Raw genomic sequence first — 72,089 nt, 5'->3', positions numbered from 1 at the left:
CCCCGATTCCATAGCTTTCTGGACAGGAAGTCTAAGGGTTCATCTCCAGTGAAAGGGCTATAATTATTTCTAGCCTTTTTTCTAACCTTATTTCATATTCATATATTGTCAGAGCAATTCAACCCTCTGCTGTGAATATCCATGGGCTTACGTCAAGGGAAGAGCTCATTAATTATTTCCTGTTCTAACAGCATCCTGTGATATTCCTTTTTGTTCTCATTCCAATAAGGTAAAATTCTAAGATTTCAGTGAGCCCTTTATCACTTGGACTCTTGACACCTGTGAGGATGTGCCACCTCAGCTATGAAAAGAGAAAGGAGCTAGAGACTTACTAGCTAGGAGAAGTGAACAAACTGCAACCCTGTAGTAATCAGAAGGCACATTTTACTAGCCTAATACTGCAAGGAGCGGTCTCAGATTTAAAGGGCCAGCAACCAGTCTAAACCCAAATGAGGAGCTCAGTGATGATGAAGCACTCAGAACGGAGGTCATTTGTAGGTGAAAGGGGCAAAATTCCAATCTTTTGAGGGCTAGAGATCCGATATCCTATTATGAGAGTGTGACAAACTGGGACTGTTCTTACTGTGGTCTGTGAATGCTGACAGGGGAGTGTGGCTAGGATAGTCTGCATTGGGGGATGGGAGATTGCCCGAAGGAGAATACCTGAGCGTGTAACATGAGAACCCAGGAAGGGGTTGGAGGCCAGGTAACACCTTGGCCCGGGAAACTGATCAAAGGCTGTGGGAGGGGTCGCTGAAGGCAGAGTGTTGGAAGCGGGCTGGAGAGATGGCTGGGAGGCAGAGATGGCTCTGACCTCCCAAAGGGGGGGGGGCTGGGATGCCCTGGGACCCCAAGCTGGACCTAACTGAGGGGGGCCCTGTTGTCTGTGCCTGCAAGACCTGTCTTGGACTGTATTCCTGTCATCCAAATAAACCTTCTGCTTTACTGGCTGGCTGAGAGTCATAGTGAATCGCAGGAAGCCGGGGGTGGAGGGCCCTGAGTTCCCCAATACTTCGTGACAACTGGTGGCAGCGGTGGGATCTACTGCACCCCGTGGACGGTGCTTCCTGCAGTAAGTGACTGGGGAGCAGTAAAACGAAGGGGGATTGACGGGGACCAGGCATGCTGAAGAGTGAGAGAGAGACAGTTATTACCCCTGGGAGTGTGTGACCAGCGAGAGGGACTTTTGCGGTAACAGGGTCCCCCAGGGGGATCGCAGCGAGTGGTCCCAGGGGCGGAGGAGTCTGCAGCTCGACCCTGGCAGAGAGGTGGTGACCTCGAGAAGGGCTGGCACACTAGGGGTCTCCCTGGGAACTGTGGGAAGCTGTGAGCACACAGGCCGGTGAGTGGCCAGCAGGAAGATGTATGCCAAGCGGCTTAAGAGCGACCTGGTGGAGCTGTGCAAGCAGAGGGGGCTGCGCAGTGGGAGGCTCACCAAAGAACAGCTCATTGCCCAGCTGGAGGCGGAAGATCGCGCGAATGAACTGATCCCTGTGTCTCAGGGAAGCAGCCTGGCAAATGCAGCGCAGGCACCAGTGTCTGTCCCAGCTGGGAGTGGTCAGCCAGCTGCTGAGGGCTTCCCGAGACCCCTCCTTCCTATGCCTAGGGGAAGGGTGGGGAGGAGCCCAGCAAATACCGAGGGCGCCGGGACCCCCCGGCCAGCAGGGGATCCTCCCGGCGAAGCTCGCCAGCCAGCAGAGGATCCTCCCGGCGACGTTCGGCATCCGTGGAGCGGAATTGGCTGGAATGGGAGAAAGAGCTAAAACTGAGAGAGCTGGAGGATCGTGAACAACAGAGACAGCATGAACGGGAGGAGAAAGAGAAACGGAGGCAGCATGAACGGGAGGAGAATGAGAGACAGAGACAGCATGAAGAGAGACAGAGACAGCATGAACTGGAACTGGCGAGACTGAAGGGCAGCGAACCCCCGGCTGCAGTGAGTGAGGGGGGACCCAGGACTGCACGGAGCTTTGATAAGTGCATCCTGGCCCCACGCAAGGAGGGGGAGGACATGGATGACTTCCTGGATGCCTTTGAGACGGCCTGCGAGCTGCACCGGGTTGATCCCGCGGACAGACTCCGGGTTCTTACCCCCTTACTGGACCCCAAAGCCGTGGCATTGTACCGCCAACTGGAAGAGGCAGAGAAAGGGGACTACGAACTATTCAAAAAGGCCCTGCTATGTGAGTTTGGGCTGACTCCTGAGATGTACCGGGAAAGGTTCCGGAGTCAGGATAAAACCCCTGAGATCTCATATCTGCAACTAGCTGTCCGCATGGAAGGATACGCCAGCAAGTGGGCTGATGGGGCCCAGACGAAGGAGGACCTGGTCCAACTGCTGGTACTGGAGCAACTGTATGAGCGGTGCCCATCCGACCTGAGGCTGTGGTTGGTGGACAGAAAGCCAGAGAACCCACGACATGCAGGCCGGCTGGCCGATGAGTTTGTAAAGAGCCGGTCAGGAGATAACAGGGAGGAGTCCCAAAGGAACAGTCCCACCCCAACGCAGAGAGAGAGTCACCATGGGACCTTCCCGTGGGAAAATGCAGAAAAACCCCATCAAAGGGGAACATCCGGTGTCAGGACCATCCGACCCACTCAAGGGGACCCATGGGACATGGGCTGCTACCACTGTGGCCAGAAAGGCCACATATGGGCCCAGTGCCCCAGGCTCAGGGACAGACTGAGCAGACCGAACCCACAGAGGGTTGACTGGGTAGAGACCCAGCCCGGTGAGAGGCAGCATTCCCAGGGAAGGGGGGCTGGCAGAATACCACCTGCTAAGGAGGGAGGAGAGCTCCAGGCCAGCTCTTCTGGGGGGCTGGATGCTCCAGACTCAGGGTTTTTGGTTTATACGGTAGGCGCGGGGCTGTCCCTCCGGAGAGAGTACCTTGTTCCCCTGGAGGTGGATGGGAGGAAGGTCAATGGATACTGGGATACGGGCGCAGAGGTGACGCTGGCCCGGCCCGAGGTGGTGGCCCCAGATCAGGTGGTGCCCAACACCTACCTGACCCTGACGGGGGTGGGCGGGACACCAGTCAAAGTGCCCGTGGCAAGGGTACACCTGAAGTGGGGGGCCAAGGAGGGCCCCAAGGATGTGGGGGTACACCCGTATTTGCCCACTGAGGTGTTGATGGGGGGGGACCTGGAGGACTGGCCAAGCAACCCCCAAAGGGCACTGGTTGTGACCCGCAGTCAGAGCCGGCGAGGGGCACTGCGCCCTGGCCTTGGGGAGGGTGCCTTGCCCGAGGTGCAGGACCCTAACCTGGTGGGGAGGGAACGCCCAGGGACACGGCTCAGGGAGGCTGCAGCTTCAGACCCAGCCGGCGAGAAAGAGCAGGTGGCCATCTCTGTCCCAGCTGCTGAGTTCCAGGCCAAGTTGCAGAGAGATCCCTCCTTGCGGAAGATAAGGGACCTGGCCGACCTCGGTGTGGTACAGACCATGGGGAGAGGTGGCCGGAAAAGGTTCCTGTGGGAGAAGGGGTTCCTGTACCGAGAATGGGCTCCCCCAGGGAAAATGGAGTCAGGGGGGATCAGGAGGCAGCTGGTGGTACCCCAGAAGTATCGCCGCCAGCTGCTGTGCCGGGCCCATGACATTCCCCTCTCAGGGCACCAGGGAACCTGGCGTACCCAGCAGAGGCTGCTACGGAGCTTTTACTGGCCTGGGGTCTTTGTTACTGTCCGACAGTACTGCGGATCCTGTGACCCCTGTCAGAGGGGGAGGAAGGCCTGGGACAAGGGGAAAAACAGCTTTAGGACCCTTGCCCAGCATAAAGGATCCTTTCCGGAGGGTGGCCAAGGTTAAAAGGGCGGCTCTGAACCAAGAGAGCCCAAAGCACAGACCTCCAGACTGGAGCGCTGGGAGAAGACCACAGCCCAGTTGGAACCCCAGGGGTATGGGGGTGGGAAAAGGGCACAGGCCGCATAAATCTTCCCACATGCGAACTGCGAGTGCCATCAAGCACCCCCGACCTAAGGGGGGGCGTGAAACTGGAGGGGCCTGGTGTAATTCTCACCAAGGAATGGGAGGGATGCGGGGGCATCCATGGGAACGGGGGTAGGTTCGAACTTCCCCGGGTCACTGGCTAAAGTGACCCTGCTCAGTTCGGTCTCGAAAGGAGGGGGAGATGTGACGAACTGGGACTGTTCTTACTGTGGTCTGTGAATGCTGACAGGGGAGTGTGGCTAGGATAGTCTGCATTGGGGGATGGGAGATTGCCCGAAGGAGAATACCTGAGCGTGTAACATGAGAACCCAGGAAGGGGTTGGAGGCCAGGTGACGCCTTGGCCCGGGAAACTGATCAAAGGCTGTGGGAGGGGTCGCTGAAGGCAGAGTGTTGGAAGCGGGCTGGAGAGATGGCTGGGAGGCAGAGATGGCTCTGACCTCCCAAAGGGGGGGGGGGCTGGGATGCCCTGGGACCCCAAGCTGGACCTAACTGAGGGGGGCCCTGTTGTCTGTGCCTGCAAGACCTGTCTTGGACTGTATTCCTGTCATCCAAATAAACCTTCTGCTTTACTGGCTGGCTGAGAGTCATAGTGAATCGCAGGAAGCCGGGGGTGCAGGGCCCTGAGTTCCCCAATACTCCGTGACAGTGAGCTAGGTATATTTTTCTTTGACATCACATAGAATTACTATCCAGATCTTTTGTGGATATCATTGATGTCTTTTACTTGAGGCTTACCACCATAGCATCAGACTTTTTTTTACAACAGTTTTGTCCAATATGAATTAGAGTAAGTGTTTTGTCAACAGTCCTCATGTGATTATTTCTATCTAGTACAGGTAACAGTTGCAGTACAGGTAGTTTCAGTACCATTCAAGCAGAGGTACTGATTCCCACTGTCATTTTAAAAAGTGTCCCTAACATCTTAACTGCAGAGTCTATAGAAAAAAAGTTACGGTAGATCTTCACCCAAGGATATCCCAGGGCCAGCAACATCTTTAGATGTATATACGCTTATATCCTCCTATTAGAATATTACATAGTGCTATTTATCACATCCCAGCTAATACAATTTTGCTTCTTCACCATACAACATTTACACATAAACATATATTCCTTTGATAGCCCCTATCATGTATAGCAATACTATGTTTATTGAATAGCTGTTAGTCTCAAGTATTATAATGCACCTTACAAAGGTGTCACTCACACTAGTATCTTAACTGTAGAATATTCCCTTTGTTTATTCTCTGAGTGTTGTCTCTTATAAGATATCTTGTGGAAAGGCTGAGAACTAGGTTACTACTTGTTCTCTTGGCATAGAATCATAGAATATCAGGGTTGAAAGGGACCTAAGGAGGTCATCTAGTCCAACCCCCTGCTCAAAGCAGGACCAATCCCCAGACAATTTTTTACCCCCTCAACCCTGGGTTTAGCAGGCCAATGCTCAAACCACTGGGCTATCCCTCCCCCATGCTGGTTTGCTGGCGATCACTTCTTATAGGAAGGCTGTGTGTCCTATCTTTGTAAAGTGTTCTGGTTACATATTGTAGCTATATCTCAACTGGAGCATATTTTAGGGAATGTCATCTACTCTTACGGTTGCTAGCTCTTCACTGGGATCTCATTATCTATAATGTCACCTTTAAAAAAAGGTCAACAACAAATCAAAACAACATTCAGGTAGATCGATGCCATAAATGAACTTTGAAAAAAAAATGCACCCTCATACTAGGAGGAAGGACACTCCGCAGAATTTTTAGGTAATAAAAGTCACCTAAGCCCTGAGAGTGACATTTTTAATTGATTATTTGAAACCAAAGCTTGCAGCTTTATTTAGTCTTAGCTGTACCCTCTGAGCTTTGTCTACTGGCACTGAGTATGCTTTAACTACATTTTAAGGTCATTCCTGGACAAAGGCTACCAAATCTAATGATTACTACTACTATGAATAGGCCCATTGAAATCAGTAGCAAATAGTATGCTCGGCAGCTATCTGCAAGACAGAAGATGGTTGAATATGACATACGACAATGAAGACTAATCATCAGAAACAAAATTTCTGAGTATCAGAAAACAACCTGTGCTTTTAAATTGAATTTCATCTGAATTGCCATCCCCAAAACAACTATTATTTTTAAATTAATTGAGTGTCAGGATCCCAACCAGGGCAATTGGGGTCAAGGGTCAGAGCAGGTGCAAACCTCAGGCTGGCAGTAGCTGAGGAGTTCATAGTCAGGATCAATACCAAGGGTCAGAGTCAAAGTCAGGAGGCAAAGTCCAAATCACGCTGAGGTCAAACCCAGGAATTCAGGAGCAAGGAGCAGATACGGTCATGGCAGCTACAGGAAATCCACACTGTTTCCTGGACACTTTATGGAATGCCACTTGGGTTTATATAGTGTAGGGAGCCAATCAGGAGCCATTCAGCTGCTGTCTGTAAAACCCTTGAGATGTAACTTCCCATGGTCTGTGTCCAAGCAGCTCATGGGAGGTGGAGCACAAGTTGCTACAACTGCTACTGGGCAGCAACCTAGAAATACTAGTTGCCTGGTGGCTCTGCAGGCCTGGATTCTAGACCCGCAGGACCTTATGTTGAGTTTGATGCTGCCTACTGAATTTGTTAATGCCAAATCCCTGATTTCACCCGGAGACATTGTATGGTAAGTTCTTTTATTTACTAGTATTGTTTTCGCAAGAGCTGTTTGTATTATACAATAGATGAGAAATGTGGTTTCATCCCGAGATAGTGGAATTGGAACATCAGCATAATCCTTCTCTAATGTTTTCTTTGCTACTTTGTCTGCACATTTCTAAATATATCTGTGTGACTAGGGGCCCAACCAAGATCAACAGCAGCTCCAGGCAATTTAAACTGTTCACTGTAATGTATGATTTTAGGGCATCTCTCGTCTATTTATTTGGATTGCTAGCAGAGACCCGATAATATTCTATAGGATTTTATCTGCTTATGTATAACTGCATCATGGGTAAATATTAACTAGCATTTAAGGCTAGTATAATGACAAACAGTTCAGCTATACACACACGTGATCACCCAGTTCATGCAGTGTTCACACTGGTGAACACTTACGTAAGTAATTCCATTGATTTCAGTGGGACCACTTGCATGAGTAAGTGCTCAAGCATGAGCAGAGGATGTACAATTTGACCTTTCTGAACCTGCACAATTCAACTCAATAGGAGTTTTGCCATTGACTTCATGGTAACAAAAATGGATCCCTATTCTGGGGTGAAAGTGAGCTGGTACAGGCCAGTACTGAGTACCGGTAAGAACCCGCACTGGCCCATACCCAGCCCACATTAAAGCGCTGCTTTAATGGTCCGTACCAGCAGAGCTGCTGACAGGGGAGGCAAAAGGAGCAGGGACATTAAAGCACTGCCACGGCAGTGCTTTAAGGATGGTCCTTTGCCACGGCAGTGCTTTAACGTTAACGTTAAAGCGCTGCCACGGCAAAGGACCCTGCAGCACTTTAACGTCTCTGCCCCTTCCCCCCCACCCCAGCCACTGACGGGGCGGGGGCAAAGGGAGCAGTTGCCCTGGGGCCCACGATTTAAAAGGGCCTGGGGCTCCAGATGCCAATGCCGCTACCGCAGCAGCGTCTGGAGCTCCGGGCCCTTTAAATCAACATGGGAGCCCTAGGTGGCGCGGAAGGGCTGGCTGGAGGATGCTGACCCCCAGCCACGCCCCTTCTGCCCCCGGACCCCGCCCCTTCTGGGGGCCAGAGTCACTCCCCCCTCCCCCGTACGTGTCCTCAGTTACTATATATAAATAAAAGTTAGATTTCCAAAACTCTGGGCCCCATTCACATTAATTAAACAACTATTTTGTTACTTTTTTTATGGTTTAAAGTTACATCTATTAATGTGTATATCACACACACCAGCTATAATCTAAACACACAATAGACTACCATTAAAACTGACACTGCACTCACCTTTTGTGACTAAGTGCCTCCTATTGGCTGGTGTGGTACTTTAATTTTCTTTTTCTCCCAGGATCCTCTATAGGTTGTTGACTTCATCAGGTGGGTCTTCTTTGGCTCAGCCCTCCAGCTAAGTCATGCAGTCAACAATGGCCGAATGAACCCTTCCAGAGTAATCCAACTGGGCCTATCACTGTGCCCTGTTAGTGTCTTTAGCCCATCTCTGGGCTCAGGTCTCAGACTCTTCTGGGCTAGCTTTAAGTCCATCCCTACTCTGTTATAGAGCTCTGACCCCAGGGCTTTCTCACAGAAGACAAAGAATCCTGACCTGTTGCTACCCTAGCTCTCCAGCCCAGTCACCTTTTAAATTCAGTCCCCTTTCAGGGTAGCAAAATTCAATAAATGGTTGACCCTCTTCAGGGTCTTCAGCCCCATCTCTGGACCTGTTTAAACTCCAGGCCTTTTCTTGGGCTCTTAGTAAAGAGTCTTATCCCCTTCTCAGGGCTTAGGCCACTTCCCCTGTGGCCAGTTAGGGGACCCAGGCCCACCCACTACTCCAGGTAACAACCGAGGGACCCTACAAATAGCAGCCATGTGCTGCTTCATTTAACTCCTTCAATTAGCTGCTACTGTTTTCCCTGGGCTTCTTCCTTTTCACCCAGTCCCTTAGGGTTACAATTTCCAGGTCTGCTCTCTTCTTGCAGAAAGCAAAATGCAGCCAGAACTCAACTTCTAGTTATCGTTTAGGGCCAAGAGCAAAGCACCCTTCCTTGTCACTCAGATTCCACTCAGAAACTGCCAAGCCCCTACAGCTCCTTTTAACTGAGTCTGTGGGATTCTGATTGGCTGTTTCTTATGAGGCCTCTCTAGGAAGGCCTGGAGGACCCACCTTTGCTGCTGTTCTCCTGGGGTGGGGTGTAGTAGTCCACAAGGCCTCCAGCAGGGAGCCTCAAAGGGCCAGATACACCCCGTTACAACAACAAACAAAACTCTAACAGAATCTACTGTTTTTCCTCCTCTCACTCAAGAATTTAAAATTATTGACTTGTCACATGCTTTTTGGAGTTTGTTCTATGTGGTCATTGCTACATCAACGACTCAATAGTATACAATAAAATCATGCTTATTTATATCCAACCATTAGGTAACTTTTCATTACTTTAAAGAAAGTGATGCTAAGGAATGGGTATCTTATCAGTGTCCCATTTCTGAGTACAATCTGGGAATGGGCTCTAGATACTGTAATATTTTTAGTGAAGACTTCTATAGGATTAACAACTAGCTCCATGCTGATGGAACTTTTACAGTTATATTTGAATAACTCCCACTTCAGTTACTTAAAATGTCACCTTTACTTTTTTATCAATTACTGCTAATGTATGCAGAAAAAATCCTTTAGGGAAATGATCAATTGCTAATGGATCTTTTGATAAGACTCTCCAGGGTCACTTGTGAGCTAGGTCTGCTTAATACAATTCTACATCAATAAGATATAAATGGACATTAATTAAATTCATTCCTGATACCTGAGCTGAGCCTATCACTATATTGAAGTAATTAATCAGATCCTCCAAACATTTACCATTATGGTCTAATTTTCAGCGATCACAGATTGTACTAAAACCATTAAACTCTGCACATATGACAAAATAGCTGTGAAATCATTTATGACTTCCCACAGTTTTTCTAATTGTAAGCACAGACAGAGATAACACTGCACTGCATTCAGATTTACCAGTTATAGTTTAGTTTCAAAATTGGTTACACCAGGCTGTATTCACTTGCAAGTTGGAGCTCCTTATAACACATTTTGACCTGATTGACTTTATGCAGTCATCACAACAATGCCAGGTAGGTATAAAATGCTATCAGATCAGAAAGATAGCATTTTATATACACTTTGTATTGGTGTACGTGAAATGGAGAATCAAGCCCTCTGTCTCTAATAAAGAAGCATGCATGGTGTCTTAATCATATCATTCCATTTTCCCTGATAACTTTAGAGCCTGGAATTTTAAAATCTAAGCTTAGTTTTAACTATGTTTCTTGAATACTAATTACTTTAGGGTTTCATATTCTCATATACAGTGTATGAAAATGTGTGTGGGTGTGTGTATTTACCATTTGAGATTAAATTAAGAACACTGATTAAATACAACCATTCTAAAGTGTACTTGATGTAAGAAGCTTGTGTTAATTGTCACTGGAGAAGCAATTTAACACTAAGTGCATAGATGGCAAGTTATATGGGCCAGTGATGCCAGTGCTCCACCAATATTCAGGAACGTGGGCCCGGCTCCACCAATGTTTGGGCTTATATTTTCAGAGCCGTCCCGTCCATAGGACAGAGCAGGGCAACCGCCCTGGGACCCGTGCTTTGGGAGGCCCCGTGCGTCAGGGGGACGCAGGGTCCAGGGTGCCCTGGGGAGTTAGCAGGGGCCCTGCCACTGCCAGCAGCAAGCGACCTGGCCCCAGCCCGCCCTGCCCCACTCTGTTCCCCCCCTTTCCACCCGTTCCCCCAAACCCCCACCCCACCTCTTCCCGCCCCTGCTCCGCCCCCACCCTGATTCTTCTCACCCCTGCTCTGCCCCCAACCTGCCCCCATTCCACCCCTTCCCGCAAGCCTCCGCCCCCACCCCGCCTCTTTCAGTCCACCGCCTCCCCCGAGCGACGCTGGGAGCTGGTGGGGTGGAGCAGAGCGGGGCGGGTTGGGGTCAGGTCACTTGCTGCTGCCAGCACCAAGCCCCCCACTAACCTCCCAGGCCGCCCTGGACCCCGCGTCCCCCTGAAGTGCAGGGCCCCCCAAAGCATGGGGCACGGGGTGGTTGCCCCGGTCCATCCTATGGACGTGATGGCTCTGCTTGAACCCGTTCTGGGCATCACCAAAAATTATATAAACCTTGCACCCATGACTAAATGGTTTTCTGCAGCTTTAGAGATAATTTTTAAGATTTTCATTTTTTCGGGTGTCAGAGAAAACAGCAATAAACTGGCTATTATAAACCAGCATGAGTTTCCACTATGTTTGCAATATTTATCAGGATACTTCTCCATGACTGCTGCTTCCCTTATGGGCCCATGTTTTATGGTTCATGTCACTTACTGTGCCAGAATTTTATTGCACCATCCTACTGTTACTGGTCCAGACCATCCTTTCCTGCAGCAAATCCTATGGGATGCATCTGAGAGGGAGGCAATCTGCATGAGGATACCCTCTACATGATCACATCAGGGAGCAGAGTTTGCTCTAGCATGAAGTCAAGCTTTTCCCCCAAACCTGGCTGATGCCCAGATAATCACAGGCGGCCAGGAGACAGTACACACAAGCACAGTGCCTCTGCAATACCTCTGGCCCCTTGCCATCCTCTCCCTCACACACCCATCCTTATAGCAGTGCGTCTGCATTTTAGCCACACTGTCCAGGGCTGCCTCCCAGAAGTCCTGGGAGGAGAGAGGGGCAGCTACTGGATGATACAAACCCAGGCTATATTTATCCTTTTTTTGTTGGTTTAAATAACAGTCCCAGAAAATACTCAGATAAAATCTGCTACTCCCAACCCAGGAATGAGCGCACGAACAAAGGAGTGAAAGCCCCCTTGTCTCCTGCACATGGCCTTTACTGTAAAACCAACAGACATTCCTTATCAAGAGCAGTGGTTTCCCTCATTCCTCCCGTTAGGCCCCATAAATAAAACACATATGTATTATATGGATATTTACTCTGGCATTCTGTTGCCCCACAAATCCCTTGAAAGGATGTCTGGATGCCCATAGTCCATGGGATCACTTGCAAGTTTCACAGCTAACATATTTGGGGTTACGTACTGTGGGGCCATTTTAAATAATACCCATGCCCTGGGAGACTTAAATGTTTCCCATTGGAGGTGCCAGGACCGCCTAGTGGGTAACTCCTGGCGTTGGAATGAATGGGTGGCCTGGCGCCATCGAGTCGCGGGTAATACCCTTACCCTCTATTTAGAGACCCCTGGCTTGTATTTTATCTGTGGCCACAGTGTCTACAAAGCTTTCCCTCCAGGTTGGCAAGGTCGATGTGGTGTGGCCCAGGTGTTACCAGATGTGCAAGTAAACGACACATTGGATTCCAGCCAGATCCTCAACCTGGGCAGCTATTCCCATAAGTTTTTCACCCCCCATAAAGACTCAAGCGAAACGTGCCAACAATCCCTTAATAGTCAGACAAACGGGGTTTCACTCCTTTGTTCGTGCACTCATTCCTGGGTTGGGAGTAGCAGAGTTGAAAAGGGCGGTAGTAAATATTTCTGCTGAGCTTGAAAAGGCAGCTAATGCCTCTTTAGATGCTTTCCAGAAGTTAAAACGAGAAATCGATGAAATAGAAATTACGCTGCAAAATAGGTGTGTGTTAGATGCCATGAATGCTGAATTAGGGGGAGCTTGTGCTCGCATCGGGGAAAAATGTTGTTTCTATGTTAATCATTCCGGCTTAATTGAGCAGGATTTACAAGCCATTAAGAATGCTGCTGTTGTTTTCCATGCTGTGTCTCTTGATCATACCTTTAGTTTTGAGGACCTCCTCCCAGACCTTGGGTCATGGTTCATGGGGCTCTTCCGAAAAACTGTCAAGTGGATTATTTTCCTTCTTTTCTTTCTATGTGTTATTTGGGTAATGTTTCAATGTGCAAGATGTTTGTGTAGTGCTGTTACTAAGGGCTCTGCCACCCGTGAGAAAACCCAGTATCTGTCTCTCCGGCTTGATCGCAAATTGCCTAACGGGCTTGACAATTTTTGAGCTTTTCAGGCCCGAAGGGGGGACTGTGACAGTCAGCAGCGACCCCCACCCCCCAATAGCTAGCAGCCTTTATGTCAACCAGTGGCCATTAGGGGGAAGCAGATACCTCACTACACAGTAGCCTGAACTTTTGAACTATCTTCTCTCCTCTGCCTTGAGGCAGAGGGAACTAGCCCCAAGCCGGTATTCACTGACCAGATAGCAGCAACACGGGTCTGGCAACCACCAATCAAGTGTTAACACGGCAAGGGCCTTTGTCTGAATGTGTATAAAGGAGCTGTAAAATGTGTGTAAGACAGAGTATTTGTACCAAGGTGCAAAGCTCTCCTTTCTTCTGCAGAATAAAGCAACCTTTTCCTTATCCCTGTCTGGCTGTTATTGGCTCTCAGCTAGGTGGACCCGACATTTCGGTAACAGCTCCAAATGGGGAGATTTTGCATCCCACCAATCCAGTGGCTACTGACACCTCCCTGTGGCCAGACAACTCTCCACCCCCTTCTCCACCCAACCCAGTGCAGACCCCAGCCCACACAGAGGCCAAATTCGCATACATATTTCAGAGGTGCATACTCATGCAAAATAAATGGCTGAAAAATATTCACTCATTTTAATGAAAATGTTTCGCTACTTTTACACATCTACTCTTTAGAATCACACTAGATGGTGAAGTGGTTTATGGGGAATGGTATAACAGGCCAAAAGCAGGAATTAGAGCAAAAAATAAGCTGCATTTTGATTCCTAGTTGATGTCTGCTAGGAAATTCAAACAGACACTTATTCTGAATGATACACAAGAACGAAAGGGGAGAGACATTTAGAAGTTCAAACCCACAATAACTAATAAAAAAAGATATTCAGTTTTATCAGCCTTGTATAAGTTATGTATACACTGGGAGCTGGGGGGGAGGGGATTCCCAGCTTGTGTAGATGTACCCATGCTCTCTCTGTGCAAATTTGCATGCTAAATATAGCAGTGTGGCCAGGGTACCACAGGCAGCATCTCGGGCTAACTTTCCAAGTACATACACGGGGGTCCAGGCAGGTACTTGCATGGAGTGACTAGCCTGAGCCACCACCCAGGCTACCCCAGCTACATGTTACTGTTAGTGCACTAGCTTGAGCAAGGTGAGTCTGGGTATATATATGCGAGCTGGGATTCGCATCCCCAGCTCCAGTCTAGACATAGCCATACAGTCACATCTGTTTCAGTGGAAGGTCTCCACATACATTGTTAATCCATTGCCAAGGTGCCAACGTCTATTGATAAAGGGCTAATGCAATTTAACCCAATTGCTAAATATGTTCCTGGGGAAAAAACTGGTAGTAACAGACACTCTGTCATGGAACCCAATATCGCATTCAACTACCCATGAACTCGAAGGTGACGTAAAGGCGTGTGTGAATGGATGTGGATGCATGCAGACCACCATCGGAAAAGAGACTATACCAGCCACAAAAAGCAACCTCACACACTGCTTCAAGAAGTTCTAAGTAACATTAGGGCCATAGTTATCTAAAGGACACTAAGAAAGCGACAAGAGACTACTTTGTGGTACATGGACAATTAAGCAAGTCAAATGGATTCATGATTAAAGATGATTGCATTGTAATTCCAAATGAAATAAAAAGAGAAATACTAAACCTCATCCATGAAGGACATCAAGGATTAACTAAATGCCATGACCAGGCCAGACGCAAAGCCAGCCTCTTCCCAATGTGTGTGTGTGACAATGCGGTTCTGGCGGAACCCAACTGAGAGTGCCAACTCAGGACAAATTGCTCAAATAGGGCAGTTACAGCCCAAGGCTGGGGTTTTTTCCACCTCTAAGGCAAACCAAACCAGCCAGACTAAGAGGACTTCGGTCTCACCCCACTGGCTAACCGCAAGTCTCACAAGCAATCTCCTTAGACACTCCAGTTTCCCAGTATTACCACCAGTGCCACTCGTTATGGGGACAAATGGTTATGAAAACCAATACCCCAGTAAAAGAAAAAGGTTCTCCTGATCCCAAAGGACCAAGCCCCAGACCCAGGTCAATATACAAATCAGATCTTACCCACAAATCACGCTGTTGCCAATCCTTCAGAATCTAAAATCTAAAGGTTTATTCATAAAAGGAAAAAGATAGAGATGAGAGTTAGAATTGGTTAAATGGAATCAATTACATACAGTAATGGCAAAGTTCTTGGTTCAGGCTTGCAGCAGCGATCGAATAAACTGCAGGTTCAAATCAAGTCTCTGGAATACATCCCCCGCTGGGATGGGTCCTCAGTCCTTTGTTCAAAGCTTCAGCTTGTAGCAAAGTCCCTCCAGAGGTATGAAGCAGGATTGAAGACAAGATGGAGATGAGGCATCAGCCTTATATAGTCTTTTCCAGGTGTAAGAACACCTCTTTGTTCTTACTGTGGAAAATTACAGCAAAATGGAGTCTGGAGTCACATGGGCAAGTTCCTGCATATTTTGCTGAGTCTCAAGGCATATTTGCCTTCTCTCAATGGGTCCATTGTATAGCTGATGGTCCTTAATGGGCCATCAAGCAGGCTCGGCAGAGCTAACACCAGTTTGTCTGGGATGTCACCCAGCAGCATAGCATAAGTTTGAAATACAGACAGTATAGAGCCAATATTTATAACTTCAACTACAAAAGTAATACACACATATAGACAGCATAATCATAACCAGTAAACCATAATCTTGTCTTAGACACCCCATTTGACCCCCTTTATACAAGATTTGCGTGCCACTACAGGACCTTGGTTGCAACAATGATCTATATGGTCCCAGATTATATCAATAATGTCACAGTGTGTTTTTGGGGGCTGAGGTTGGCCAGACAGAAAATTGGGGTGGATGCACCTCCGTGACCCCACTTGCCATGACACTGCATCCCATGGCCAGGTTGGAAGCCGGAGCCAAGCAGTGGGGGGTGCTGCCTGCTCGCAGACCATAAGAGCTGCCCTGGCAATAGCATGACCAGACAGCAAATGTGACAAATCGGGACAGGGGGTGGGGGGGTAATAGGAGCCTATATAAGAAAAAGACCCCAAAATTGGGACTGTTCCTATAAAATCTGGACATCCGATCACTCTACCTGAAGGGGACCTGGTTCCAGGGCTGGCAGAGCCTTTGGGAGCAGTGACTGTAGGAAGCAGGGCCCAGGAGCCCGAGCTGGAGTGGGTCAGTCAGGGCCACTGTGTGGAGCCACAGACTCTCCACCTGCCCTGGGTGATGCGCCTCGGTGGCCGGGGACACGGGTCACAGGCTGCTCTTGGGCACCCTGGCCTCCTGCCCAGGCTTAATTCTCTACTGCTGCCAGCAGCCAGCCAGCCAGCAACTGCCACGCTCTCTACTCTGCCTTCGGAGCTGGGTGGCTAGAGTGTGGCAGCTGCTCTGGGGGGGCCAAGGCAAATTTTGGGATGGCTACAGCCCCTGCAAGTCCTCTTCCCCTCACCCCCTCACCCTCACCCCCATGAGCATCAGCAAGGACATAAAGAATAAAGTATGTGCATCTGAACATTGCAGAACTAACAGACCAACACAACACAAACAACTTTTAACAACAGCACCTCTACCACACAGAACTTGGACAAGACTAGCTTTATGTGAATTCAGAGGACATCATTGCCTGGTTGTAATGGACTATTTTTCCAAGTATATAGAAATAATATATTTAAAAGACGTATTATGTTGCAGTGTTATCGAGGAACAGAAGTGCATTTTTGTTCACTTTGGTATTCCAGAACAACTAGTGATGGACAACAGACCACAACTCACTGTAGCAGAATTCAAGTCATTCCAATGAAATATGATTTTGATCATATTGCTGGCAGCCCACGGTATCCACAAATGAATAGAGAGGCTGAAAGAGCTGCACAGAGGGTCAAGAAAATCCTACAGCAAGAAGATCCATTCCTTGCTCTTCTGAGCTACAGCTCAACACCACCAGCAGCTACTGGATATAGGCTAGCACAACTCCTGATGGGAAGACAACTCAGATTCTTTTCCAAAGTTGCACCGTAGTTCTGTCTCCAAAGTCGCCAGACATGAAGACAATGGCCAAATTGGATAAAAAAGGGAAAAGAGCTTACAAACACTTTTACAACAGATGTCACTCAGTTAGAGAATTGCTGGTCTAGAACCTGGTGACTGTGTTCATGTCAAACTGGATGGAGAAAAAGGAGAACTCCAGCTGTCATAAAGAAAAAGAATTAATTGCCCAGATCATGTGTGACCGAAACTGACAGTGGAGTGTTCAACATCTACCGTTTGTTCCTCAGAAAGAACAGCCAACAGAGAAAACCCCACAGGAGGCAGATACGGAACAAGAAGAAGATTCAAGGGACTCCAAACCGACCACAACCAGGCATTGCCATTAATGGATAGCCAGATCACGAAGTTGTTACGCATTCAGGATGTGTAATTAGAAAACCAGTACAATTCAGAGAAGTTTAACAGACTGATACATACCGAATTTCAAAGATAGTGTAAATTTTGTACATGTTAGGAATATAGAATTTAAAGGAGGAGATGTAATGGAAAATGAAACTATATTATGTAGTTCAGCCAATAGGTGGTGCTGTGTGCAACATACATTATTTAAACTAACCTCAGTCATACGAGGCAGAACATTAAAGGTCTTTAGTGAACACATCTGGTGTAGATCTCTCTAAAAAGGAAGCTCTGTGGCCAGTCCATATCCAGTACAGATGCCTGACCTGTTAGTAGCAGCCTTGCAACCCACCACGTACAAGAAATGAATCACACCCACCATCCTGGTAGATTATGGCTGGACAACTACAATGCAGCATGAAGACATCTGTCCTTAAAATACTCCAGCTAATTCAGAACAATAATGCATCTCCTCAGCAACACAGGCTACCACAAGCATATCAAACCTGTCCTCCATTCTCTGCACTGATTTCCCATAGAATAGTCAAGTTCAGTCTCAGCCCTTAATTTGAAGGTTCTCAATGGCCTAGACCCAGCATATCTAACAGCTGCAGGACAAAGTCTCTGGTCAGCAACTCTGCTTCTCTGGCACAATGGAACTTTCCACCACAAGAATAAAGCTTGTCTGTCCAGGAGACAGCTTTCTTGGGGGGCTGCTTCTAGACTGTGTAACTAACTCCCATAGAAATTAAAAACTGCATGACAGCTAAAATTACCATGAAACTTACCATCTTCTGCTCTAAGCACAAGGCACACTTCTTTGACCCTGCCTTCTACAGTATAGACACATAGCAGTGTGTACGTTTGTTTGTTTTTAAATCCTACCAAAACATTACACTGTACACAGAATTTTCCCCCTGGGGAAATGATGAGAGAGAAAACAAAGCATGCTTAACAGATGTTAATCACATTGCTTAATGCCCTGCTGGTGATGAGGGTGATACAAGCGCCTATATAGAATACAACAGAATAGAATCCGAGAATAAAATTTGTATGTAGCTTTCTGCTCTTCTGAATTTGTTTTTCTTTTTGTGGTTCTGAATTTGATCTTTATGATAACTGATGGGAGTATAGTTGGTTTTAATACTCTCCATCACTCAGCGGTAGAATTGCTGGGAGAAGATAATTGATGGATTATTGGACAGTGTTGCAATGCTCCTTGTCGCAGAGAACTGAATTATTTGCTTGCCCTTTCCCTTATTGTATTGTCTATGGTTTTCTTTGGAAGGTGAGCAGGCTGGAAAGAGGGTACCCACTCTATCCTGGCTTTTGTTTTCTTCATTCATGGCCTGCTCTGAGTTGCTCTTGGTGGCCTTGATCACCCTCTTCCACCCAAAATCAGCACATAAGGGCCCTCATGTATTGACCTTCACATCTCTGCACATAAGGGCTGGCTCAGTAACCTTAGCAGCACCACTCCACCTCCACTTCCTGAGTGTGGGTTAACACTGGAGGAGGAAATGAAGTTGAGGCAGGCTAGGAGGAGGCATGGGCGGGAGGAGGCATGGAGGTATGCACATGCTATCCCCTCCTGTTGCTTTAATCAGAAAAGCTAAACCAATCTATGGCTGTATTTTCCCCCCCCCGCAGAATTCCCTTTGGTTCCGCAGAGGCAGACACAGGCAGGGAAAGTTCCTGGCTGAACAGCTTCAATTGAATCACATTGCCCAAGAGCTAGCGGAGACATAGAAGACTACTGCTAGTGCAGAGGTCCAGGACTATTGTGTGGATAGCCCTGTCCTCATGCAGATAACACAGAATCTGTGGGAGTCCCTAGGGTTCCCCATGGGGAAGGGGATGGCCCTGGACCTTTTTCTGCAAGGTAGGGAAGCAGGATGATGGGTGGGCAGTCTCGGTGAGAGTATTATTGTAGAAATGTTCTCCGAAGAAGCCTCCCTTTTGTGTTTCACAATGAGCATGGATGATCTGGACCTCTCCGAAGACTGTTTGGGTCTGCCTGTATTCATGCTATTTATCATTATGTATATGTATTGCAGTTGCACCTAAAGGAACCAGTCAAGCATCAATACTTCAGTCAGATCTGTTTTTCCCCAAGTAACTTCCTATGATGTTAGCAGCAGATTGTTGACATAAGTGTGGCTTTGTTGGCATTCATTTCCACAGGGGATGGTTCTGTTCCCTAGTCCATAATTTTGGTCACCAAAAAAAACAAAAAAGTTCTCACATTACTAAAATTAGTCCAGTGGGTAACTTCTCTTTCCTGGATCTAGTCATTCTGGTGCAGATGCCTTACAAATCCTTACGAGGCCAATTTCATTTAGAGACTTGTGACTTCCTACCATGCTAAAAAAGAAAAGGATGGGGGGAGGGGTCAAGTTGATGTAATAAAGGAGACTTTATTAGACGGATGCACACGCTGAAGAATATGTAACCACTCAGGGTTTAACCTTAAGCACTAATGGGAAGTGTTCTGGGACATGATTATGAAATTAAATGTCTGATTGTAACAGAGACACTAGTCAGTAAACAGGACTGCTGAGACTTTACTGTAATGTGGCTCAATGTTTGTGCTTCTGATACCGTCATCTCCACCCATAGATATGGGGAGGTTTGCTACAGGTTCCTGGGTTGGTGTTTCTGTGGTGTGGTGTGTAGTTGCTGGTGAGTATTTGCTTCAGGTTGGGGGGTTGTCTGTAAGCGAGGACTGGCCTGCCTCCCAAGGTCTGTGAGAGTGAGGGATCATTTTCCAGGATAGGTTGTAGATCGTGCCTACTCTGTCCCCATATCTACTCTGGCGACACCATCAGAGGACCCAACCAGATCAGCCACACCATCAAGGGCTCATTCACCTGCACATCCACTAATGTTATATATGCCATCATGTGCCAGCAATGCCCCTCTGCCATGTACATTGGCCAAACCGGACAGTCCTTCCACAAAAGAATAAATGGACACAAATCGGACATCAGGAATGGTAACATACATAAGCCAGTAAGTGAACACTTCAATCTCCCTGATCATTCTATTACAGATTTAAAAGTCACTATCATTGAACAAAAAAACTTCAGAAACAGACTTCAAAGAGAAACAGCAGAACTAAAATTCATTTGCAAATTTAACACCATTAATCTGGGCTTGAATAGGGACTGGGAGTGGCTGGCTCATTACAGAAGCAGCTTTTCCTCTCCTGGAATTGACACCTCCTCATCTGTTATTGGGAGTGGACTACATCCACCCTGATTGAATTGGCCCTGTCAACACTGGTTCTCCACTTGCGAAGTAACTCCCTGCTCTCCATGTGTCAGTATATAATGCCTGCATCTGTAACTTTCACTCTATGCATCTGAAGAAGTGAGGTTTTTACCCACGAAAGCTTATGCCCAAATAAATCCGTTAGTCTTTAAGGTGCCACCAGACTCCTTGTTGTTTTTGTAGATACAGACTAACACGGCTACCCCCTGATACTTGTGAGTGGAATGTCAGCTCAGAGCAAGAAGCAGGAAAGGCTGCACCTAAGGTAATGGGGCCAAACAGAGAGCTTGGAAAGAATGAAATAAATCAAATAGAACAACAGAGAAGAGAAAGAGGGAAATGAAAAGAAGAGCAGAGCAGAAAGTGGTTGATACTGTGAGGACAGGAAGATGGAGGGAAGAGGAAAAGGTGGGAGAAGAGTTGTCAAGGGGAGAATGTGCATTACAATGTTAAGGTCAAACACAGGAGCTTCTGGAGAAAGTATGGCGGGCACAACCCATCTCCTAGGAGTATACAGCAAAACGTTTGTACAAATGTACAACACTTCAATCCACATTGAATGTGTCTGTCCACTGATGAACTTGGAAAACTCAGCAAGTAACTTAGGAAGTATAGGCTTTTGGAGCTACTGCAGAGTAACAGTTGCGAGAAAATTTATTTCAAAATACTAGCTTCAGGAAGACAAGCCTCGCAACACTCGGGCTATGTATTCTCTATAGAGTTAACACAGGCAATAGGCACCTGGATCTGAGTACCCGAATTAGCTTAGTTCAGGTGTGAGCAGCCACACTGCAGAGCCAGATCCAAGAGCCAGTGGGTTGCTGCTGGGGGCAGAACCCTGAAGTAGAAGGGCACTGGGGTCTGGGAGGGACATGGGGGGCCAGTGGCTGGTGAGCCACCGGCCTGCAGAGGGTGCTCTGGGCTGGAAAGAGCTAATTCCCGAGACAACCAGCAGGAGGAGCCGCGTGGATGAGTTGTTTCCCTGCCACATGTGGTAAAAAAGGAGTTTCATTATAACTGTTCTACAGTGTATACATGAGGATGTGGCTGAACACATGCATGTGTGTGAACAATACAAATACTGACTGGTTAGAAGCGCAAGAACAACAATATATTGCTTCAATGGGGAACAAAATGTTTATAGGCACATTTAACTAAATCTTGCTGTCAGTTTCATGTAGGAACCTTCAGTGCTTTTCAGGAAAGGATACAGGTCATGGTAGGAGCAATGTTGTGGGAAGGATGTTCTAATGATAGCCCTGGGTGGGGAGAATCATAGAAATGTAGGCCTGGAAGGGGATCTTAAGAGGTCATCTAGTCTAGCCCCCACACTTAGGCAGGACCAAGTATACCTAGACCATCCCTGACAGGTGTTTGTCTAACCTGTCCTTAAAATACTCCAATGATGGGGTTTCCATAACCTTCCTTGAAAGCCTATTCCAGTGCTTACTTATCCATACAGTTCAAAAGTTTTTCCTAATACACCTCTACCCCGATATAACACGACCCGATATAACACAAATTCTGATATAACACGGTAAAGCAGTGCTCTGGGGAGGGGGGTGGCTGCGCACTCCGGCGGATCAAAGCAAGTTCGATATAACGCGGCTTCACCTATAACACGGTAAGATTTTTTGGCTCCCGAGGACAGCATTATATCGAGGTAGAGGTGTATCTAACCTAAATCTCCATTGCTGTAGATTAAGCCAATTACTTGTCCCACCTTTAAATGGATATGGAGAACAAATGATCACCGTCCTCTTTATAACACCCCTTAATATAGTTGAAAATTGTTATCAGGTTCCCCCTTAGTCTTTTCTCAAAACTAAACATGGCCAATTATTTTAACCTTTGCTTAGGCTAGGTCTACACTACCCGCCTGAATCGGCGGGTAGAAATCGACCTCTCGGGGATCGATTTATTGCGTCCCATCGGGACGCGACAATCGATCTCCGAATTGACGCTCTTACTCCACCAGCGGAAGTGGAAGTAAGCACCGTCAACGGGAAGCCGCAGAGGTCGATTTTGCCGCCGTCCCTACAGTGGGGTAAGTCGGCTGCGATATTAGCGTAGCTGAATTTGCGTATCTTAAATCGACACCATCACCACCACCCCCCCCCCCCGTAGTGAAGACCTGCCCTTATACATCAAGTTTTCTAAACCTTGTATCATTCTTGTTGCTCTCCTCTGGATTCTTTCCAATTTGTCCACATCTTTTATAAAGTGTGGCGCCCAGAATTGGACACAGTACTACCTCTGAGGTCTCATCAGTGCCAAATACAGTGAGACAATTACCGTCCATGTCTTATATATTACACATCCCAGAATATTAGTCTTTTTTGCAATTGTATCACATTGTTGTCTCATATTCAATTTGAGATCTGCTATAACCTCCTGATCCTTTTCAACAGTACCACCACCTAGCCAGTTATTCCCCATTTTGTAGTTGTGCATTTGATTTTTCATTACTAAATGTAGTACTTTGCACTTATCTCAATCGAATTTAAGCTTATTGATTTCAGATCAGTTCTAAAATTTCTCAGGGTCATTTTGAATTCTAATCTTGTCCCCCAAAGTGCTTGTGCCCCCCCTCCCCACTCCCAGTTTGGTGTCATCTGCAAATTTTATGAGCATACTCTATACTCCATTATCCAAGTCATTAAGGAAAATAGTGAATGCTATCAGACCAAGGACTGACTCCTGTGGGACCCCACCAGATATGTCCTCCCAGTTTGACAGCAAACCATTGATAATTACATTCTGGGTACAATCTTTTAACCAGTTGTGCAACTACTTTATAATAGTTTAGTGTAGACAACATTTCCCTCGTTTGCTGATGTGATTGTCATGTGGGACTTTGTCAAAAGCCTTACTAAAATTAAGATATATCACATCTACTGCTTCCCCTCATCCACTAAGCTAGTAACCCCATCAAAGAAGGAAATTAAGTTTGTTTGGCATAATTTGTTCTTGACAAGTGCATGTTATTCTTTAAAACCCCATTATCCTGTAGGTGCTTACAAATTGATTTTTTACTACACCACTACCTCGATATAACGCGACCCGATATAACACGAATTCGGATATAACACGGTAAAGCAGTGCTCCGGGGGGTGGGCAGAGCTGCGCACTCCGGTAGATCAAAGCAAGTTCAATATAATGCGGTTTCACCTATAATGCAGTAAGATTTTTTGGCTCCCGAGGACAGCGTTATATCGAAGTAGAGGTGTAATTTGTTCGTCTCTTTCCAAGTATCAAAGTTGGGCTGATTGGTCTATAATTCCCCCGGTCCTGTTTTTCCCCTTTTTAAAGATAGGTACTATGTTTGCCCTTCTCCAGCCTTCTGGGACCTCACCTGATTCCATGAGCTCCCAAAGATCATCACCAATGGTTCCAAGATTGCTTCAGCTAGTACCTTAAGTATTCTAGGAGGAATTTCATCAGGACCTGCCATCTTGAAAACAGCTAATTGAATTAAATATTCTTTAACTTGTTCTTTCCCTATTCTTGTGTTCCTTCCCCCTCGATGGTAATATTAATTGTGTTAAGTACCTGTTCACAATAAACTTTTTAGTGAAGACTGTAGCAAAATAGGCATTACACACCCCAGTCCTCAATCATCCATTACTAGCTCTCCTTCCCCACTAATTATTTCTCCCATTTTCTTTGTCTTTTTCCTGCCCTTAATGTATTTAAAGAACCTATTCTTATTGCCTTATAGATTCATAGATTCTAGGACTGGAAGGGACCTCGAGAGGTCATCGAGTCCAGTCCCCTGCCTGCATGGCAGGACTAAATACTGTCTAGACCATCCCTGATAGACATTTATCTAACCTACTCTTAAATATCTCCAGAGATGGAGATTCCACAACCTCCCTAGGCAATTTATTCCAGTGTTTAACCACCCTGACAGTTAGGAACTTTTTCCTAATGTCCAACCTAAACCTCCCTTGCTGCAGTTTAAGCCCATTGCTTCTTGTTCTATCCTTAGAGGCTAAGGTGAACAAGTTTTCTCCCTCCTCCTTATGACACCCTTTTAGATACCTGAAAACTGCTATCATGTCCCCTCTCAGTCTTCTCTTTTCCGAACTAAACAAATCCAATTCTTTCAGCCTTCCTTCATAGGTCATGTTCTCAAGACCTTTAATCATTCTTGTTGCTCTTCTCTGGACCCACTCCAATTTCTCCACATCTTTCTTGAAATGCGGTGCCCAGAACTGGACACAATACTCCAGCTGAGGCCTAACCAGAGCAGAGTAGAGTGGAAGAATGACTTCTCGTGTCTTGCTCATAACACATCTGTTAATACATCCCAGAATCACGTTTGCTTTTTTTTGCAACAGCATCACACTGTTGACTCATATTTAGCTTGTGGTCCATTATAACCCCTAGATCCCTTTCTGCTGTACTCCTTCCTAGACAGTCTCTTCCCATTCTGTATGTGTGAAACTGATTTTTCCTTCCCAAGAGGAGCACTTTGCATTTGTCTTTGTTAAACTTCATCCTGTTTACCTCAGACCATTTCTCCAATTTGTCCAGATCATTTTGAATTATGACCCTGTCCTCCAAAGCAGTTGCAATCCCTCCCAGTTTGGTATCATCCGCAAACTTAATAAGCGTACTTTCTATGCCTTCTATGTCCCTTGCTAGGTGTAACTCATTTTGTGCCTTAATCTTTCTGGTTTTGCCCCTACATGCTTGTGCTATTCTTTTGTTCTTACCTTTAGCAATTTGTCCATGTTTCCTCTTTCTGAAGGATTCCTTTTTATTTTGAGTCATGAAAGAGCTCCTGATGCAGCCATACTGGCCTTTTAACATTCTTCCTATCTTTCCTTTGCATTGGGATAGTTTGCTGTTGTGTTTTTAACATTGTCTCTCTGAGAAACTGCCAGCTCTCCTGAACTCTGTTTTCCCTTAAATATTCTTCCCATGGGACCTTGCCTATCAGTTCTGACTCTGTTAAAGTCTGCTTTTTTTCACATCTATTGTCCTTATTTTGCTGCTGTCACTCATCTCTTTCTTTAGAATCATGAAGTCTATCATTTCATGATCACTTTCACCCAAGTTACCTTCCACCTGCAGATTCACAACCAATTCATCCTTGTTAGGCAGGATCAAGCCTAAAATGGCTTCCCCTCCTCTTCCTGGTTACTTACTACACCTTCTGAACCAAGAAATTGTCCCCGGTACATGCCAAGAACTTACTGGACATTTAGTGTTTTGCTGTATTACTTTTTCAACAGATGTTTGGGTAGTTAAAATCCCTCATACTACCATGTCTTGTGTTTTTTATATTTCTGTCATTTTAAAAGGCCAAAGGGATGTAATAGGTACACTCTGTAGGGTGTTGTGGGACAGCTTGTCTGCCCTCTCTGGGACTCAGCCAGTGCTGTGCATTTCCTGGCAGACCCAAGTTGTGGTGATGTGCTGTTACAGGCTGGTGGTATGGACCCTGCTCTCCCTGATAACTGGGACTGACAGATGCTGCTTCTAATGGAGGCAAAGTTTCATTTTTGTGCCAGACCATTTGTGCGTGTGCACACGCACACACACACACACACACACACACACACAAGCACTCAAATCAGCTTTCAGGTCTGATTCTGGAAACTGCCTTTCAAGGAAGTCCTAATGCACTGATTAAGGGATTGTCCAACACTCAAGAAAACCTCCATCTCTAAATTTACCCTTAATAATAAATTGGGTCTGGCCACAACTGAAGAGGCAGCCAAGTGCAAAATACCCATCTCAAGGTCAACAGCAATGGCATGAAACTGAATGGAAATCACATAATTTGCAGTATTCCTTAGCTGCCTTAGTTTCCCTGCATTTGGCTGGGGTCTGAGCCACAACAACACTGAACTGTGCCTCAGTTCCCATTAAGGGAAGGCAGTTAGCTCATCTCCATGGGGATTTGGTTAGACTTTTTCCCACCTCCTCCCAAAGAATCTTCTGAATGAAGCAGCCATGTCTGTTTATCCCTGTCTAACTGAAGATAGACTATTACCTGTGAGGGCACTCACCACATTATATGCCCCCATCCATTCAGCCGGAGCTTTCTCAATGGCTCTTGGCCCCTGTCCCTACATTCTTCTCTGAGTCGAATCAAAGGTGTGTGATCTATAATGTTCTGCCTGCTGAGGACCCACACTCCGTTGACTGCTGCCCACATGGCGGCACTAGTGTGCTTTGCCTGGCTCCTTCATTTCTGGACAATGTGACCTGGGAAATCGCAGGTCAATGATTCCAAGCCCTGAAATGTCCCTGCCTCTCCCCCATTCTCATTCCTGTGCTCACAGCTCTGTTGAGGGGGAGGGAAGGGGAAAGCCTGGTAAGCCATCTCAACTCTAGAAGCCACTTTTAGTCCACTTCCAGTCAGGGGGCTTATGGAAAGGGATTGGACGAGCATGTTGTCACCATTGTTGTGACTACCTGTGGCGGCACACCTTCACTGCAGTTACCTTGGGCTCTGCCCCACTAGAGCTCAGGAAGGGGTGTTTACCTCACCACGTAGCACTGATAGAGGCATGTGGATGTGTGAATGCAGAGCATGTCAGGAGAAAAACACACGACTGAGCCTTAGGGTACATCTATACTTACCCACTGGTTCGGCGGCAAGCAATCGATCTTCTGGGATCGATTCATCGCATCTTGTCTAGACGCAATAAATCGATCCCGGAAGTGCTCGCCGTCGACGTCGGTAATCCTGCTCTGTGAGAGGAGTAGGCGGAGTTGACGGGGGAGTCTGCCTGCTGCATGTGGACCCGCGGTAAGTACCTTTAAGTTCGAACTAAGATACTTCGACTTCAACTACGTTATTCATGTAGCTGAAGTTGCTTATCTTAGTTCAAACTGGGGGCTTAGTGTGGACCAGCCCTTAGTTAATTCTCCGGTGAAGACAAGCCCTGTGACTAAGGGGTTGCCCTTAAGTCCCCTCCCATCCACACACAATACCTTCTCTCCTGAGTTTAGTGGTGTTTCCCACCCAGTCTAACTGGTTTGTCTGGAGCTATGGGCCAAAAGCTGAGTGAGGCCATGTCTACATTACAGTGACACAGCCATGGCGCTTCCTATACCAACAGAAGGGGGGGGTTCTGTCTATGTAATTAATCAACCTCTCTGAGAGGTGTTAGCTAGATGCATCTATGCTGGGGTTAGGTTGCCTTAACTCTGCCATTCAGGGCTCAAAATTTTTCACAGCTCTGAGTGATGCAGTTAGGTTGATCTAATGTTCAAGTGTAGATCAGTGTGGACAAATTGGAGAGAGTCCAGCGAAGAGCAACAAAAATGATTAGGGGGCTGAGTAAGGCACATGACCTATGAGGAAAGGTTGAGGGAACTGGGCTTGTTTAGTCTGCAGAAGAGAAGAGTGAAGGGGGATTTGATATCAGCCTTTAACTACCTGAAGGGGGGTTCCAAAGAGGATGGAGCTAGGCTCTTCTCAGTAGTGGCAGATGACAGAACAAGGAGTAATGGTCTCAAATTGCAGTGTGGGAGGTCTAGGTTGGATATTAGGAAAAACTATTTTACTCGGCGGTTGGTGAAGCACTGGAATGGGTTACCTAGGGAGGTGGTGGAATCTCCATCCTTAGAGGTTTTTAAGGCCCAGCTTGACAAAGACCTGGCTGGGATGATTTAGTTGGGGTTGGACTAGATGACCTCCTGAGGTCTCTTCCAACCCTAATCTTCATTGATTCTATAATCAGGCTTGAGGCTTTCACTTGGGTTGGTAACCTGCCTACTTTGCAGTGAATATGCAGGGTAAACCACTCCAGTGCTGATTGTCCTCCAAGGCCTCCCCACAATCCCCTCCCACCTCCATGTGTCCTGAAGGACAAACTCTCCTACAATTCACTGGGAAAGAATCACAGAGCAGCACAAAGAACCATGGGACGGGTTCCCAGACATCACAGCAACACACCTGGGTGAGTGCAGTACCAGTGAGGTTGCTGTAACTCGGGCGGGTATGGCTTTGCAGTATTGCTGCTCACACCCAGGCTGGGCTAACCCAATTGCTCAGATATGGGTACCAATCACCCGGTCTAACAAACACCTATTTACCTCTATTTGGCACTGGTGCAAGCACTACTGGAATACTGTGTCCAGTTCTGGTGCCCACAATTAAAGAAGGATGTTGATAAATTGGAAAAGGTTCAGAGAAGAACCACAAGAATAATTAAAGGATTAGAAATTATGCCTTATAGTGATAGGCAAGCTAAATTGAGCTCTTTGGGTCTAACAAAGAGAAGGTTAAGGGGAGACTTGATAATAGTCTGTAAGTATCTACATGGGGAACAAATATTTAATAATGGGCTATTCAACCTAGCAGAGAAAGATTTAACATGATCCAATGGCTAGAAGCTGAACAAATTCAGACAGGGAAATAAGGTGTAAATTCTTAACAGTGAGGGTAATTAACAGTTTACAAACTGTTTGAAACAGTTTACAAAGGGACATGGTGGATTCTCCATCACTGTCCATTTTTAAAATTGGGAATGGATGTTTTTCTGAGAGATCTGCTCTAGGAATTATTTTTGGGGAGTTCTTGTGTATTATACATGATGATGAATGGACCCTTCTGACCTTGAAATCTATGAACTCTGCAGTGAAGAAGTACCATATTTGGGTTTAATTGTACTAATCCCTTTGGGATGCAGCAACTGTGGTCTACTAGTCAGGGGATAATTGATGCATTTCACTGGAATTATCACCTAATTATCTTCTCCCTTTCAGTCATAGCAGAGAAGTTGGCACTTCCCCCACTGGAGGCGGGGGCAAGGAGGGATCCCTAGTTCCTGCCTTGCTAAAGCTACTCCCCTGCTGTGAGAAAAGATGTGCCCTTCCAAAGAATGTGTTCATAACCCTGCTTGCCAATGTCCTGAAACTGCAGGTCCTGGAGAGAGGCCTTGACACCACACTTGGGGTGTAGTAGAGAAGGGATCTTTTGTCAGACAGGTCCTTTCCTATCATAGAGAAACTCAGCTTATAGCAAGTCATTTTGTGACAAAAATCATATCACTGAAGGAGGGTTCCACTGTATATATTTTGAGAGAGAAATTTTTAATCCCTAAATCAACTAGCAGATAAAACATATTGAGTGCTTTTTATTAGTAAATCTCAAAAAGAGCTAGATATTATTTATTTCACTGCTCTGGTAACTTGATTACTATATTTCATGTCTGAAAGGTCATAAACATTATTTTTAAAAGAAAACCCAGAACAACTTTTACAGTATTTAACAATAGGGTTGCAGTATTAAATGAACTTGTCATTTGTATGATAATTAGCTGAATCACCTCCAATGGCACAAGCATAACAGTAAGTATCGGTCTTGAAATTGAACTGTAAACTTAAAAGAGAAAAGGTAATATTCCTCTAATATCCTGAATGTAATTTAAAAAAGCAAGTTAAAGGACGGTTTTGCATAACCATTTTAATAAACATGTATCTGTGACATAATTCAATTACACTGCACACTAAACACATAAAGACCCTGAAAAAGGCTTGACACATCTCAATGGTCTGATGAGATTAGAAACCACTCAAGCTCCATCTGGAGCTTATCATGCTGTCATCAGAAGTTATTTACCCATCTAAGTATAGTTCATTATGGCATGGTCTTAATATGCATAGTTACCTATGCATTACAATCTGTCTCTGCAATTAATTGTACTATCACAAACATAACATCATATACCAGTCCTATTGAAATTGGCACAACTCTAATTACATCAAAGGAATTACACTAGCATTGAATTTGACCCTATATCTTCATCTGCTCCTACTGCTTGTTCCTCAGTTGAAAATAATGTTCGTGTTTAGAACAGTAAACAAAAGAAAGGGAAATGTAAAACATATGTGGTCCTGAAGAACTTGCCTCTGAATAGGATGTTTTTCAATGTACTCCATGAAACTTCAGCCTTTAACTCCTTAGTTTCAGAAGTTCCCAGCAAGAAGACTAGTACTGAAAATGAATTTTCCAGGAGTCGATAGCAGGATGGATTACAAACAGTGAGCTAAATACTGTACTGTACATAATCAGTAGATCTCTAATTTGATTGCCTGGTCTGGTTTTCATTATATATCTTGTTCAATGTCATTAATATTTTTTTACTATAGCTTAGTTCATTCATTACATTTTAGTTTCAAAGCTGCTAAATATACAACATAAAATACCAACTGTGGTTACAGCAGCAGAAATACACATTTGTGAGAACTTACAAAGCACAGATATTGAGGGGGGAAAGCTGCCAAGTAGCCTCCTGCTCAAATATAATTAAGTCATAATACATTAAAAATTTCTCTCCAATATCTGAGTCCTACCAAGTGAGCTGGTTTCAGAAAATTATTATGAAGGAAACTACAGGGCAGGCATCAAATCCAGAGTGAGATGGTTGGCTTTCCACAAGACATCCCATGGTAACCCCATCCAAACACAACAGTATTGCTTTGTGGAATTGACATAAATCCAAATAAAGGTATTAAGAGGAGGAGAAAGCACCAGCCCAGGCTCATGGACCTTGCTGAATAAACTTTAGGAAAAGACCAGACTGACAGATGTGTTAGGATAGTTTATGGCAGCGGTTCACAACAGGGGGTCCACAGCCCCTGGGCATCCATGAACCCTTTCAGGTGAGCCATGGGGCTTTGTGGCTAAAACTCAGAGGCCGAGCCCTAGAACCTCCCATGGGGCTGAAGACAGGAGCTGTGGGATTGAAGCCCTGATCCCTGGTGCCCACCGCAGAGCAGAAGCCCTGAGCCCATGGGAAGAGTTGGGGGGACATAGTGGTGTTCCCCCCCCCAAACTACAGTGCAAGAGCTGAGGTGAGTCGGGGTGGAGGTGATGCTTCCTCCCTGGACCCTGCCGTGCGGAGCTGGCTCGACCCACACAGGCTCCTGTCCACCCAGAATAGAAGTCAATCTACACCTATGCCTGAGCGCCCCTTCCCCCTCCTGGCCCAGAGCCTCGAGTTCCCCCCCTCCCCTGCTGGGCCCTGGAGTTTTTATAGCACGTTATGGGGGGCCTCGGAAAGAAAAAGGTTGAGAACCCCTGCTTTTGGGACACCTCTAAGCAACTATTCAAATCTGGCCTAGTTTGACAGGAGTTGACAGACTTTACTATCTGTTCAGAGGTCTTTATGAAATAAGTCAGCCAAACAGCCATTCTCATTTCAGTCTCTCTAATCTGTTGGACATGCAGTCACAAAACAAAAATAATGTGTCCAATCCTGTGAGGTGCTCTGCACCCATTGCTGCCATTGCTTGATGATGATGTTCAGCAACTTCCAGAACAAAGCACTTACAGTATCAGACACCATCACAACTACACAATAGCTCACATCCTATTGCAAAAATGTACCTTTCTGCACCAGCAAGGGTAAGGCAAACCGTCACAGCCTAATTCTGCCTCGCCAATTATTTTAAGAATTTTTATCAATATTTTATGCCAATTATTTTCTTTCATTTGACCTGTTGGTGATGATGCTATTCTAGTGAAACTTCAGTTACAGATATTTTGGTTTCCATCTGAGATTAAAAAACACACACACAACTTTAAAACTACCCGTCAGACAAGATACAGAACCACCATGAAATGTAATTTCAGGGGGTTGTGTAAAATTTAGAGATCACTTTTGTCTAGGGTGTCAGTTATTTTGATGAGGATGCTTTAGCATATTGGCAACCAATGTAGTCTGCAGAGGGCATATTCCAAGTAGCAAGTGAACACCTGTGTTCTCCAGTGTTGTAGCCTTGGAATAAATTTCAAGGAAAGACTAATCAGGAGAACTGCAGTCCAGGCTGGCTGTGACAAAAGTATGTATGATTATGGCAAGATCTACATCCCAGGAAAAACTATTGGATTTTCCAGGTAAGACAGACTTATCAAGCATGACTATTGCCTATGGTCACAACATAGTCATATATGCTGAAAGAGCAATCAAGGATGACAACAAATTTCACAGCCATTTCACCACTGAGAGCCTGACTTATGAATAAGGGGCAACCACTACCAATCAGCACCTCACAATGCAGCATCTCACAATACAGCAAAGACTATATAATGCCCCAATGGGCATTATTTAGTCTTTGCTGCATTGAGTTTTAACCAATTGTCTTTAATCCCAATGAAAAAAAGTTGGCTGGCAAAAAAACAGTCTACTAGCCAAGAAACAGGCAATAATGATAGAACTGAAAGTGCTGCATATAGTGGTGCATTTTGCCATCCATATACTGATGTTATCTCAGATCATAGTTTCATATGATTTCCCCCACTAGCCTTTATGTATGTTTAAGAGTAGGAGGATACTATGGCACCCTATAGGTATCGATGAACAAGTGCCTATGAACTTTCCTCCTTTCCAGGAATTATCAAAGCCATTCAAGAACAACCCTACCCATTCCTACCAAGAACCACAGCCTCAGACAGACAGTGTCAATGGCTCTTGAAAGATCATCTAACCATCAGCCAGGGCAGCTTATCAGTGTTGTTGTAGTCCTGTTGGTCCCAGGATATTAGATAGACAAAGTGGATGAGGTAATATCTTTTACTGGAACAACTTCTGTTATTAAAGTTGGTCCAGTAAAGGTATTACCTCACCCACCTTGTGGCTCTAGTTCCTTTGCCCACAGTCTGCACTGTTTAGACTGTGCCTTGTTCCCCTTCCCAGCTCTCTAATTCATTGTCTTGTGATTGGCATGAATCCCAAGGGAGCTAGTTTGGCATAGCATGTTGCTTCAAAGTACTTATTATAGCAAACAGGAAAGTACTCAAACATCATTAGTGTCCATTCCCTTACTGTGTCAGTGTGATTCTGACCCCCCAAAAAAAATTGTGTCCCTCTCCTCTCCCCCTTACCTCTTAAATGCTGTACTTTCTCCAAAGAGAACAGTGACACCCTTTATATTCTCAGGTAGTGATCAAGTTGGGCAAGACCAGTGATTTATTTAGATGAAAGTAGCTAGAAAAGTCACCCCCTCTCTCCAAAAGAATGAGCTGTTCCCTTTTTAACACTTGATAGCTCCCCACTCTCTGTATATTTGTCTTTCGCCTGCATTATCATTTGTTAGATACATTACAAAATGTTGTTTCCCTGGATCTGCAGCTTCAGGACATTTGCGTAACACAGCCATTCCGAACAGTTCCCATCTAGGACTTTTACAAATAAATCACTGGGCAGGAAACAGACCAAAGCCAGCCAACTTTCTGGTGTTTGCATATAGTAATAATTGGGAAATTCCAACAATGTCAAAATCACTGCATGTGTTCCCAGCCCAAAGCCTCTATTCTGATATAATGCCTTGCTAGAAAGCACAGAGGCAGCTACAGAGAAGATTTGGAAGGCTTGTCCCCTACATGGGAGAATTATGAGCTAATGTGCCCCAGAAAACAACCTGTTGCTCAAATCCAGTGGACTAGCTGTTATGTTCCTGGCTCCATGGTGAGGTTCACGCAAGGGGCGTGACAGGTGACTGCTGCTGCCTTCCAGCCAGGGTGGGCCATAGACACCTGCAGATCCTGCCACTGAAGGGCTTAAACAAGAGTAGCTCCGCTGAGTTTGGGGAGGGTGCAAGGCCCCATCTCAAGGGGCCCACCTTAGGCCCACCCCTACTTTTAAGGGATCAGGTTCCCACCGGGGCTGTGCCTGGCGCTGGGTGGTGGTAGGGGCAGGGCACAGGCTGTTTTGAAGCCGCCCTGTCACTTGCCCTGTTCTGACCCAGGCAGAGCCCAGCCCCGCCCGGCCTTGGCCTCAGTTAGGCCAGGTTCAGGGCCGCTCTCCTGCCCCAGCGCTGCCGGGCAGCCGCGGTCAGCCAGAGCCACACGCTGCCCCTCCCGGCCTGGGCACAGAGCCAGCCCCGGGCCTAGGGCTCCACCGCGGGGGCTGGAAGGCCCAAGAGGCTCTGGCCCCATGTCCCACCCGCTCCTGCAGTGCTGTGTCCCCAGCCATGCCCCGCTCGTGCAGCTGCTGCGCCCGCGGGAGCTCAGCCAGACCTGGCCGGGCGCCAGGCGCGTGGCGGTGCCAGCGTGACCTCTCTCGCCCTGCACAGCTGCGGGGCTTTCCCTGGGGCGCTGCCGGGAAATTCTCACCCTGCACAGTGCTCAGACTTGCAAAATCTCTCTCTCTCCCCCCTCCTTCCCTCCCCGCTGGTTGATAAATGCCTGGGAGGCTCGCGAGTCCCAGAGCTCTTCCACTCCGCTCCAAGCTGTGAGACGCGGCTTTTGCAGCGACCCGATCCCGGCTGGGGAGGCGCTGGTTTGCTCACTACAGGCATCATCCCTCTCCGAGAGTCGCGGGAGCGGGAGGTAAGTAAATTTCTCAGGTGTCCCTCGCCTCCCGCAGCTCCAGCGGAGCGGGACTGCTCGCAAAATTGCTCCCTGCCCTTCCTGAGCCGAGGCAGGTTATATTTTTGCCAAGTCTGCACTACTCAGATGGCCATGAACTCAAACTTCTAAAGGGTCCCGTATGAGTTTGCCCTGACTTTCCCCCGTGACATACATAGGGATGGCTTGTTTCCTGTCTCTTTCTTCTCTGTTAATCACCTTTCACAAATGTTCCCCGCGAAGAGGTGATGGAAAGGGGCACCACCAGAGATTTGTTGGGACTTTTTTGTAAGATAAAAATTAACGGTGGACTGGAAATCAGGTCTGTCTGTTACACAGTTCATAAAAACACAAAATCTGATCCCAAGTTTATTCAGTCTTTTAAAGGTATTTGTCATAGGAAGTAAGCAAAGCACCCAGAAATACGGCTTTTGTTAAAAATATATATATATATATATTAACTAGACTGAAAAGCAGAGTTTCTTGGTAACTACAATACCAGAAATTTTGTTTTGGATTTTAGCAATCAAAGCAAAGACATTCCGATGGTATTTGAGTTTCCTGATCCTGGAGTTATAACTCATCAGTTGTTGAAAGGATAGCTAGATACTGTAAATTTCTTTTTCCTTTTGCAGATTCCGATATGGACTTCATTGTTGCTATGGTCAGAAATCAGTGTTTCAATAATAATGTATTATTGTTTAAAATTTATATTTTATAGGTTGATAAGCAAATGTCTCCATTGTTGCAGAAGGGAAAAGGTTTTTCCTTAACAATGACTTGTACCAGACTGTTAATTCAGAGGCCACTTGAGGCTGTCAGAACTATTCTTATCTTTGATATATGAAAATTTCATATTCCCTGTAAACCTGCAATCATATAAAATGTTACTCAAAGTACAGCACATTTTATTCAGATTCTTGTTCTTTTATAAAACGATGCATGCGGTTGAGGCTGTACTTTATTTTTTTGAGATATGACCTTTCCAAAGTTCCCGGATTTGTTGATAGTAATGATTCAGAATAGCATGAAATTGTAATAACTAAGAAAGTACTCTTACTGCACCAAAATATTTCAGTAGTCTATGCGAAATCACGTTTACTAGTACTTTCTTCTTCCAGAGTGAAAAGTACTTAACATGTTTGTATAGCTGTGGGCCAGACAGCATGTTCCAATTACTTCCCTTCTTAGAACACAGAAGACACGTAGCTGGCTAAAGTAGCTCACTTCGTGCTACACAGGAAGATTACAAACACTTTAAAGCATCATATTGAGGATCTGTACATTCTCAGCCTGCTCTTTTGTATCCAAATCCCTTTTCTTAGTTCATTTTGAGATTGTCTTAGGACAAAATGGAAGGAGAGAGCAGCTCCAAAACATACTCACTAACAAATGGTAGGGGAAAAAAATTATTTCATGTGATTTTTTCATTTGATTTTCAAGAAATTGTCTGGATGACATGATTTTTATTTCAATTTGAAATCAAATTTTAATTTCATTTTTATTTTTGAAGACTAGATTTTTTTTCCAGTTTTAGGGTATCCCTCCTCACACTCACTGTCTTCCTTTATTCTTGTTTGTCACTGAGTGCAATAAAACAAATAATGTCCAGGAACCATCCTACCCAACTCCCACCCACACTCCCTTTTTTCACTCTAACTTTTCAAAACTTCTCCAACTTTGGAAGAGTTACCAAGTGTCAAGCAGAAAAGTGAAATTCAAACTTTGCAAAAGTGACCAAGTTGGAGAAGCTCGGAAAAGGTAGAGGGGGGGTGGTGGAAGAGAGGAGAGAAGGGAGGGCAGCTTTGGACATTATTCATGTTATTGTATTCAGTCACTAAAAAGGAGGGGCAAGGGAGATGGGGGGCAAAACTTTCAAATTCTTTTCATCTTTCAAAACTAAAACAAAATTTCAATTTGAAATGTCATTTCAAAATTTCCCCATAAAAAATAAAAAAAAATCACCAAAAGTGATATTTTCCTAAAGAAACACATTGTTTTCAGTGAAACCTCATTTTTCAACAGGAAAGGTTTCAGCCAAAAAATGTCAAGCTGTATTCATTAAACACCCAGGAAAATCCTGTTCTCAAGTGAAGCCAGGGGTCTTTATACAACAAAATCCAACTCAAAATTAACTATAAGACTGAATTTAAAATGTGTGTGTGCGCGCACATACATACACTTAGGGCTAGTTGTAGCTAGACTTTAAAATCTGTTTTGTGATAGAGGGCATGTAAGGAACAGCCCAAGATCAATTCCAGCATGGGAGACTCACTGTCCGTTTATCCACACCTGCCATAATAAAATGTCCTAACAGTCAGTCATTTTACACACAAAACTCCCATTGACTTCAACTCAAGTTTCACACATGTACTGACTCCAGGACTGGGAAATTACTGTTTTTTACTTCGCATTGCGAATAAGGGTGAATTGGAATAATAAGGGAATTGCACCTGATACCAGTCCATAAGGTTGGCTAGACATTCATCATGTTACTATGGAGACCTAACTTTCAAAGTACTGTACCTCCAGAACTCCTGCAGGGCTTAGAGCAGCCACCAAATTGCTAAGAGCAGAACAAACCCAAATCAGCATTATGTCTTATGTATCACATTCTAAAGTACACGGATATAGGAAATATCATGTGGTGTTTCTATAAATCTCTATTGCTTTAGCACCATTATTGGGTGGCAGCAGTCTTCAGAGAGAAGCCACCATAGTTTCTATTATAGAATTTAAGTAACTCATGGTCTCTGAGTCAGGCTCATCCCTGGTTTAATTCCACTTATTTCTTTCCACCTGAAATGTGAGAGATCATGGCAGAGGAGATGTTTTGGGTCTTAGAAGGTTGAAGTTAGTTTAAACCACACTAACAGGGGGCTTTAGGGGCTATGAGTACAGTTGTAACGAAGAAACAATGAATGATATTAGAGAATGACAGGGTGGCTGAAAAGCCTTGGTTTACGTGCACAGACACCTTTGTGACTGACCTTATTTGATCAGGAAAGGAGTAAGAACAAAAAGGTTTCTTTCTGATACCTCCAGTCCTTCTGTTTCACAACAGATTAAGAAGAAAAAAAACCCACAAGCCGTGCTGCAGGAAGTAATTGGTTGTTATTTTGATAGGCAATTTAGATCAGAATAATTTGGTTTTAAATTAAACAATGGCATATTTTAAGAGATTATTCTTTTTCTAAACACTCACTTCAATCTGCATTTTATCAATCAAAATGACCATTGATTGGGGCATTTCTCTTAATAAAACAGCTTGAGTGGTAGTGCTTTACACTGTTGTGTCAGAGACCTGACTTCAGTATCTAACAATGGTATTTAAGAGCAAAATTCTCTTTTCAGATTTAAGTGATGGAAGTAGACTGATATTCTGTTGTCCCTGCTGGTACAGACCTTCCATTAATGTTAACGGGAAAGGAGAATATCAGAATTTAGATTTGCTGTGTGTATTTTAGGAGAATTGTCCCCTAAATATCTGAGCAGTCAGGGACTGAGAGCAATTCCAAGGCATTGACCCAAATTCTGCCCAAACTGTTTTGCCATCCTGAAGTCAATTGAGATCCATTGGGTGTAAATCTGAGCAGAACTGACCTTAATCCAGCTGCCAGGAGGTAGAAAACAGTGTACCACGTTGCTTTGGGAATGTCCACCTGGACACAGAACTGAGTCATGCTCTGCTGCTGTTTTAACAAGGCGATGCAGGAGAAAGTAAAGAACTGGGTTGTTATCATAAACATGTTGTTAACATTATGTTACTGCTTAATTACCAACTAGGTCTGAATAGCCCTGTCTTCAGCAATTCTTGTTCTTATATTGTGGGGACAACACCTTTAGAATATCCTAGTTCCAGTGATGCCAGCAACTGTTTTGCTGTCCAGCATGTCCAGCAGACAACCTCTCCAATGTGTAGTGTCATATAGCCAGACCTCTAAGAAACTTGTTCATAGTGTTGACATAATGGACAGAAGAAGATAGATTGTAATAAAATACTTAGGGAACTGTTTACACCATTTATCAATCAGTTTTTAGCAGGTGATCTCATTGGATCCAGTGTATTATAATTGCTGCCATATTTATATGAAACTCTGGCATGGTTTGGGCTGCGAGGGGTCCAAAAGTATTTATTATTATTCATTTCTCTTCTTGAGGATATTACACTATTTTTAGAAATTGCACACTTTAAATAAAAGAACAGGAGTACTTGTGGCACCTTAGAGACTAACAAATTTATTAGAGCATAAGCTTTCGTGGACTACAGCCCACTTCTTCGGATGCATACAGAGTGGAATAAATATTGAGGAGATATATATACACACATACAGAGAGCATAAACAGGTGGGAGTTGTCTTACCAACTCTGAGAGGCCAATTAAGTAAGAGAAAACTTTTTTCTCTTACTTAATTGGCCTCTCAGAGTTGGTAAGACAACTCCCACCTGTTTATGCTCTCTGTATGTGTGTATATATATCTCCTCAATATTTATTCCACTCTGTATGCATCCGAAGAAGTGGGCTGTAGTCCACGAAAGCTTATGCTCTAATAAATTTGTTAGTCTCTAAGGTGCCACAAGTACTCTTGTTCTTTTTGCGGATACAGACTAACACGGCTGCTACTCTGAACACTTTAAATAGCTTTTCTATACATGCAAAATATTTGCAAGCACTGCTGTTCTGTTTTAGAAAATATATTTGGGAAAATGTCAAGAATTTCAAATAAGAATTGATTTAACCCTGCCACTTCCTAAATTCCAAAGTAATTCCGGAGTTCTGCAATTCCAGACATACAGATTAAGAGGCTCAGATTATCCACTCCACTTTGTGTTGCGCCTCCAGTGCAAAGTAATCTGAAAATCAGCACGGTCAGTGACTGAAGGAGCAGCCAAATGACATTGAACCTGCATAGAAATATAAAGGGTTGGGAAATGGGTGTGACCAAGATTTCCCTGCAGCATTGACCCCCCAGAGCCATTGGCAACTGCCATAATTTAGAGCAGCCTTCTGCTGACCGGACCAGTACACAGTGTTGGAAACCCGGACATGGGCAGTTCTGCCTGGTTGTCAGAGCAGGACTCAGGCTTAATGATAGGAGCAGACATCCAGAGCAGGGAAACAGAAGCAAGGGTCAGCATCAAAGTCAGAAACCAGAGGCCAAAGCCAACGGTCAAGGTAGAGTCAGAGCCAGAAATCCAAGGCAAAGGTCAGAACAGGGTTACTTGGAATCAGGGAAGATAGGAGCAGGGCTGGGAAAAGGCAGGAGCAGAGACTAATGCATCCACAGTCAAATGCTTTGAGCAACCAGTGCGGCCTGCTGCTGGTTTTAAGAACATATCTGCTGATCCCCTCCACCAGTTGTGCTGTTTAACCAGTCAGGTGGCTGGGCTCTTAAACTGCCTGGGGGTTAAGCTAGCAGGTAAACAGACTAGCTGCGGTCTGACACCCAGGAACTCAGGGAAGGTAAAAATAGCTTACACTAGCCACCTTTGCACTGACACTATGAACTCTTCAGACATACTGAAGAGTACAGTCATACTATCACACTGGTAGCAGAAATTTTTACAGGTTAGTTTGTTAAACATTTCATTTCTGTAACAAAATATTGAGTAGTTACACACGGGAGTAGTCTCCCTCTTCCACATTCTTTAAAATTAGCATAACATTTATGTTCATATTACACAATCAAGAGTTTCCTTTATGGGCACTGCCTACATTAGGTTAAAAGGTGTTGTAAATATACATTACATTAAGCAATACCAAAAAGTTACAGTCTACGCTGTCTGGGGAACTTTACAAGAAATGACTCTTATAGTGTGATTTGATTGCAACATCTATTGACAGATCTTTAGTCAGGTCTGTTGAACCAGTGCATTCTCTAATGATTCTCCCCAGTGGGGATAGTAAGCCAGAAGTATTGCAGCTGGTTCAAACTGTCTCCCTCACTTTGTCCCTTTGTGAGGTACACATTTGCAAATGATTCCAAAATCCCTGCTTTCAACAATAGTACCTGAAAACATGGTTTACAAGGTGTCCCAAAATGCACTGATACAATCACAGTTGTCAGGTAAACCGTGTGTGTACATACCAAAATGGATTGTCAAGAATGATGTTGCCACGTGGACACATCAAATTGCTACAAGGCCAGGGGATATATAAAACATCTCATCACTTTTTGATTTCATAGGTATAGCAGCATTTGTTCACGCAAGCTTTTCAGAAACTACTGCAAGGCTGACTGCTAGCCATTGCTTGGGGATTGTCTTCATCGGCAGTTATTTCCCCAACTCTTCTGTTTGCAAGTAGCACAAGTATAACTGGTACTTACTCAGGAGTGCCACCCATCACAAGGCATCTGGGAGACTACCCAAGTTGCAACAATAAGTTAGAAAGAATGGAAGCCAGCAGCTTGGGGTGGGGGAAGAAAAAGAGAAAACCGAGCCAATCTGACAAACAGGAGAAAAGGAAATCCAGAAAGGAAAAGGTGATAAAGGAAGGCCAAAATGGGCAATGCTGAACAGAGCTGCAAAGGGAGGCTTCATATCAAGCTTTGAAAACTACAGAAGGACTCTGGTGGACATAAACAGGGAAGGGGGATCATAGGACAGAATGCTGAATTGAGAAGGTGCTGCTCTTAGTCCATTCAAGACAGAACCTTAAAATGGATGGAAAATAAGGACAGCCCAGAGGATCTCAGTTGTCTTGGATAGGAGGAGATGGCTAGATGGTGCCTCAGGCCCCAGTTCAATTATTTATATTGGGTGACCAGTTTTAAGTTTACTTTGTTATTAATCTGGCAAGGTTTACATGTAAGTGCTGGTACCAGTCCTTCCTTAAGACTCTGGAAAGAGGAATGATCAGTTTCAGAACAGTCTTGGTAATATTTTCAAAGTAGTGATCACTTCTTACAGAAATTACAGCAGAACTGGGTCTTTGACCCTCAATTTACCTTGACTCCAAAGTACCCTGTTTTGTGGGTGCAACATGATTGTGATGCAGGCTCTAATGAGAGAGAAAGTGGATGAATTCTTCAAGATTCTGTCAAGGACATAGAAAATAAGCAAAAGGGAAAGAAAGGATTCTTTCTGTCTTTAAAATAGTATTTTATCAAAATATGGCAGTCCACAGCATTGTGCAAGCAAGAATGCAGATAAAATGAATGTACTGTAAAATCAGTTCTGGACCATATCCAATGTGTCTTTGATCCTGATCATGTGTTCTGTTTGTTTTGGCAGGCAAAACTCTTGCTTGAGCTATTTCTCTTTTAATAATTCCAACTTGTTCTCCCACTTTCTCCCACCCTGCAACTTTATATTTAGTGATGGAGAGCCAAGAAACCCCACTGAAGCCTTTCCACAACAGTAGGTAGCCTGCAGTTTAATTTAGTCTATTCATCTGCATTCCAGAAGCAGTAGGTAACAAAGCGGAATGGGCTTGATTTTCCTCTCAATTGCACCAACACAGAAGCAAGAGTAACTCCACTGAAGTCAACAGTTACCCCAGGGCCGGCGCTTCCACTAGATGACCCTAGGCGGTTGCCTAGGGCGGCAGGATTTGGAGGGCGGCATTTTGCCATCTCGGCAGCAATTCGGTGGCAGGGGTCCTTCCGCTCCGCGTCTTCGGGGCGCTTCGGTGGCAGGTCCTTCACTTGCTCCAGGACCCACCGCCGAAGTGCCCCGAAGACACGGAGTGGAAGGACCCCCACTGCCGAATGCTCTGAGGAGGAGCGCTGCCGCTTAGGGCGGCAAAAACCCTGGCGCCGCTCCTGAGTTACCCTCATGTAGGTGTGAAGAGAATCAAGCCCATAGTATGTTTCCATAGCTGAATAGCTTGTTTTCTGTGTATTGTTCAAAGTGACTGGTTTTGAACCAGCTGTGTGAATAGTTATCTGGATGCAAGAGCACAGCCAGCTAGTTAGCTCATGGATGTGTCTAGCAGTGTTCTACTGATGGACATTCCAAATCTTCTACCACCTCATAGTTCTAAGTCTCTCTAGATACCAAAATAATATAAGAGGACCATAATTCAAACATGTTTGCTCACTTGCTCCCACTAACCTCCTTGTCTTTTGACAAGTAGAGAATATTATATACATATACACCTTTACCCCGATATAACACTGTCCTCGGGAGCCAAAAAATCTTACCGCATTATAGGTGGAACCGCGTTATATTGAACTTGCTTTGATCTGCCGGAGCGCGCAGCCCCGCCCCCCCAGAGCGCTGCTTTACCACGTTATATCCAAATTCGTGTTATATCGGGTAGCGTTATATTGGGGTAGAGGTATATAGAGCTATATGTACACCTTAGGCACTTTTAGGATACCCCTCATTATAATATTACTGAATATTAAGCACAGGTTGCCTTATTGGCATAGCCCCACATTGAGGGAGCCTGCTCACAGTCCAAGCAGCAACTCCCAGAGGAATTGTTATGGGGTGCACAGGGGATTTGGAAATGTGGGTTTAGGTGACTTAGCCAAGATCCCAGAGCAAGTCATTGGTCTAGTTGTAATAGATCTCCTGCCTCTCAGTCCAGTGCTTTAACTAGGCCTCAGACTTCTGGTGGAATCATTTTCTATTCAGTGCGCAGTTCACTGGATTAAATTAGTGCTTGATACTATTAAAACTCTGAACAGTTTGACAATTCTGAAAGTGCAGAGAAAATAACTTGACTTTTAGCTAGCTCTTGTGTATTTATGGGAACAGTCTGAGGCAGTGAGATTTGCAGCTTTTTCAGTAGGGTGTTATGATTTAGACAACATTAAGCACACCTGTTAAGACCTATACTTCATATATTTAAAGAACCTCCAGACAGCTTTAGTGTTCTCCTAATAAAAAGCAGATGTGGGAAACAGAATACCTGTGTGTTGTCTTTAGTAGGATTTATCATCTCCAACAATTCGTTTTATCAGCTTGGTCAAACTCAGAGCTCTGGACCTTTTGCTGAGTGTAACTGCCCAGGAAAGAACCTCATTTACTTAAAAGTAAATTGGCCAATAATTGGTTGCAATATGTTTTTAAGCATTTGATCCCTCACATTGTTTTGTTCTCTTCTGTGTGGGTTTTATATGAGAAACAGTGTAATTGATAGCATAATAATCCAGTTTAGTCACATATAAATCTCCCAGTTGTACGTGAATTAGAAGACAGATTATATAATATATAAATGAGGAGGGAAGGAACTGTTTTTACAATTGTGCACTAATAAAAAACTGAGCAGATTGTATTTTTATTTGTGACAAAGCCATATATATTTCAAAATAGTAAAATGATTTTTTTTTACATAATTTAAACTAACTGTGGGTATCGCATATATATTTTAGGTTGCTTTTTAAACCGCATTATTCTGTTGTTCTCCAAAATGCATGAAGGTAGTTGATTAAAACACATGGCAAAATACTTAAAGAAAAATACATTCAATATGACAGTACCATTCAATATACATGTCATATAAAATTACTAAGTCTCTATATCAAGTTGCTGATAGAGAATTTAGTGTAAGTGCATTTGGTCAGACAGTTTGTCTAACTTGCATATCCATGGATAGCTTTTTCCCTTTGATAAAATTATTCTGGCCTCAGACATTCCATCTCAAACCAAGCATCTCATTACAAGGAGCAGACAGGGATTACTTCTGCTTGTGAGCATATGCAGGAATCTGTCCAGGAACTGATGAGGCAGGATTTACTTCTAGGGAAAGGGCATTTTGTCTGACTCCGTAGGGCAGGGATTGGCAAGCTTTGGCATGCTACCCATCAGGGTAAGCACCCTGGCAGGCCGGGCCGGTCTGTTTACCTGCCGCGTCCACAGGTTCGACCGATCGTGGCTCCCACTGGCCACGGTTCGCCGCTCCAGGCCAGTGGGGGCTGCAGGAAGCAGCGGCCAGCGCATCCCTCAGCCCGCGCCGCTTCCATGGCAGGCCGCGTGCCAAAGGTTGCCGATCCCTGCTGTAGGGCCTGGAGAGAGGAAAGACTGCCAACCAAGACAGGTGAATTCCTCAACAAAAATGTGTACTTGTTTACTCAGAAAAGACTGAGCCCAATTGTGCCCTGCCACTACACAGATGTGCAAGGAAGTATCCTCCACACAGAGGCCAGGCATAACCAAAACCTCTGCTCTTCCTGGACCTGCAGACTGTTCTCTTCCAGAGCTACACTGGATGAAATAACAGCTATAACCATTCAGGAGACGCAGGCAGAGTGAAGGTGTTGATTTGCAAGGAAGGGCACAGTCCTCACATATAGGTGGGGTGCGGGGTGAAATGTATGTAGGTCGATATGAATGAGAGGACAATGGATGTAATGGTAACAGCTGAACCAATCTGACTGAGAGCACGAGTTAAACACTGGACTCCTTGTGAAGCTAATAGAGATCAGCAGCTGAGAGTCAACACAGGAGCAACACAATGGACTAAATTACTGGCCGGTCAGTGAGAGTGCTTAGTTCCAAGGTGTCATGAGTTTCTCCCTATGCTGTTAGGTAACTATAAACAACCCTTTTTAAATGTGAAGGGGTAGATTTGGTTCACAAAGGTGAATCTAGAAAGCAGGTTTGATATGACATTTTTATCATGTCTCCTCTATGACTTTCTGTAAATTTACCCTGACAAACCTCAGGCCATGTCTACACTACAAAATTATGTCTACCTAAGTTATATCGGTGTACAGCCACCACCGTTTTTACAGCACTTGTGCGGTGTGCATGCTACTCTCCTTGTGTCAGCGATGTGCGTCCTCACCAGGACTGCTTGTATTGATGCAGAGTGCAGTATACCATGGTTAGGTATCCCACTGTGCAACTTACCACCATCCTGCACAGGTGTTTTGGGAAGTTTTTGCAATGCCTCATGGGGCTGAAATGAGTCACACGGGAGTGACTGGGGCCATGGGGTCAACTTCCCATAATGAAATGTTCCCCATCCCATAATTTCCTCTGCAGCCCATAATATTTCACATCTCTTTTCAAAATTCCCACAAATCTGCATGTCCCTTCTCACCATCTGACATCTCTGACAGAGCATGAAGCCTGCACAGCTCTGCGCTATTGTCATGAGCATTGCAAGCATAGGGCACCTGATCCAGCTGTATTTACAGAGAATTGGACAAGACGACGATTCCTTGGAGGCTAGATTGCTGTGGGACAGACAGAAAGAATTCAAGGTGGTTGTTGGCATTTGTGGAGCAGGTGGAGATGGTGCAGCACCGCTTCTGGGCCCAAGAAACCAGCACTGACTGGTGGGATTGCATTATCATGTAGGTTTGGGATGACGAGCAGTTGCTGCAGAACTTTCAGATGTGCAAGGCTACATTCCTGGATCTGTGTGCCGAATTTGCCCCAGCCCTCCAGCGCAGGGGCATCAGAATTAAAGCCACACTGACAGTTGAGAAGTGAGTGGTGATTGCACTGTGGAAACTGCCAATGCTAGATTGCTATGTCAGTCAGTCAGGAATCAATTTGGAGTTGGGAAATCGACCGCAGGGGCCATTGTCATGCAAGTGTGTAGGGCTGTTAATTGCTTCCTGCTACGCAGGGCTGTGACTCTGGGAAATGTGCAGGACACAGTGAATGGCTTTGCAACAATGAGCTTCCTGAACTGCAGTGGGGCAAAAGATGGCACGCATATCCTTATTTTAGCACCAGACCACCTTGCCACAGAGTACATCAACAGAAAGGTCTACTTTTCCATAGTAATGCAAGTGCTGCTGGATCACTGGGGTCACTTTACCAATATCAGTGTGGGCTGGTCAGGGAAGATGCATGATGCTTCCATCTTTAAGAACAACAGGACTGTTCAAAAAGCTGCAAGCAGGGACTTTCTTTCCTGATGGCTGATTACCACTGGTAATGTTGAAATGCCAGTGTGATCCTGGGAGTGAACTCCTTACTCCCAAGGCTCATGATGCCATACACTGGCCACCTCAACAGCACCAAAGGGTGCTTCAACTACAGCTCAGCAGGTGCAGAATGGCAGTTGAATGTGCCTTTGGTTGTAGGAAGGGTTGCTGGCATTGTTTACATAGGAGATTGGACCTCGGTGAGAAAAGCATCCCAATGGTAATAGCACCTCTGTGTCCTGCAAAATATCTGTGAAGCAAAGGAGGAAAGTTTCTGCCAGGATGAACAGAGGCGGTGGAGCTCAATTAGAAGAGCTCAGTGCAGAGCTATACAGCTCAGGGAGGCTTTGAGAGAACATTTTAATAGTGAGCCAGAGTAAGGTATGATGCTGTAGTGTGCTCTACCTGGCCTTGCTCTCTTGCAGCCTAGTACGATTCTTGTAGTGACTGCTGTCATGTAGGAATAGAACAGTGTTTGTGAATGATTTTATGGGTTTGTGACAAAATGAAGTACCAGGAAATTGGTGTGTGTCAGACCTGCTCAGCGTCAGACAGCGTGTGTTGTGAACTAATAACGATGAATCTTGATTAAAAAAAATAGAATTTTATTCGGTAACATGAACCAGGCAATTTAAAAAAGCCATTTTAAACTTTGATCCCCCAAAAGGGTAAGCATTACATTCTCACTTATCCATGGGACTGATACAGCACGGTGCCAGTCACCGCACCAGCCATGTTGAGTATGGCTCTTTGGGGGTGGGGGCAGGGTTTAAGGTTGGGGAAATAGCTTACAGGCATGAGTATATTGGTATAGGGCAATGGAACTGAATACTGGCACTGTTTTCCACAGGCAGTGGTGATTTTAGCGGCTATCTCACTCCTGATGGTAACAAAGGTAGAGAGAGTGCAGCTGGTGTCCTGATGCCATCTGGACCCATATGCTGCTAGGCTTGTACTGCAATGGTGCTTGCTGAAGTACTTGCTGACTGGCATGGGAAAGTGTCCTATCGCAGTGGAAGAAATATGGCAGCCTTCCCCAGAAACCTTCGGCAGAGGATTGCAGTTTCCATAAAAGTTTTCCATAAAAACTTTCCATAAAAGTTTCATCAAGATCTCTACGGAGGATTCACAAGATGCACATAAACTGCTCCGCATGACCATTTTTGCTGCACTCTAGAGAGGAATTAAAACCAGGTAGCAACTCTATCTCTCTTGGTTGTTTCACTACCTCTTCTAGCACAGATAAACAAGAGTAAATCAACAGAGGTGTCCTGCTACTTTGGAGGTTCCATACCCTGGAATTTCAAAGCAAACTACCTACTCACCAGAGGTTCCTTCCCCAACATCATGTTCACCTTTGTTCAACAAATCGGGATTGTCTGGACTGCAGAGGAGTAAAAAACATAGAACCACAGGGTTAGAGGGACTGCAAGGATCATCTAGAGTAACCCCCAACCAAGATGCAGGATTTGTTGTGTCTAAACCATCCAGGACAGATGGCTATGTAGCCTCCTGTTGAAAACCTCCAGTGAAGAAGCTTCCACAACCTCCCGAGGCATCTATTCCATCGTCCTACTGTTCTTACGTGTCCTGGCTCACTGTGCAACTGGATCCCCCGGTCGCCCATCCCCCACACTCCTCCTTCCTTGTCCTCGTCCCCCCTCCCTGTTCACAGTGGGGGTCTGTGACTTGGGCTCCTCCGAAGTATCCAGGGTGCTCTGGGGGGCGGGGGGTGTCCACCAAGGATGGCTGGCATGCAGCTTTTTGTAAAAGCAGCAGGTCTCCAACTCCACACCAGATTGATTGTTGACCTCTCTTCCCTTCTGGTATGCCTGCCACAGCTCCTTGGCTTTCACGAAGCACTGTTGTGTGTTCCTGTTGTAGCCCTTCTCCTGCATCCACTGAGCAATCTGCTTGTAGATGTCCACATTTCTACGGCTGGATCAGAGCTGTTCCTGCACAGCCTCTTCTCCCCACCAGCCCAGGAGATCCATATACCTCTTGTGTATCTGCAGCGTGTCGCTGGCATGGTCAGCTAGGCAGTTACACACATCAATGGAGAGCTGCTAGGTGTGCTCACCTCACCAGGCACCCAGGAAAAGGAATTTCAAAAATTCATGGGGCTTTAAAGGGGAATGGCAGCTGACCCCTGGGCAGAGGAGTTCACAATGGTGACCAGAGCGATCAGTATGGGGCATTATGGGACAGCTACTGGAGACCAGTAATAGTCAACATAAGTAATGCAGCGCTCACACTGACACTGTGTTGACCTAACTACATCGACCCTGAGTCTACGCTGCCCGCAGAGGTGGTGTTAAGTCAGTGTAGCGGGGCAGTTACATCAGTAGGAGTGTCTGTTCTCTGGTGTCTGTGCCTTGTCATGGTGGGACAGTTTGCGTGCTCTAACGATTCCCAGAGTCTGTGTCGGCGGGGGCTTTTTGCTTCTGATAGGTTCAACCATGCTGGATTGGTCTGTAGGGAAGGGGCCAGGCAAAACAGACACCCTGGTCCTCCAGGTTGGGGGTTAGGCACATAGCTAACAACCCTGTCCCGTAAAAAACAAAATATGTTACGGAAACAGCGACAGAGAAATTAACCATTACTGTGTGTGATGGCCTTCAGGAGTCAATGACCCGTATGACTGCCAGTAGTGGAAGCCACTGGCATGAAGACTGAAGTGCTCAACACCAAGTCAAAAACCAAACTTGGTTTTTGGAACGTATGGACAATGTACGAAGCAGGGAAGCTAGCTCAGGTCACAGCAGAGATGAGACGTCACAACTTACACATCCTGGGTGTCAGCAAGAGCAGATGGGTGGGATCAGGAAGATTAACAACCGCCTCGGGAGAAACTTTGCTGTTTTCTGGACGGGATGATGGACAACACCATGAGGGTGTTGCCATACTTTTGAAGAAGGGAGTGGAACATTCCCTGCTTGAATGGAAATCCATCAGCAGCAGACTTATGAGAGCCAGACTGAAAGGGAAACACAATAATATCCCCTTGATTCAGTGTTATGCTCCGACAAATTACAGTGATGAAGAAGTAAAGGACAAATTCTATCTTACACTACAGGCAGAGTTAGAGAAGTACCACACCACAGCCTAACTATCGTAATGGGAAACCTGAATGCCAAGGTCGGTAAGGACAACACAAACAATGACAGAGCAATGGGAAGACATGGGTGTGGCACCATGAATGAAAACGGAGAGAGGCTTGTTGATTTCTGTAATATGAATGACCTAATCATCGGCGGAACCGTATTTGAACATTGTGAAATTCACAAACTGACATGGTGTTCTCCAAATGGCAGAGATAAGAACCAGATTGACCATATCATGATCAGTGGCAAATGGCGACACTCACTAACAGATGTGAAAGTGAGAAGGGGTGCAGATGTTGGCAGCAACCACCACCTTGTGACAGCCTCCATCAAGCTAAAACTGAGAAATGTGGGTTCACCAAACAAGGGACATAGATGTTTTGATATTGACAAGCTAAAGTCCCTTGAAATACTGAAAGCCTTCGTTCTGCAGTTAAAGAACAGGTTTCAAGCACTTGCAGACCCTGATGAAGGGGAGGGGACTGCAGATGAGGAGATCAACAAGAAATGGGACAAAGTAACAGCAATTTATAAACAGAGCAGTGAAGCCTGTCTAGGCTACAGGCAGAAGAGAAGGAAGGAGTGGATTACATCCAGCACTTGGAACGCCATAGAAACCAGACGAGCCCTGAAGAAAAAAGTTTTAGACACAAAATCCCGGAAGCTAAAGGACAAATACAACGAGCAGTATAGCAAGTCACAACGGGAGATCAAACGCCTTGTGAGAGTGGACAAACAGCATTATATTGATAACCTGACAACACAAGCAGAGGATGCAGCTGCTTGTGGTGAACAAGGAACTGTATAAAATGATGCGGCTTATCAGTGGTAAACAGCAGACACCAACAAACACTCATCAGGAACAAACAAGGACACCTACTAACAACCAAAAAAGAACAATAAATGAGCAGGACAGAGCATTTCAAAGAATTGCTGAACAGGGAGCCACCTAAAGAGGAAGCAAACATCCAGGAGGCAGAAGAAGATCTTGATATCAACACAGACACCCCAACTAAGGAAGAGATAATTCAAGCCATCAAATCCTTAAATAATGGGAAAGCATGGCAAGGATAACTTGAATGCAGAAATTGTTCAAGGTAAATCTTAAATTAGCAGCATCTATCCTGGCCCCTCCATTTAAATCAGTCTGTAAAAGGGAAAAAGTGCCAGATGAGTGGACCAATGGGGTTACAGTGAAGATACCAAAGAAAGGAACTCAGTGATTGTAATAACTGGCATGGTATCACACTTTTATCTGTGCTAAGCAAAGTATTGTGTAAGATCATAGTCCAGCGTACATCAGAGGCAGTTGATAGCATTCTCAGAAAAGAGCGAGCTGGTTTTCAGAAAGGGCGTGGATGCATAGACCAGATCTTCAGTTGGCTAGGACTCTATATTAGGAAGCAACCAACAACAACACTGCAGAGCAAAAAGCAGATAAGCAAATGGTTATAGAACTTATATAAGGATTCTTTTCCAAAGGAGTCAATCTTTACCAAAAAAAGAAAGCAAGAAAATATTATGGTAGAAAAGCCAGATGCCATGTATTGATAAGCATTTCTTTGGCGTTCATCCCTATAGTATCTGAACACCTAAATAAAAGAACTAAAAATAATTCTTATATGTTTTCTCCCAAGCATTATGTACGTACTGTAAGACTATCACAGAACAAAGCTAGGTTATGTTGCCATCTACTGGCTGAACAGAAATATAGTGGCTCTCTAAGTAAAATTTACAAACCCAAATCCAAAAATAATGCAAAGTGATCATGGTTTGGAGTTTCATTACAAAAGGCAAATTCTCCAAGAAAGGCTCACAAACAAAGGCTACAGATCCATAAGAATCTGAAGAGGAATCAACTGTATTTTCCCCCCTCCCTCTCCTGTAGCAGGACCCAGGTCCACTTGCTTTTAGCTATCGCTGGGGGTGAGGGAATGTCAGTGGCTTACAATCACTTCCTCTCACAACATCTGTTCTCGGTCTCCCAAAGAAAGTGATGGAAGCCTTTGCCTTTGGAACACTGAGAATTAGACGTGCATAAAGATTCCATTTGCTGCTGTGGATGTCAGGGAACTGGGTGTGGCTCCCTGATTCTCTGTACTAGGGACTTGGAGGTTTCCACTCCCTTTGCACCAGAAGCAGGCTGGGGTAGAAAAATCGGTCTCAAATGCTGGAAACAATCCTATATTGGTAGAGAATTGGACTGTATAACATCATAGGTTTCGTTCACTGTCTTATGAGAATCTGATTAATATTGTTTAAGTCAAACTGATTCCGTTTTAGAGCAGGTTGAAAACGGAAAACCATTTTTAGTGGGGAAAAAAAATAAAAATTGAAGTCACTTGCATTCTGCAGGTTTAGAAAGATTTTTTTAATTTCTAAAAGATTTTGTTCGGAAAAATTCTATTTTCAATTTTGGGTGGGGGGGGTTCTTCACGCTTTTCTTAGGAGACAAAGGGTGGAAAGGAAAAAAACAAACTGAACACCTCCCCCCAAACACACTTACTTTTCATTTTCTAGTTTGTTTGGTTTTTTTGGGGGGGGGGGGAAATCGAGCGACTGAAATTTTCTGAACAATTATTTTGAAACTTTAACTACGTTCTCTTTTTTTCTCTTTCCCAAACATTTTAAGGAAAGACACCAAGGGATATTTCACATTAAACTACTTTCCCTGGTGTTTTACAAATTATTTTCCTCTGAAGTTTCTCAGAGGAGGGGTGAGCAGACAAGCTATTGAATGATTGAATTGGAATAGGGGGATGTATATGTGTCTAGATTCCAGGAAACAAAAGATTAGATTCCTCAAACACCTGTAGAAGCACCAGCCCATGTAAACATAAGAAGAGTGTTTTTAGAACAAGCGAATTACATCTCCACATTCATTGGACAAATAGTTATAAGAGAGTGAGAAGCAGCCCAATATAGGGCACAATCCTGCAAAGTACTGAACATCCTCAACTCCCAGAGCAGTGATTGGGAGACAAGTTCATTATATTCATGTTCTTCTTGCTAAATGAATATTAACAGACATGAAATGCTGACTATTTTAAAATAGTAGGTAGTACACAAGCTTCCACCTTTCCGAAGACACTGAGCATCTCAGAGGATCAGGTCCTGGCTAACAGCATGAGAACCACGTTAAAATCTCTTCAGTGATTTTGCATCAAACGCAGACTGTAGAACAGTGATACTCAGACTGAGGCTCGCAAGCTGCAAGTGGCTCTTTAATGTGTCTCCTGCAGTTCTTGGCAGCATGTGATATTAAAATACTGTGTGATTTCATTATTAACCAGTCTACGTTATTAACCAATCAAGATGCTTTTACTATGTTGTTAACCATTGTAGTTGATAAAAGAACAACACTTGGTCAGTCATTTTGCTGTGAGAATAAATGAAACAATGACTTTGCACTCCTGTGGCTCTTTTGGGTAATGTTGATTGCTAATTTGGCTCCTGAACCACTGAGATCTGAGCATCACTGCTATAGAACCAGAACAGCATGATAACTACTTTGTAGCATAAGCTATTTAGCATTAGGTCACAGTGTAACAGAAATCTCTGATAAAATATCTGTAATTTAGTGCCCATTTTTATTTATTTGTATATTTATATATTTGTAATATATCTTAATGAATAACATTTAGAGGGAAGTAACTAAATCTGTTTCCATGTGATTTATTTTTCATAGCTTCCCACTTTGCTGAAGCTATTTCATAAGGCTGCAACTCATTTTAATTGAAAGAGTAATCAAATATGCATATTTCCAAACCACACAACTCCAGAATTGTTCAAAAGCAGGCTAAATTTAAAGTGCATATTAATTTTTTCTATCCATTTTTGGAATAAGTGGTAGGATGAAACCTGTGTCATTAACTGGATATTAATTATGGATATTTTGAAAGATTCAGTAATGTTCTATTTCAGCATTAATATTCCCTTAAACACTAGTGTAAGACTTTATGTTCATCAGCACTTAGGTTTTTTTGTTTTGTTTTTTTAGCTAATTACAACAGCATCTACAAGCTCCAACAAAGATCAGCATCACATTGTGCCAGGTGCTGTGCACACATGCAGCATGAGACAGACTCTGCCTTTAAAAATTTACAGTCTAATAGACAAGACAGACAAAGGAAGTATTATATTCCCATATGACAGCCTGGGAATTGAGCCACAGAGAGTTTAAGTGATCACATGGCCATGATCACATAGGAAGTCTGTGACAGAGGTGAGTCCAAAGTCCTGGGGCTTGGTCCTGGAAGGTACTGAGCATTCCAGCCCTCATCCAGCAAGGCACTTAAGCAAGGAACAATCAGTTTTACACATACAAAATGGGAAATGACTGCCTAGGAAGGAGTACTGCAGAAAGGGAACTGGGGGTCATAGTGGACCACAAGCTAAATATGAGTCAACAGTGTAACACTGTTGAGAAAAAAACAAACATTATTCCGGGATGTATTAGCAGGAGTGTTGTAAGCAAGACACAAGAAGTACTTCTTCCACTTTACTCCATGCTGATTAGGCCTCAACTGGAGTATTGTGGCCAGTTCTGAGCACCACATTTCAGGAAAGATGTGGACAAATTGGAGAAAGTCCAGAGAAGAGCAACAAACATGATTAAAGGTCTAGAAAACATGACTTATGATGGAAGATTGAAAAAACTGGGTTTGCTTAGTCTGGAAAAGAGAAGATAGAGAGGGGACATGATAACCGTTTTCAAGGTACATAAAAGGTTGTTACAAGGAGGAGGGAGAAGAATTGTTTTTCTTAACTTCTGAGGATAGGACAAGAAGCAATGGGCTTAAATTGCAGCAAGGGAGGTTTAGGTTGGCTATTAGGAAAAACTTCCTAACTTTCAGGGCCGTTAAGCACTGGAATAAATTGCCTACGGAGATTGTGGAATCTCCATCATTGGAGATTTTTAAGAGCAGGTTACACAAACACCTGTCAGGAATGGTCTAGATCATAGGTTCCCAAACTGGGGGGTGTGCCCCCCGGGGGGGCGTGAAGAAATTCCAAGGGAGGCGCGAGGCTGCCTGGCCCTTGAGCTCCCAGCCGAGGAGGCTAGCCCCTGTTCCCTCCCCTCCTGTCCCCCCTCCCCTGCAGGCACGCCACCGCACGAGCAGCGTGACTTGTGCCCGCCCACCTCCCAGGCTTTCCAATAAGCCAGTCCTGCTGCTCTGAGCAGCCTGGTAAGGGGGCAGGAAGCGAGGGGAGGGGGGTTGGATAAGGGGCAGGAGGTCTCGGGGGGCAGTCAGGGGAGAGGGAGCAGTTGGATGGGGCAGAGGTTCTGGGGGTGGTGGTCAAGAGACAGGGACCGGGGGGGTTGGATAAGGAGCGGGGTCCCGGGGAGTGGTTAGGGACGGGGGGTCCTGGAAGGGGGCAGTCAGGGGACAGGTATCGGGGGGGTTGGATGATGGTAAAGGAGAGGTGGGGGGCAGGAGGGTTTCTCAAAAATTAAAAAGGGGGCGTGATGCCGAAAAGTTTGGGAACAACTGGTCTAGATATTATTTAGTCCTGCCATGAGTGCAGGGGACTGGACTAGATGACCTCTCGAGGTCCCTTCCAGTCCGATAATTCTATGATACTACGTGCTCAACTTTAATCATGTGAATTGTCCCATTAAGTCATGCTTAAAGCAAAGCATATGCCTAAAGCTGTGCTTTATCAGATCTGTTTTCAAACACCTCACGGGATTGAACCCTGAGCCGCAAGATGTTATTCTTCATGTACAGTCCTTTATATTGATGTTGTATTAAAATACATCAACTGATGTAGTAAAGTATATTAGTAGGAATTACAGCTAGAGCTGTGGGAAACTCACTAGGGTCTTTTTGTCATGGATTCTGTCAAACACTTATTAGTTTTGATTTTCACACATTCATACCCATTGAGTTGCAGCCTGAGTTTTAATTTTGAGCCAAATGCACATAGGAAAGCCAAAACTCAGAACAAAATCATCATTGCCTGTAGGTTTCTGAGGTTTTGAGATACCCAGATGACTTACCCTGGGAACTTATCACAGAAGATTCATTACAAATCATAAACCCAGAGGTGAAAGTAGGCCAGTACAGGCCTGTCCGGCATACCGGTAAGAAGTGGCCACCGGTATCGGCCTACGGCAGTGCTTTAACATCGCTCCTCCTTCCTCCCTGCCCCCCATCCAGGGGCGTCAACGGGTAGGCAGCCTACCAGCAGGGCTACTGACAGGGAGTGAGGGGGCCAAAGGGGCAGCTGCCCCAGGGCCCGGTGATTTAAAAGGGCCTGGGGCTCCCAGCCACCTCTACCGTGGCAGCAACCAGAGCCCCGGGCCCTTTAAATCGTCACCAGAGGCCTGGGCAGCATGGGCCGGGCAGCATGGAAGGGCTGGCTGGGGGAGTCTGACCCTCAGCCCCGCTCCTTTCACCCAAGGCTCCACCCCTTCCAGGGGCCCAGAGCCGGGCCCCTGTACTGGTAAATAATTTATCTTACTTTCACCCCTGCATAAACCTCAGTCTAGAAAAAAAAATCAAGCCAATTCAGCAACAGGTGGAAATTTTACTAAATTTTGCCAAAAAGCTTGAGGGAATAATAGGACTGAAAAGGGGTTAGATGGAAGTCAACTCATTTCATTTCCATATTTGTTCTTGTAACTAGGCAAGTTACAGATGGCTTGTAGCTTCAAAGCCAACTTTTTCCATATCACTTAGTACAGTACTGTATTCTTGGATTATGTGTTGCAGGAACAAATGTTAAACTACACAAAGTTATCAAATAAGATTTAACAATGTACGATATCTATGAAGACATTAACTACTGACTAATTTATCTCTGGTATTTGTGTGCCATCAAATCACTACGGTGATGATAATAAGCACCATCATCTTTCATTATGTCTGACACCCAGTATTTCCTAACAAACAAGGCTGAATTCTCCTTAGTTTATTCATGCAAGTGGCCTCACTGCATGACATGGGACTAGTTGTGAGAGTGAGGCCAGCAAAATTTGGCCTATCAGCTCTAAGGGCCCAATCCTACAAGGTACTGAGCAACCTCAACCTCAGCTTAACTAGGAACTGAAGATGCTCAGAACCCTATAGGAGGCTGTCAGCACCTTGTTGGATAGGACCCTAAATAGTAGAGCAAAGAAAAAAAAATTTCTGCAGACTTCTCTCTAGGGGAAGAGGAATGGAGAGTTCTAGAAAGGGATGAAAGAGAGAAGAGCCCAGTGTGCTATAGAGCAAGAGGCATACAGACAGCCTTTCTTAAAGGCATTTTTGGGACCTGAGCTTGCCGCCACTGAAGTGAAAGACAGAATTCCCATTGACTTCATTAGGAGCAGGGTGGGCCCAGAAATACAGTCATTTAATCATCATTGCTCTCTGACACAAGCCAATGCAATGTTTATAAGCCTATAAATACCTCTTATACTTTCGGCTCCTACAAAACAGTTTATTACCACTGTACTATTCCATAGCCGCCCAAATGTGATTACTGTCACCCTGAAGAGTTGTAAAAGACTATGTTACCTATCCTGTGTTTCAGATGTGGGTGAATTCAGTTATGTAATCCCTCCTTCTCCAGTTCTCAAGAATCATATGGCAAGGCCTACATGAGGAACACTTAGTTTTGTGAGTGCTTGGCCTGTAATTGGAGGCATATAAACAGAAAACAATATTTAAGGTCTCTAGAGGTCAGAACATTGCTTGCTGGATCATTTGGGCAAGTGCTTAGCCCCAAACAATCATTGGCAAATTAAATGTTTGTTGTTCTGTTTTAAAGAACACTGGAGACACTTTGTAGATTTGGTTCTTATTGCTGTAGCTTTCATGAATAAAATGTTTATAATATTAATTAATTCTGCACGTCACATAGAAACAGCCATTTGATTTCCATTCAAATCTCAGTTAGGAGAGGACATGACTGCCACACAGTTCACTCAGTGTCAGCTTTCTGACTTCTTAAGGTTGGAGGCCCTGGAAGATTTGAGCGGGATACTGCCATATTTCGAACAAGGTCAATCCTCCAGTTTATAGTACAGAATATGTTAAAAAAAGGAATGTTGCATCTTACTATGTAGTGGCTCTGAGAAATTAATGAGTATTACAGATGCTGCTATTCTGCTTTGAAATATAAGAATATCCATAAGAGGGAATTATACAGCCTTCCTCCCATTTGCGTCTATGTAAAGGGGTTCACTCATCACAGTTGCACCTCCTTAGCGGTATCTGGGAATTAGCTTTCACCGTGTCTTGTAACCCCTTCTGTCAGTTGCTCATATTGTGGCCCCTCTTTCTCTCTGTGACTCAGGGTACTCCCTCTTGGTGACTTGTCCCTCCAGCCGGTCACTATATAGTCCTCCCCTTTCAAGGTAACGAAGTCCCATCAGACAAGCTGTCCAGACGCCACCTCAGACAGTCTTCCATTTCACATCGCCAGGTCCCATGCCATGTTCCCAGTGGCTGGTAGGGGAACCTAGGCCCTCCTTCTACACTGGGTTCCGGGGGAGGAACTGTATAACCAGCAGCCATGGTCTGTGCAGTCCCACTCCTTGCTGCTGTTTCCCTGGGCTTCTTCCAACCCAGCCTCTCTCAGGCTTTCTTCCTCGTAACTTCTCTGGGTAGACCTTTCTTCCAGGGCTAGGATTAAGGGCTTATTCTCCCCCGTGGGTTTCCTCTTCACCACCTCTCTGTACCCAGAGAGTGACTGAAGACTCCCCCCCCCTTTAGCCCTCTTCTGCTCTCATCTTCCTGGCTTTATGCTAACCAGCCTGCTCCTGTCCAGCTGGGCTTCATGATCCATTAAGCCTGGCTCTCCTTCCAAGTGCAGCCAGGTACCACAACTGACCTCTCAGGCTCACATTAACCCTTTCAGGGCCTGTGGGGTACACACCCCATCACAGTCTCCCAGGACATCAGCATACCCAGCATAGAGTGATTTTTAAACATGTCCAAAGGAAGCACAATGTAGTATCACATGACAGAGCATACAAATAGTAGCTTCTTAGAACTTTCTACTTATGGGTCCCTTTGAATAGGTTTCCTTTGTATAGTATGTATAGATTCATAGAGAAAGGACGGTGGTGTGTTAGGACTCTACCAGGGACTCAGGAGACCTGGCGTCAATTCCCTGCACTGCCATAGACTTCTTGCATGACCTTGGGCAATTCACTTTGTCTCTCTGCGCCTCAGTCCACCATCAGTAAAATGAGAATAATAATCCTTTCCTATCTCACAGGGGTGTTGAGAGGATACATAGACCGTAAGCTCTTTGGGGCAAGGACTGTCTTTTTGTCCTGTATTTGTACAACATCTAACTCAGTAGGGTCCTGGTCACTAGGGATCCTAGGTGATACCACAATGCAAATAAAAAATAAAGATAAAAAAGATTGTGAGGCACTTAGATATTACAGTGAAGTAGGTCATATAAGTACCTACTAGATCAATAGTTATACATTGCTTATAATAGAATCATTATAAGTAAAGGAAATACACTCTAGTAGCCCAGTACCTCAGTAGTCCCTTCTCCTGGGGTTCTTTCCTAATAAAACACATTGGCATTGAAGAGCAATAACAATAAAACACTGAGTAGGGCAGGTGAGTTCCCAGCTTGCTCCTTTTGTGATGTCTTTTCTTTGAGTTTTCCTGCAAAGAGCCTCCAGGTTCTGATTTCTCTTGGTAAGTTCCCCTTTAACTTATTTCTGTCAACAAAGTAAGCAGAAATGACCCAGAAACATGGGGCAAATACTATTCCTTCTTCTCTATATATCCTGCCCCTTCTCCCCCTTTTCCCCTCAGAGAAGAGAACTGAAACAGTTCTTCCACATCTAGGGTCTGCATCTATCAGCTGAGGGAAAGGTAGGGCGCTATAAGCCCATGGAGAGAAATTAACTTTACTTTTCTTGATAAAACGGCACAGTAAGCCCTCTGACAATGTGTGTTAATTGTTAGACTTTCCTGCTAAATGGTCCAAGAAACAAAGAGAATGTTAATATACATTTTGGTATAATCAAAGCACCATGCTAGTTTGTCCTTTTCAAAGTATTCCTGTTTTGTTTTTCCCTATTACTGTTTTTTAGATATGGAGAAAAATTCTTCCAACATGATCCCTCTTGCTGAAAACTCTCCTAATAAAAAAGAGACTGTGTGTATTTTTGGAACAGGAGATTTTGGAAGATCTCTGGGGTATAAAATGCTCCAGTGTGGCTACTCAATAGTGTTCGGAAGCCGAAATGCACAGACTTCCAGTCTGATTCCCAAAGGCACAGAGGTGCTGAGACATGGAGAAGCTGCGCAGAAGGCTGACATTATTATTGTAGCAATTCAGAGACAACATTACAACTTCCTCACAGAGTTAACTGAAGTTCTCCATGGAAAAGTATTGGTGGATGTAAGCAACAACCTCAAAATAAACCAATATCCTGAATCCAATGCTGAATACCTTGCTCAACTGGTGCCAGGCGCTAAGGTAGTGAAAGCATTTAACACCGTGTCAGCATGGGCCTTGCAGTCAGGCACGTTGGATGCAAGCAGACAGGTAAGATGAAAGAACAAGAGCTTCTTGTAAATTATATCATATGGCAATTTCTGAACAGTACAGCAAAATACATGTAAATAAGGAGAAAAATATCAGACAAGGTTCAGATGCAACTTTCATTATGATCCCCTGTGTTCAGTCAAATAACTAAGCTAAAAAAAATCCTTTCATGCTCAAATATGATTGTTTGATCTTAGCCTAGAAATAAATCTCTATCCCCAACATTTAAAAAACATTGATTTTCCCTGCCTTTTGATCGTTAAGCACCTGTCCCTCACCCCCAAACTGCAGGAAGATGTTAACAGAGATCAGAGAAGGGAACTGCTGTTATGCATCTACAGTGTTGGGAGGATTTTAAAATCATCTAAAAATGTTTGTAAGTTACAAAAGTAAGCAAGAGCAACTTCAAAAAGAGGGAGACCACCAGGATGAAATGAGGGTTGTAGGAAGCTGAAGATAGGAAAGACTAAGGAAAGGAATTGAGAAGAAAGAGCCAAAGGATCAAGAGAAGAGGGAAAGAAAAGAGGAAGAAGCATAATGAGGGAACTTGGACAAAGCAGGAGGAGAACTGAGACAGAAAGGAATGTAGGGTGGAGAAGAAATATCAAGTTGTGTAAATCACACTTCCATTGGGGCTACTTTCAGGTAGTGGATAAGCGTGGAAGCAGATATGTCCCTTCCCACAGAGTTCAGAAGCAAGATTGGACTTATCCAGAGTTCAGAAGTGTTGTGGGGATGGGCAGGGAGCAAGAAGGGCATGGAGATTTTGATACTTAGGCAGCTTGGGATGGCTGGAGGAACTATGAAGTTTGTTAGCCGTCTTCATGGTTCTCTGACCCTTGGTCCACTGTGTGCTGGGCTAGGCCTGAGAAACAGCTTATTGCAACTTCAGGGGTTACTTTAAGCTGCTCCAGGTGCAACTGTCCCCAAGGGACTGCTCTGGCAGCCAGGAACCATCAGAGTTCCCTTACGCCGTGTGCTGTCTCAACTGGTCACTTAAGCCATCATTAAACCTGCTTTGTGCTGCCAGGGCAAAGCCAAGGATCTGGTGCCTTGTACTCCTGTCCAGGCTGATCTCTGCACAGATATAGCTCCCTTCAGGCTGCACTATGGTCAGAAGCTCCAAAAATCCCCATTATTGTGGGTCTGAATGAGAACAGGTTGCTTTTTTTCTCCAGACTCCAAGATGAGTATCGTCTTTCCCAAAACACCCTCCTTCCTCCCACCATCCTTCTGGCTGCCCTGTGCACATGGTAATTGGCTGGTGAGGGTACACTTTTCTATTACCCTGCATACCCATATGAGAGAGGCTCCCTCTACATTGTTCTCAGAATCCTTGAAGAGAAATATTTATTTTAATGACAGGTGATCTATATTCCTATTACCTGTATCCTGATTGCTCTGGGACCCTTGGGAATCACTGCTTTATATGTGTGGTGCAAAAATGGAAAATTGTGACCATTTATATAAAATCCCCGAGAACCCTTTACCAGTAAGATGCAATTGTGTTTATAAATTGCTTGACAGAGTTGTCTTCCAAAGCGTGTGCTAAAATCCAACAGTTCGCGCTAAATATCATTAAATGTATTATATTGTGCTATTTTCATATATATGATTGTTTCACTTTAAACCTTCCACCTCCCCAATGAAAAGGTTTTACTTCTGATTCTGATTCTCAGTAGCGGAGCATGTTATTGTTTGACCCTTGCATCAAAGACTGGCAAGAAAGCCAATGATTTCTAGAAAGTTTGGAAATACAATCAACTTTAAGGTCTTATTTTATACCCATACAGGTCAATAGTAAAGACTGTCCCAAAGATTTATCAAAATAAAGCCCATTCTTTTTGTTGCAGGTGTTTGTCTGTGGAGATGACAACAAAGCCAAACAAATGGTGATGGATATTGTTCGGACTCTTGGTCTTACACCATTGGATCAAGGCTCTCTCTTGGCAGCCAAAGAGATAGAAAATTACCCACTGCAACTCTTTCCAATGTGGAAGTTTCCCATCTACTTGGCTATTGGCCTAAGTGCATTTTTTTTCTTCTACAGTTTGATTCGTGATGTAATCTACCCCTACATACATGAAAACAAAGACTTATCATTTTTTATTGCAATTAGCATTCCAAATCGAGTCTGCCCCATAGTGGCACTCATCCTTCTTGCTTTGGTTTACCTTCCCGGCATAATTGCTGCAATTCTCCAGTTACACAGAGGTACAAAATACAGTCGTTTCCCAGACTGGCTGGACAAATGGATGCTTTGTAGGAAACAGCTTGGATTAGTAGCCTTGGTTTTTGCTTTTCTACATGTTTTGTATACGCTTGTTATCCCTATTCGCTATTATGTAAGATGGAGATTAAATGGTTACGTCATATCTCAGGTAAGTTTCTGTTCATTGCTCCCCCCAACCCCACTTATGTATGCTACTGTTTTGTAGGTTGAGTTTCAGAATTTCATGTCAAAAGTCATATTTGTATTGATTTTATGCTATTGAATTTCTTTGTATGGTTGGTGTTTCCTCTAGACATCTGTATTTCCAAAGATCACTGGTGCTGTGGTTAAATGGGGGACTTCTGATCTCAATCTTCCTTCTGGCTAGTGTAGTGGTTAACAACAGGTGCAGAAAAATATTAATTATAAATAATTTTGAGGTACATGTTCCATATTTCTGCATATCTCTTTGAGAGTGGCACATTTACTGACATGCAGAAAGCCAGGCCTTATTTTTAAAAATAACCACATCCCCGCAGTCATCAAAATGTATGCTCACATTACAAAGCTTTATTAATGCTACACTAAGGCTGTATGCAGGAGCAGCGCCAGGGTTTTTGCCGCCCTAGGCGGGGGTCCTTCCGCGCTCTCGGTCTTCGGGACACTTCGGCGGTGGGTCCTGGAGCGAGTGAAGGACCCGCCGCAGAACTGCCGCCGAAGACCCGGAGCGCGGAAGGACTCCCCGCCGCAGAATTGCAGCCAAGGGCGGCAAAATGCCACCTCCCAAATCCTGTTGCCCGAGGCGACCGCCTAGGTCGCCTAAATGGAAGCGCCGGCCGTGGCTGAATGCAACACTGTATCTGCTGCCTCTGAGTGGCACATGCTATGGAAGGCCCGGCATGCTGGCAGTTCAGAACACCCCGCTCTGTTCAGGAGACAAGCTGGTCTGCTGTTTCAGATTGTTTTAATCTATTTACAAAAACCTTTTCAGTTCACCTTAAAGGAAACCTCATGTTAAAGGGCATTTTTCTGTCCATTGGAGATGCAGCTACTGCACTATTAAAGTATATGTGATATTTTTCTTCAGATAAAGGACAACAGAACAGATCCATTTAACAACACTAATGGCTGGATTAGTGACTCTTACGTGGCTTTAGGCATCCTGGGATTTTTTCTGTTTGTCTTGCTGGGAATAACTTCCTTGCCCTCTGTCAGCAACAGCGTCAACTGGAGAGAATTTCGATTTGTACAGGTGAGAAATATACCTTCTTTCAACTAAAAAACTGAGTTCATGTCCTTTCTCTCTGCTATATTCCCTGCACTCTTCTGTCAACTTTCATGTTTCCCTGGTAGCTCATGATGGTGGCACTGCGGTCACCACTTATATAAAGTAAAAAAAAAACCCTGAACTTCCAAACAACAAATGAGAAGTTGCAATGACAAATTTGTTGCTTTCAGAAGATGGTTGTACAAAACAGAGTGATCAGTTACATTGAGTAAACCCCTGAAATATTCAGCCACTGATTAAAAACCCATGTTCTTTCACTAATTATTTTGACTCAAAGTATTTACTCCAGGTTGAAATTTCAGTTAGCATTAGTCTGGAAATTCACTGTGTTAAATAAATTGACAGTTATTGTCACTGTGAAGTGCCAACAATATTCAGACAACATACAAGCAACTATACTGCCACTTTTTGACGTTTCGTAAATGAAAAGTCAATATTAACAATCCATTTCCTCCTCGCAACACTGGAAAAATGTGGTGATTTTCTAAGTGATTGTCATAAAATGATGCACTCTGTCTGGCAGGAGGTAGCTTTTCTTTAGACTCTCCATATAAGCAACACAGCCTTCCCTCCTCATCTTTGTGAGACCATAAGCATCTCTTAAAAGGAATTGTGCAAAACATGCCCCATCCCCCAGAACAAGAGATTGGCTGAAAATCAGAAGTATTAGCCAAAAATATGTTCATATGGGTGAGGATGAGAGAGTTAGCTCATATTTCATTGCCGCATTTACCTCATTTTCAAACACAGCAATTGGACATCATAGGTCCCGGGGTTTGAAAATCCAGACTTACATATTTGTAGTAGTACTGGTGCTAGTGTACATCTGTAAAGGAATGCAGTGTGTGATTAAAAGGTACTGTTCCTTTAAGGGGACAGGCTGGAGCCGAAAGCCTGGGAATAATCAAAGAGGCCCTGGCAGGGTTGAGTTTTATAAAAGGAACAGGAAGCACAGGGTGTCAGGTAGGCTGAAGTGAATGACAGTTGCTCTTATAGGCACTAGGAGAGAGACTTGGAACTGATTCAGAGACTTGGGGTGTGGAATTTGGGCAGCTTGAACCAGGGCCTGACGAGCTATTGGTTGTAATGGTTCCTGGGCTGAAGCCTTTTTAAAAGGGGATATGGTATTTTGTTTTAAAAAAATGTTTGCTTCTTCTTGCCTGGGCTGTTAAACTGAAATCTACTGCTGCTCTGCTGGGGGCAATCTAGGTGGGGCACTCCAGCAGCGTCACGCTGGGCTGCAAAGGGGTGCTCATCGACTGCCTGCACCTTTATAGCATCCTAGTCAGATGAGAAGTTTATGCTCCATTTATGGAAAAGAATTTAAGGCTACAAAACGGTTTCATTATATAAATTGTAAAATGGTTAGTCCACTGAGGTGGTCAGCGATGGAGAACTTTTTTGAGCACAAAGTATCAACATTTTATTTTGTATAATGCCATCAAGTGCCAACCTTAGCCAGGCTGAAATTGCCTCTGCTCATGTGCACTTGTTCTTTCTGCCTCCTCTTCCTCCTCTTCAGCCCCTTTATGCCTCTACTCCATCTTTGACCCTTTCCCGCTCTCTGTGTTTGAATTCTGTAAGTCTGTCAATGGCACTCATCCGGCACTTGACCGCATTATCTACCCCTACTGCTCACTCGTCCTGACACTGCTAGTCCCAAAGATGTGGGCCATCCACACTGCTAGTCCTACCTCACCAGATATCAGAGAGCCAGTGGGGCATGTCACAGCTTGTTTGGCTGCATTAGCAGCCATCCCTGCTGCTACAAATCCTGCCTCCCCACTCCATGTTGGACACCTATAGGGAGCCTGCCTTTCCTCTAGTGAGTCACCTGTTCTAAGGTCCAGCTCATGTGCAAGCAAAACTGGTAAACCCATGGCACATAATATCATGTGGGTATAAAGAGTACAACCCTGGTGACAGTGCAACACTGATAACTGTTAGCACTTGGTTCATAGGAAGCATTGCAGCCACTGGTTGGCTTCAATGCACCCATTCTGGGCTACGGGGGCTGGGGGTGGGGAGTCTACTGTCAAGAAAGCTTTGGTGTATTGAAGAAACCCAAATTATATGAAAACTCTTGTTGGACTATCACTATGGCCTCTAAAGAGCTAGGGCTTCTGGATTAATTTTCACCAATTTTCATGAAAATTACAACCAGATGGACGTAGGTGTGACCTGGTAAAAATTATCAGAATTGCCAAGCAAACATTTTGAGAAGTAAAAAGCTTTGGTTAAGAATATAAAACAATTTCACCTAAACAGTCTCAGTTCATTTCCAATTTTGGTTATATCCCAATAGTTTATATAGTTTATAAATAGTGTTTACTGTAAAGTTTATTTTACAATCTTAACCGATGCTCTTTTTTTCTCTCCCAATAGTCCAAACTGGGATACGTGACACTGATTTTGTGCACTGCACATACACTGGTCTACGGTGGGAAGAGATTCTTGTACCCTTCAATGTATAGATGGTATCTTCCTGCAGCATATATGCTTTCTCTCATTGTTCCTTGCATTGTCCTGGTCATTAAATTTGTTCTGATATTCCCGTGTATAGACCGACCACTCACACAAATTCGACAGGGCTGGGAGAGGAACTCCAAAGATTCAAAACAATCATACTACAATGATAGCAAGTCAGCAGTATAATCACGTAGTAAACACCCAATCTGTATATCATTGCAATGTCTCAAAAATTTAAACTTTTATATTAAAGTAATGTCCTTTCCCAGTTTTATGTGCAGGAAAAGGCAAAAAGGAGGAAACTTTGCCAGGCCTGAGCAATTTATCGATAGAAAAAATGACCCAGGGCCAACCTTAAACACAAATAAAGCCAGAAGCCACTGGGAATGCTCTGTGACCCTTGAGCTGGCTTCATCTCCCTCTCATTCATACTATAAACTCACCGCTAGTCTGCCCCTTCCCACTCTCCTGGCATCAAGACAGCGGGAAGAAACTCTGCCTGATTTCCCTCCTTCTATTAGTATGGAATCCCACTCCGGATAGGGCACCACCAATTGTTAGGCTGGCCCTGCCTGGACCATAGGCAAAGAGGAGCTCAGCTCTTTGATGGCTTTGCTTGCTCTCCATTAACCTCTGTTTCAGTCGAGGTCTATAGCTACACCCTATGTATACCTTAAAGATAACGGGCCAAGGTTTGTTTGGTTTGTGTACAGAAATTTTATTGTTGGAAGTGGTTGGGCCAGTGGTCCCACTGGACTACTGCAAACTCAGGCATCAGGCTGCTGGGAAGTGGGGAAGAAAGAGACTTTCCAAAAATCATTTGGTAAGGAAAGTGGTATCAGGAAAAGACAGACCTTGGTTATGGTGGTTACAGATGTGTGCTTCTCCATCTAGTGCAAATGAAGAGAGACCAGCGATGGAGACTGTGATTATGCTGCATTCTCAAGTTAAATCAATTAGTCATTTTGCTTAATATGAATTTGTGGCCAAATTTGTTTAGTCTATGCTTGTAATGAGTTATAATGACTGATGTAATATGCTGTTTTATTGTGTTATAAGTTCAATAAAGATGAGGTCTTTTGCTTTCCAAAATCCTGGGGTTCACTATGACCAACTGTTCCTCAGCAGCAGTTATGCTGTGCATATTGCAGTGACAATGAAGCAAATCCTTAAAATAATTGATTTCTGAGAGTCATTTTGGGGATCCTGTAACGCAGAAGGACTGTAAGTGTTCTATAGATTTATGCTTAGCCACCAAGTCACCTGTGAGTGACCATGCTGCTGATAAACAGGGAGCAGATGGTGAATGATGACTTTGTGCTAGAATTGGGGTGACTAGAGAAACCACCAGACCTCTTTGCAGTGGGAGGGGGAAGAAAAGAATGAATAATAGGTTTTAATAGGAACAGACTTGCTCACCAACTCTTCTGTCTTCTCACCACTGTTTCAGTGACAAGATAAACACATACAAATGGGTAACTGTAATCATTAAATGACTAATTGAAATTTCAAATGGGTACTATCAACCAGGCCAGAACAAACAAACAATCATTATCTGACACTTTCTAAAACCTTCACAATATGGAAGTAATTTTACTCCAGTACAACCACCATAAAGAAAAAAGTACGTAGCATGTACTTGATTCCTAAAAAAGTGTAGGACTGATGGTGGAATGATAAACGAGACAAATGTACCAGTGACTGGCCCAGCCAGATTCCTTATGTCTAGTCTAACACCAGTGTTATCCACCTGCTAACTACATCCACTAGTCACTGGTGCAAACTTCATACCTCAAGGTGTATTAAGCTATATGTACCATTGGTGCAATTAAGAAGTTTTCTTTCCCCTTTTAACTGATAGGTGGGGGTCCATAGAGGGTCTATTTAAAGTTGTTTCAAATTAATGTTAAGAAATTATTGACTGAAGAAAGTGCAAAGGTCACAGTCCTAGCGCAATGTCCTTTCGGCTAAGTAAAAACACAGACAAGATTATCCTTAAAATTCAACCCTCTCACACTCCAAGAGTAAAGTGGCTGGCTGTGGGGAGAAGAAAAGCTGAAAATAAAAAAGTAATGAATAAGTAGAAATCTTACAAACTTGCCGTCTAGGGGCAAATTCTGCCTTCAGTAACACCTGTGTCAACAGAGTTATTTCAGACTAACAGAGAACAGAAATATTTCCAAGATAGACCAATTGCTTGTGTGGCTTGTAACTTCAGGAAATTACTGTTAAGAGCTCTGCAAATATAGGTGCAGTTTCAGGAATTCCCCTTTCTACCTGTCACTGCAAAACTCCTAGAAAATTATCTCTGGGCTAGAGTATAAACTTCATCAATGAGAGCCAAGTAACAAAAGTCCAGTAGCTCTGATTTATCAAATACAAATATAGTGTGTACTTCATTGCCCCTTGTTTTAGGGAACAGGGTTCCACAGACGCCAACTTTTCATTGTGCCAGAGGGTGCTCAACCCCTGGCTTTGCCCCAAACCCCGCACCCCCTCCACCCTTTCCCTGAAGGCCGCACCCCACCTCTTTCCAACCCCGCTCCACCCCTGCCCCCCTCTTCCTGCCCCATTCCGCCTCCCTCCTCCAAGCGCACCGCATCCTCACTCCTCCCCACTTCCTCCCAGCCTCCTGCATGCCGCAAAACAGCTGATTGCGGTGGGTGGGAGGTGCAGGGAGGGAGGGAGAAGCGCTGATTGGCGGGGCCACCGGCGGGCAGGAGGCGCTGGGGGGAGGGGGAAGCCCTGATAGGGCGACTGCCAGTAGGTGCTCAGCACCCACCATTTTTTCCCCCTGGGTGCTCCAGCCCCGAAGCACCCACGTAGTCAGCGCCTATGCAGGGTTCTATGTACAGGGTTCTTTGTGTCAGGGTACTGAATACAAGGCCAAATCCTGTAGTCTTTTACTCAGGCAAAATTCCCACTGCAAAGTAGTCCCTCTTAGTACAAAACTACAGCTGCAGGATTTCATATAATCTTTATACTCAGTAAGGGCTGTCACAGATCCACAGGATCAGTGCTATAACCCCAGCTTTGGAACAGTCTCTGGGAGGACCCCACTCTTTCTTCAGGGTAAACTGCGCAGCTTCATTGCCTCCTTAGACTGGATCTCTGAGCCTTCAGCACTCCTGTTTCACATCATGAGCGCCGTTCAGCAAGTCCCACTGAGGCAGGCCCCTGAGGGAGACTTGTACAATCTTAAGGAACAATGCACCTCCGCAACCACCTGCAGTCACACTCCACCAGCATTGTGAAACAGTAGGGTTTATTAGCTGACTGGAACACAGCATAGGAAGACTTCGGTTAGCATAGAGAAATGAAGGTTATAGAACAGTCCATTCTGGGTAGCCAGAGCCCAGTGAAGCTGCAGTGAGCTCCCATTATTCAAGCTCTGTCTGTCCCTCTGTCTGATTTCCTATGTCAGACTCCTAGATGTGCCCCCGACTGCTTCCCAAAGCTGACCCTTAAATTCCACCTCACCCCAGTTCTTTGTCTCCAAGCTGGAGAGATGCAGCTTGAAGTCCATAGCTCTCTCTGGATTGTTGATTCCTAGGTGTCCAGGTCCAGGCAATTGGATTTGACATTGTCTTCTCAAGAGCTCCATTGATATGGGGTCTAAGGCTCCAGAAAATGAGTCACCCTTTGCACCCGTGTCTTAGCTTGCCCCAGGAACAAACAGTCCCTTTTCACCCACTAGGTCACAATGCAGCATATAGGCACATATAGGCTTCATTAAAATATTACAAAAAATTCCCACTTCATCACACGGGCTAAATAGTACCACCAAATGAAGTAAGACCATGGAATAGACACTTTGCTTCATGGGGAGACTGAGGGTAGGGGGCCCTTTCTGTAAAGATTGATATCAAATTTGTTTCGTGACTAGTATATGAACTAAAATGATTCCATTTATTTAAAGTGAGACATATTTTTACTAAGGGTTTGTCTATATGAGGAAGTTAGTCCAGAGTTGCTAGTATGCTTTAAATTCACACCCTAACTTACTGCCCCGTCCTGTGAATGTTCTTACGGCACGCTACAAGTGTGCTTGAGTAGTTTAACTTAATGTGCTTCCAAAGTGCACTAAACCACTGCACACAAAGGCACTCTCAATGGTCAGTAAGCGTGTCCACATGGGGAGTTAGTGCAGAGTACCTCCCTCACATTACCTACTGTGGCCTTTTTCCGCATGTAAACAAGTCCTGTGATGTTTCGTAGCTGTAGTCTGCAATTTTCTCTTTAGTCTGAGTTCTTTTGCATTACTCCAGCTGGAATGAGACTAAAGGAGTAAAGCCCCAGAATCTGATGTGGTCAACCCAATAAATAATGACATCTTGTTTAGTGTTGGGGATGGTGAAAAGTAATGTGGGTGCAGGCAGCACTAAAGGATTGATCCAAAGCCCTTTGACTGATAGGGAATGGTCCAGGGATGTTTCCTGTAAACGTTTTTTCAAGTCTTTGCAATGGCCCCAGGTGGTGGAACTGCCATCTAACAGGACATATTTTTCCTGTCTGAGCTGGAATGATTTCATATCCTGTTGTCCTTGGGCAGAATTATTTTAACTATTTATTATCAGAACACTTTAACAGAAATCGTAATGTGTAAGTATATTTATTTTTCTATAGTAATCTTTACATATTTTAACTAGTCCATAACAACTTTAAAACAATAATGGTCAGCTGCGTAAAACAGCACCTGTACATTGTACATATAATTACTGAGTTTTAAATATGCCAGGTATGTTAGAAGTGTTATTAAATTAAGAGCATATAGATTTTGGATTGGATGTGTGCTGTTCATCTCTCAGAAGCCTAGAAAACCCTTTGTGTGCATAAGTGTCTCCTGCCATCTTACGACTCCATACTGTAACAGCACATTAGCTTTCTGACTACACTGTTAAATCCAAATCAATGAATGGGTGCTTTAGAAAATGTGAAATGCAGCCCTTTAAGCAATCGTTAAAATATAAGAATAGGATACTGGTGACATTTACAGACTACATGGAGATCATCACCACAAGCCAGGTTTGGGTTTCATAGCATAGGAATGCTTTACTCTGATGAAAAGGGATCAGCATAAGATCTTTTAAAAAATCTACATACAGAACAAAATCTACATAGGTGTGACTTAGGTTTGCTTTTGCCTTTTTAACAGTAAATGTTAGGGAATGTTTAGGGAATATCTGTTGGAACCAATAAAATAATACTTCTCCTATTAGTAACAAGACCTCAAAACATTTTAATTGCATCAACTGTATGTGAGGCTTGAGACATTTTGGGGTGTCATATATGCACCAGAACCCAGTACTGCAGCTGGCACATGGATAATAGTGCTGTTGGGACTACAGATAATTTGGCTGGGTCGATCACTAGTTACATTTGGTTCCACTACAATTACACCCCCAGTCCCACAGTTTGCACCCTATTTTACCGTCAAGCAAGATCTTATGCAGGCTATAAATTGACATCTCTGAAATTCTTCCTAGCATCTGAATTCATTGCCAGAGCTTTCTAACCCTTGCTTCTAGGCTCAATCTCTCATCCCAAATCCAAATTGTGACTTCTCTGGAGTCTTTCTGTAAAGAACCCCCTTCTCCTGCTTGTCATGGTTTTCTCGGGGCCTCATTATTGTCACTATCTATTAGACAAGGTGAATTAGAAAAGTGTACCTTGTCCCAAATACAGTGACCTCTTCAGACCCACCAACCCAGATACTGGAGTGATGAGTGGTATAAATAGGTAGATGGAACAATTTTTCTTAACATGCTGCCCTGATCAGAAACATCTTATTTTTGACCCCTCTCTGCTGCTATTTGCTAAAATTAGCATGTTATTTAGTCTTTAACACGCAAGCAATGGCCTCTGTTCATTTCCTTTTTCACACACTCCTAAAGCTTTTCTTTAGTTCAACTTTTTTTCCATTTTATTTGCTTTTGCCCTGATCCGCCACTTGTTTCTAATCCTCTCTGATAAACTGAGCAGTTCTTTCATTAAAAGGAAATCTACAACTCCCAAGAGGCACTTG

At 44.5% G+C, this 72,089-nt stretch overlaps 1 protein-coding gene across 1 annotated transcript; it reads left to right on the top strand.

Annotated features, from left to right (window-relative positions):
* The first annotated feature begins 34,178 nt into the window (after positions 1-34,178).
* On the top strand, positions 34,179-67,156 carry STEAP4 (STEAP4 metalloreductase). The gene is made up of 5 exons (XM_005282421.5): positions 34,179-34,624; positions 59,638-60,095; positions 61,949-62,476; positions 63,395-63,559; positions 65,981-67,156. The coding sequence occupies exons 2-5, from the start codon at positions 59,640-59,642 to the stop codon at positions 66,248-66,250; spliced, it is 1,419 nt and encodes a 472-aa protein (XP_005282478.1). The 5' UTR covers positions 34,179-34,624; positions 59,638-59,639; the 3' UTR covers positions 66,251-67,156.
* Positions 67,157-72,089: the final 4,933 nt, after the last annotated feature.

The sequence above is a fragment of the Chrysemys picta genome, chromosome 2, assembly GCF_011386835.1.
Source record: "Chrysemys picta bellii isolate R12L10 chromosome 2, ASM1138683v2, whole genome shotgun sequence".
NCBI lineage: Eukaryota > Metazoa > Chordata > Testudines > Emydidae > Chrysemys > Chrysemys picta.
The sequence above is the reverse complement of the archived record's forward strand: the minus strand, read 5'-3'. Positions and strand labels throughout refer to the sequence as shown.

Coding starts and splice junctions, on each gene's coding strand:
- STEAP4 (XM_005282421.5), top strand. CDS start 59,640: ATGGAGAAAAATTCTTCCAACATGATCCCTCTTGCTGAAAACTCTCCT. Junction 62,477..63,394: donor ATGGTTACGTCATATCTCAG/GTAAGTTTCTGT, acceptor ATTTTTCTTCAG/ATAAAGGACAACAGAACAGA. Junction 63,560..65,980: donor GAGAATTTCGATTTGTACAG/GTGAGAAATATA, acceptor CTCTCCCAATAG/TCCAAACTGGGATACGTGAC.